Source organism: Alosa alosa, chromosome 21 (genome assembly GCF_017589495.1).
Source record: "Alosa alosa isolate M-15738 ecotype Scorff River chromosome 21, AALO_Geno_1.1, whole genome shotgun sequence".
NCBI lineage: Eukaryota > Metazoa > Chordata > Actinopteri > Clupeiformes > Clupeidae > Alosa > Alosa alosa.
The window spans coordinates 7,279,680-7,351,768 of record NC_063209.1 but is presented as its reverse complement, the minus strand read 5'-3'; the positions used below and the strand labels follow the sequence as shown (position 1 = coordinate 7,351,768).

Here is a 72,089-nt window from a genome sequence, read left to right as displayed (position 1 = left end):
ATACCGAAAGCCTAAGTGATCAGAGATGCATCTTTTTTTAACCTCACACAGGTGATGCTTCCTCAGTCTCTGTTGACCAGTGGAAAAGAGAAGCATAGAATAGGCACGCACACAGCCTGCACCGTGTATCAAACACAGTCAGCCTGTTAGCCCTGACCTCTGCAAACGCTTTCCCTCTCTGGTGACAAGAGCTATTTTTATCTCATTATATCCTTGGCAACTCTTATTCCTCGGCTATCACCTGTCACTGCAACCCCACTCTTCCATCCATTTAACATTTACAGCGATATGAAATGTAACCTTTGATTCTGTCACTCTTGCATTCTCTCTCTGCAACAATCAGCAGCACTGAAGATGCCTCTCAAGTCACCCAATCAGCCACCACTTTCATGGAAAGGTAAAGTTATATGCTGTTAAAAATGAAATAATACACTTTCAAGACGAAAATACTTATATACGAATTGAATTGAATTTAGGAGCAAAAATGGCAGTCTCCAAAGGTGGCTAAGTTAGATAGCTGAGGGAACTGCTCATGATTTCTAAGATTGATGTTCGCCCCATTACCTTCATATTATTTTGCATGCTATAGGCTGTAATACAGATGAAAGCATTAGATGTGCTATCTGAATATGGTGATATGATAACATAGGCGATATGTCGCGTAACAGTGTTTTTTCGAGCAAACTATTAGTCGACAACACATCAAAAACGAGATTCGAGAACGAGATTCATGAGTCAGTTTAATGTTAGTCTAGAATCGAACAGGGATGGTATATGCTATCTATCATTGACTGAGATGCTATTAGTCCTTGCAGGTTAACATTCCCCTCCCCTTAGAGTAATTTTATTTCCTTAGGCAACGTTGCCAAATTGGGGGGGAAACCCTGTTATGTAATCTACTGGGTGTAGGCCTATGCAAGAAACAGTCTCAATTGTGAGTGTTTCACTAAATTAAATAGATATGCTAAATTAAATAGATATGCTAGGTAGCTAACATAATGTAACATTGCTAACCAGATTTTTACTGCCCTTTTAAAGCCTAACTTACTGTTTTCCAACCTGAGGCTACTACTTTGGTGAGATCTAGGCTACTTGTTTCTACAAACTCCAGCTCCACTCACTGATGTGAAATGTTTGTCTTTTGAAGGTCTTACCTTAGGTCTTTTGAAGGACTCCTGATAACGTACAGTAGGTAAGGGCCTTCATACAACAAACTACAAATCCACTTGTCCCCCTCAATCCAACTGTAAGTCTGCAGTTTTGTGTATTTATGTAGGGCCTAGCCTATGTGGTTGTATTGGCTACACTAGACTAAAGAGGTGGGCAGTCACACTGCACTAATCAGTTTCCCATACAGGGCTGTGTTTGCTTTTGAATGCTACATTAGTGTGAAAAGAAAAACAGGATATTTTTGAACTGACAGGTTTAAAGTAAATGGGAATTTAAATGATGCATGGAGGGGACATAGTAAGGTCCCTCTGTGGTTTATAGAGAGGTCTTAAGTGTGCTGATTAAAGTTTTTGATAGTGGCTCTTTAGATTTAAAAACAGCCCAGACACACTTCTCAAACTGGTAATCAGAAGTATTTTGAAATGAATGCTGCACACACACACACACACACATACACAAAATGACTTCCATGAAGAGCGCCCAGATCAGTTCAGAGGCTCACTTGTCCTGTGTCAGGAGACATCAACCCCAGATTGTCAAAGCAGATGACTGTAAACTAACCAATGTCTCCCCAATTGTGTGGCCCTTTGCCCTTTTCTGTTGATTCATTATCTAAACCTGCAGTCACTAAAAGCAAAGCAAAACAGCCTAGACGCTAGCAAAACAACGTTAGGACACTGTAAATCAAAAGCAGGTCCTGAGACACCAGGTTCTGAAGCAGGGCAGCACCATTGGGTGTCTTGGCAGTCCCAGGTTGCAAAGGCTGTGGGGGAAAGCAGGGTAGCCGTTATCCCTGGAATCTAAACACGCGCCAGGGGAGGGCAGCCATCACAGAGAATTTCCTGATTGTACATCTAACCTTTCAACACGTCCTGCAGTGTACTATGGCTGTTAACACTCTGTGGTCTGGAATGGACACACTCGCTTTCATGTAAGCATACACGCAAACTGGGCCACAGTAGCCTTCCGCTCTCATTGAGGGTCTGTTTTTGTTTTTTGTTTGAGGACTAAGGGGGTAAAATTACACAAAAAGAGTAGAAAACTATAAGTTAGAACTATTAAGCTGTAGGTGTGATGTATAGAAATGTAGGGTATTTGCATGTAATACTGAACACAGTCCTACCAATGATTGTTAATCGCTTGAAGCTCAAATAGGGTGGTCACAGTTTCAAGGAGACACTACAGGGGTCTTAAAAATAGCTGTGCTTGGAAAGCTTAAACAGAGGTGTTAGTGTCTGCTTAACACTGGAGTTTGGTAGGCGATGGCTGCTCTTACAGCAGCCTGTTACGTGTGTGGCAGTGAAAAAAAAACTGAGCAAGAGGATTTTATGCCAAAGCATCATTGTAGTACTTCATTTGAACAAGACCTTCTGGGGGAGTTTAAGTAGGACTAAAAGTAGACACCCCCTCAGGAGACCCTGTTAAACCAGTAGTAATACCACTGAATGTTGTCATAATGTGCAACATAAATACAGAAACACTCCCTTTGATTTTATCTTGACAGTATAGTTTATGTAATCAATTACAATTTTCAAGCCCAGATCTACCTCTCTCATAACTGTAGTGTACTGTTTATATAAGGTTGCTAGAGCTGAGCAAATTGTACAATTTGTAACAGACGTGATTGATTATAAAACCAAGTCTTTGCTTTGAGACAGTCCTGTACTGAACAGCAGCAGGTGTTACTTATTAGGGTTAGATGGTTCTGTAATGTTGTTTTATGCCTTGTCCTGTTGACAAGAGTGTGTCAGATGTTATACACCAGATACACCAGAGTGCAGACAACTGGACCAGACCAGCCACAATAATGAAATCAGCAATTGATGTTTCGCATCTCTGGGTCGTCCGTAATCATACATCAAAGCCCACCACAGATGGGCATCCTTCAAGCATGAGTTCAAGATGTCAGCAGGCACAGGATGCATTGAAAGGGAAGCTTTCTTTAATGTTTTGTGTTTGGCGTAAGAGTTACTTCTCTCTGAACTCTTGTTTCCTCTGGGTCCTTGTGCCAAAATGCTGCCTGGTTGATACAGTAATGACACATTTGATATCTCTGTTCACCTGTCAACCTGAAATGCTACCACACGTTATCTCAAAAGGTAATGAAACTGCTCATCAGTTATCACAGTTATCTTCTATGATGTTCCTGTGACAGGAGCGCTTTTTGAAGGAGGCTGCTCATCGTGGTTCGGCTGAAGCAGCTGAATAGCCCTAATGCATCTACAATACTAGGAGATAAATAGATAAATCAGTTCATGTCACAGTCCAGTGGTGTTGTTCATTCTGAAACATTCTGAGCCACTGTGTGCTAGTCAAAACAAGGGAGCCTTGCCAAAAATGAACAACTGGAGTATATCAAGTCCACAGGTGGTTTTATGTGTCGCCACTGACCCACTGCTCTGCTGAGACAATGCTCAAATTCCTGGCTTCCTCAGTGGATATGGAAGTAATGACCGAAGCTGACATTCTTAGGCATTTCCTCGACGCACGCTGCGTTTGTTACCTTGAGCGTCTTCAGCCGGCCGCATATTTTCCAGACGATGCATCCTCTGAACCGCCCCGCGTGCAGAGATTTCGAGAGGGCCGTTGAGCAGGTGTGAGGCCAATGAGGACTTTCCAAGGATGTCAACTGAATGGAAGAGCTGCTAATGCTCTTTCCTTATAGCCTTGAAAACAAAAGGACTGGAATTCAAGAGGATGCATACCTACATGCTTCAGATGGCAAAGATAAGACTCATTCTGAATAGGAACTTGAGCCATGGGCCAAGATATTGTCTCTACACTGTAGGGGGATTTTTTTGTATTTGCTTAAGGTTTTCCACCCAACTTACACTGACAACACAGTAAAGCTTCAACAACAAAACAGATATGGAGACAAACAGTAATGTTTACTCACTGAAAACAATAACAGTAAACGGGAACAAGGTGCACTTGGAAATATAGACTTATGATCCAAGCAACGCAGCATTTTCCCCTCATAAGGCCCCTCATAGGGCCTTTAAAAAATAAAACAAAACAGAAAATATTTCTGAAATCACCATGGTGATTACAGAGGAGATGGGCTTAAAAGCAGAAATTGCATGTAATTGTTCTGTCTCAGCTTGAATGGCTTTTGCTGGGAGTTTGTGACACAGGGTCCAAGCAAATAAGCCCTCAGCTTGCAAATAAGCCCTCAGCTTGCCATCCCGGCAATGACGCCAGCAGCGGGAGAAAAGCAATTTCAGCTTTCAAAATGTACTCTATAAATATGTTGACTTGATTTCAGCTCTGAGTTGGAAAAAAAAGCAAAATCATTGTCACTGGCTCTGTGCTCTATATTGCCACCTGCAATTTGGCATTCAGTTTGCTTGAATGGATTTTCTGGTTGATTTTGAATGGTACAGGCAGAACACAGTATTCACCAGTTTAACTTTCCAATTGGTGTTCTGGTGTTGAATAATGTAGTTGTTGCTGTGTGTAGAGCTGTGTTGAAGTAGTTCTTCCCAAAAACATTTGTATAGACACAGATGTGTATGATTAATTTTCTGTGTCTGAGTTAGCTATAACTCAAATAAAAAAAAATGTTTACATTATAACATTGGGGTAACAAACACATACAGTTGAGCCTGTAGCTATATTGGTGTACCAGATGTAAATAGTTGGGAAAAAAACTTTCTAGTGTTCCATAAGGTTGTGGAGATTGTCTCTCCAAACCACTATTTGTAAGCAAAAGGAAAACCGTGAGTCCTCCATGGTCGCCATGACCACTAGTGAAGCCCCAGCTGGCTTGTCACAGTGTTTTAATGAGGCGTCTTTGATTGATGATTCTATTACTGTACCACCGCACACCGTGTCACCTCCAGATGCATCCAAGGCCCCAGCCAGCATCTCCCCACAAGGATGTCACCTAATTTGTTTGTATTGAAGGAAACAAATACATTAGCAAAACAAACAAACAGAAATATCTTCCAGCATTCACTTCCTGGCGATAAGGAAGTCCTCGCTTGCCACTGCTGGGACCCGTGAGCTGTCAGGCGCTGATGGCTGTGGTGGTGGCCGCAAGTGAGGCCAGTTCCTGTGGGATTGTGGGATTGGACTTGGCTCCTTCTGCACTTGGTCATAAGGGGGAACTGAGGAAGAAGGAGGGGGGGGGGGTCGGAGAAAAGACATGGGAGTTGTTTAAGGCTTTTAACGCAAAGTGAAGAAAAAAACGCACTCTGGACAGCTGTTCTTTCATTCGCAGGAATTGCCGAAGCGAAGCGCAACCGGGAAGGGACAAAGATCGGAGGCAGGGCCGCCACAACAAACAAGGCACAGAGCAGATCAAGGTGCTCCCCCCATCATCACCCTGCACGCTATATGAGCCACATTAGTCAGGCCTGACAAACCCCAGCTCCCTGCTCACTGAAGACAGAGCTGAAGGTGAAAATGACAAACCGCATGCAGTAGAAAATAGCCAGCATAGCAGTAAAATAACAGCCCGGGGGCGCTAAAATGGGGGAGGGAAAAATAACTTTCTCTATCAGTGTTTCATGGGTCAGTTGTCAACAAAGCTGATGAAGTATGCTGAGCTGCAGGAAGGCTTCTGGTGTGTTGCATTGAATGCTACTGCCCAGGGAAAATCCCGGTGTCATAAAACCGAGAGCACGGTACTTGCAAAGCTCGAGGTCCTGTTTTAAAGCTTTATTACAGTCTTTCAGGCTTTATTTAAAGTCCAGCCAAAAGGTGTGAACGCAGGCCGTATATCTCGCTCGGCGTTCAACGACAGCTTGTGCACTGTGTGCTCTTGTATGAGAGAGGACATTTCTCATTGGTTACACACGCACGCTGTAATCGGTCACAGGTGTGTGTAGTTCTCTGGGGTGTGAACTCCAGGGGCCCACTCTCATCCCCCTCCGGGAGGGTCTCAGCACCAGGGTCAAGCTCTCGTACACGCGGTCCACCAGCCATAAAGAGTCAGGTGGACTGTTTTAAAAGACCATTGTAGTGGATTACTGGAATAACAGAGAGATATAATGTATTCCTTTTTACTGCATAGGGGAAATTCATATGCGTATGATTAGCTGAGCCTTTGTACAGTGACACATGACCTCTGGACTGCTTGCTAGTTGGGCCATTTATATCGGAGTGCAAGACTGGCTGACAAACACAGCGAGCCATGACAGGGTCAGTGTGTACAGACAGTATGAGGACACCATGTCTGCCTTTTGAAGCGATGCGCATATAGTTTGTGCAGTTGACATGTGTGTAGGTTGTGTGTAGGGTGTATGTGCATGTGTGTGTGTGTGTGTGTGTGCATGGAAGTGTGAGTGAGTGAGGGACGGGTTGCAAGGGTATTGAGGAGAGAGTCACTCCAGGAATGATACAGCACACAGGATACCATCAGGGGTCCTCTGAAATGGGGTTATAAAAAATTCACTACCCTGCAATAAATTTTTCACAGACAAAAAGAAAAAAATCCTTGCCCTGTTCCACTTGGTAAGGTCTGGAGTACAGTCTAGGCTCGGAAAGGATTTATTTATATATCTATTTATTTCCCTCTTAATAGCTTACCATGTCACTGCAAAACCTTTATGACATACATAAATGTATATGGTGTATAGTTGGGCAGCTTTAGAAGGCACTAAGGTCAAGATATACATTTTAAAAATCATTTTATACTAATTGTTACCAAAATCATAGTGAAACTATGCAGCAGGTTTCGTTTGAGGCAAGATTTAAGTACTGTTATTGTATCGGTTGGAATAAGTCCAAATGGTAAATTTTTTCTACATCAAAAAGTTAGAAAAAAACAATACTAACTACACCGTTGGAGTATTTACATAATGCTATCCCTGTTTCTCTTTCTCCACTTGCTCTGTTATTAAATTAGTAATTGAAATGATGTTCTCAGGTTCCTAGGGTCAGAAAAGATTGCTTTAAGGCTGCGTGCTGAGTATCATGCAGTGACACATAGTGGTTGCAGCTACAGCCATATTTCATATTTTACTTGTGAACTTGCATATATTGTAGGTCACACGTAATGTGCGACACTGTAATGCAGTGTATTACACAAGTGTTCAGATTTTAGTCAGTAATTTAATATTTAGGGCAGTTCATCTATATTAAATTATTGAACTGAAATTTGAAGCTAATTTGTTTTTGTTAGTGATGACTTAATTTCATCTGTAATTTATTCAGAAGGTTTGGGAATTCAGTTATTGGCAAGTCTTAGTGCAACTCCAATACACATTTATCAAGACGTTTGGCTTGGGAGCACAACATACACACTGTATTTGAAATAGTGCTCTTACTTGCATAGTGAAAACCCACACCTTGAACAGTTCCACAGCTGCTAGAGATGAAGACTTCATTAATCTGTCTTAACAGTCTACTTCAGTTGCTTACTGCAGAGTCTTATAAAAATTCAGTAGAGAAACCAAGTTGCCTGAGGCTTGGGCTGGATGACATATCAGACCAGTGGAACTTAGTTTCGTCAACCATTCCGTCATTTGTTTGTTTGAAACATGAGAATTCCTGACCTCGTCCAGCCCACGCCAAAAATGGGTGGGCACCTGTTTTCAACAAACAGCAAACATCTGCACTGCCCCCCACACACACACACACACACACACATACACACACATAATATACTGTACATTCACACTTCCCCATCTTCATCACCCTCTCTGTCTCCTCAGTGCCGGCTTATTCCCACCTGTGCGGATCCCTTGTGGGATATGCATCCCCCAGTGGAATTCGGGCCGCCATCATGATTCCGTGGATCCTCTTCCGTGGATTACTCTCATCCTGCTACATCGTCTGCTGAGTGCCAGCGGGCCGCGACTGTGAACACAGATGGGAGCATGGCCCTGTGATCACTTCCATATGTCGCCTCTCTCCTCTTCAGTCTTTCTTTCTTTTTTTTTGGTTTTTCATTCCATCTCTCATCCAGCTTCTGCTTTTCTCCTCAGACACTGTGGTCAGTCAGGGATAGGTTAGCGTGCTCCTATAGGGATGGTGGTGGAGACATGATGAGCATTTGTCAATATTTCTGAGCGTATTGTCATAGTCTCTTCCTTTGAGTGATCATCTGGCCTTTGAAGCCTCATTGGATATGTTGGCCCATAGGAGGTGCAAGATGAAAAACTCTAAACCCGATCATTTGTTTCTTAGGAGGCCTCGTCATGTCCCGAGGGGTGCTTGGAAATGTAATCCATCTGTTTAGCATAACTTATCTGGCTAACGTGTTAGAGAGCTTTAAACCACCCTTGGGGGGGAAAAACACATAGATCCCTGTTGTTGTATGGTAAATATTAACCACAAGGAAGTGGGGCAAGCTCCCTTTGACACTACAGCCCTGGGAGGTTTGTCCGTCAGGACTGACACATGTGGCCAGAAATATCCCCCCCACACCCTCCTCTGATTATAATTCTCCAAGTCCACCTCATTAGCCAGACATCCGCAGTGAACCCTGTCTGAATAGGGCCATAGAGCCGAGCTGTCAATCAGCACCAATCATTTGAGAGAGGCAGGGAGCGAAACACTCCCGGTCTCCCACTGTGGAACCACAGGTCTGGAACCCCCATGAAAGCTCATGATCCTCAGACGAGGTGCACAGACAAATTCGGCAACATGAATTGTTGTGAGAACATAAGGGAGCATTCCCAGTGAAGTGAGAATTTTCAGTAATTACTATAGGCAATTATAAAATTGACATTACATTGCTTGAAAACAATGGAATGTGTGCCAGGGAATTTGGGTACTTGAGCCAAACCAAACCCTTAATCACCTCTTCCCACAACTTGCACACATACAATGGGAGCTGTTAAACACAAAACCAGAGTCCCATGTTCATACATGTTCACACACATACAGTACTGCGTAACAGATCCACACACATGCATGTGTAGTGTGCTGCATTTGGCAGCTTGTACAAATAAATTCCATAGACAGGAGTTTACTGAATGTCAGATAAAGGCCTGCTCTCTCTCTCTCTCTCTCTCTCTCTCTCTCTCTTTCTCTCTCTCTGTCAGAGGTATTCCTCTGGATTGCCACTGCAGGTACAGTATATGCCTCAGTGTACCTGCCATAGAGGAATAGCATGAGAGGACCTCTGGCTCTGGGCAGCCTCTGGCTTCAAAACTTGAAGCCTGCCAGCTTTGATTTATGATGTGATCGCTTCCTCTGAAAGTGACGGATGAGGAGACTGGAGCTGGACCTTTTTGTGAGCTCATAAAGAACTGAGCGATGGGACCCCATTGCTTTCATAACATTCCTGTGATGTTTGGTTAGCAGAGGATAGCAAGAAACAATATGGCATTTATGGCTTGCGCCATGTCAACAGATATTGACAGGATTATGGTGCTAGGAGCTAAGAAAAATAACCACTACATTAGAAACCGCTACATGTGGTGCAAATCTGACATGAAACTAACTAGCAAGCAGAGCATGAGAAAATGAAGGGCTAGGCCATGTTAAGGTGCATTTGCCGATCTCAGTATTGCTCAATCATTGTGGAATGAATATTGCTACACCACCAGTTTGTTTTTGCACTGTTCGTTGACTCCTGGTAGCACCTGGTAGGCCAGGACACTGTTTTGTCTTGGATTAGGCCTGGTTGTTTGGCAGACGAGTGCTTTTGGAATGCATGCATTTAGCCCTGATAAGAAGGCAAGGGAAGGACCCTGCTTCTGTTTCCTCACAGATGGGCAGAGCGGGCGTCTTCCTCCACGCCCGCGCCTCGAGTGCCCTGAAGTGCCACTGGACCGCCGCCTGTGAAGCAGATGGCAGGGCACAGGAGAGGAGCCCACCCTGAAAAGGGAACACCCTAAGCCAGTATTTATTTATGACGGAGCAAGCCTGTCTGTCAGTCCGTCTGTCTGTCTGCACGTTCACCGAAATGCCCTACTCCACCCCACTCCCTTGACCTCTGTAAATTATATGGAGATTAAGCTGCTAACAGTTTAAGATTTAACAGTACTGCTGAGCCACACAAACAAATACCCTGTGGATAGGCAGTATGGCTTTAGGGTTTATTGTGTTATCCAACTACCGAGATTGGCAGCTACGTGGGGACACGGGGGGCGGGTCAAGGGACAAAATAAGAGAGGGACAAGAAACTACATGATCCTGTATGGGCCAATCAAATGGTCTGAAGTAGAAGGCAAGACACGCACCATTTATTGTGACGTTCACGCTGAGGAGATTTAAGGAAATTACCCATTTAAGAAGGATCAGTGATTTGGGTGGAGTAGTGGGTTGAACTAGATTTGCACAGTTAAACTAGATTAAACAGGACACATACCCAAACAGATTAGACAAAAATCAGCTGCCGCACTAAAGCTATGCTATGCCTGGCTCACAATTCTAAAGAAAGAAAGTGTTTATCTGGGTAAAAAGACTCAGTTAGGCAAAGTTAGGCACACCTGAAAAGGTTTCAGATACCAACAGAGGCTCATGATCTAGGCTTGTTTTACTCTCCATTCAAAATAGCTTTTTAAATGGAATTAATGCATATTACACTGTGAACATTTAGCATACCTGCATCTCACCTCTAAGAGATGCGCTGGTAGAAATCATTTGATCCTCCTAAGATGTAGAGACAGCAGAGTCCAGCCTCTCCCTGTCTGATGGGGATCTTGTAGAGACAGCAGAGTCCAGCCTCTCCCTGTCTGATGGGGATCTTGTGGAGACAGCAGAGTCCAGCCTCTCCCTGTCTGATGGGGATCTTGTGGAGACAGCAGAGTCCAGCCTCTCCCTGTCTGATGGGGATCTTGTGGAGACAGCACATGAGGGGTCCTCGTGGGGGGACGAAAGCTTCTTGTGCTCTAGTGCTATTGATCTTTTGTGGTAGCCCACACTGCTTCATCCACTGTGATGCTTTGCTGAGCGCAATTCTCACACAAAAACATCAAAAAGCCCCATGTTCTTATTTTACTTTTGTGCATTAATTAATTTGTAGTAGCTGTTGCCTATTAAAAATGTATACATGCTAAAATAAAAGATTGGCTTTGTAAAACAAACCTGTGGGCCAAGTACAAAAACATACTTTTAATTACTTTTTCTGCTGTTAGTGCATGTGTGTGTGTGTGTGTGTGTATGTTGTCTGTATGCTACTGTGACCTTGAATTTCCCCTAGGGATCAATAAAGTATCTATCTATCTATCTATCTATATAAATGTTGTTCTTTAAACTGATTGTTAAATAGCATATTGTCTTCAGCATCTCGTGCCCCAACCACTGTGGTTATTTGCTAGCTTTAGTGTCATATTGTTTTTGTTTATTCCTGCATTGTATCCTTTCTGTCATGCATACACTACTTTCAGTTCACTGTAGATCATGGACATGGGCATTTTCAGCTTACCTCTTTGTGCTTTGAATGATTCTTCAATCTCATAGCAGTTTCTATGTGTGGACATAGCTGTGTGTGCTTTGTAACTATGACAGGCAGACAAATTGATTGCCTTAGCAGCTTTACATTCTATTTAACCGTCTTCAACAAACAGGAAGACAGATGGGTAAAATTCCCTTGTCTGCCTGATTTCAGATTCAGTCTGATTTGCCACGCGGCGGCAATGTGATTTGTTCCGAAGCCAGGCCATGTTTGTCCAGCGCTTTGCGCGCACTCCTTCCCCCTCTCACCCTCCATAATTCCCCTCGTTTTGCTGGGTTTCTATTTGAGCTGATACCCCACCGAGAGAGAGGTAACCCTGCCCTGATGCCAGTGGCTCTGGGGGTGCCCTGGGCTGCCGGATTGGGTTGTGTTACCTGACAGGACGCCTGCACTCTGGCTACAGACACCAGGAAACATGCTCTCTCACTGCCTGCCTGGCGAACAGCCAGCGCACCCCCCCCCCCCCCCCCCAACCCACACACACACACACACACTCACATCTGGAGTCGTGGCTGCAGCTGGACAGCTCTTGACAAAGAGTCTGGAAGCAGATGGATGGATGCTTTGTAGCCGGTGGAAGTCCTGATTGCCCCCTCTGCAGCCTTCTCAGATTGTCCCTATTGGACGTAATTAATCCTTTGCTTTCTCCTAGGCCACATGTGTCAGTCTTGCTCAATCACTAATGTCACTCCTAACACTTCACTACAAAAGACACAGTACAATGTTGAAAAGGCTGTGAAGCAAATAGTAACAGCCAATGTTATTTTTTTCCTGTGTTTCTTTTTTGTTATAGAGACTACATCTGAGTAGACAACTGAATTATGTGGAATATGAGCAGTCCATTTTTCTTCTTTTTTTCCCACTTCAGGACTGTCATATACTTCTGCATGCCATTCTTCTCTCCAACATTTGACTGCTGTGCTTAGAAATAGGGAGTACTGATGTCACTTATGTCACTGCTGATGTTAAGCAGAGTTCAGAAGAAAAAATGGTTTCAATACAGTATACTCCATTTAATTTAAAAAAGGGAAAATAACTGATTTGAATGGCTTTAAATAATAATTTCAATAGTTTATTCATTGAATTGACATTTAATGAAAAATTAAATGAATATGATAAATTAATGATAAATTAAGTTTCAATATTCACACGTGTCTGGGATGCTTTTCTTACAGGCGTCAGTGTTTTGTATTTTTAAGGGTAATTTGGCTAATTATGTAAATTCTGTGGGCCTGTGGTGTAAGGCAGATATGAGGCAAGGAGAGATAAGCCTCTTGGAATCCAGCCCGAACAAGAGCAACTATGTCATGTTCACCAAAAATAGTTGGGGTCATGCCTTTGGTTGAGATAGCATTGACCTGATAGCAGTACTTTTGTTTTAATGTCGACATAAATAGAAACATTATGCACAAATTAAGAGGGTTGGTAATGAAATAATGAAAAACATAAATGTATCAAAGTTATATTGATCAGTACTGACTACACAAGCAAAGTATTTTCACAAAATTGTTTTCTTTTCTTTTTTTTTCCCACGCCACAACTGTCACCACTCTGATTGGCCTAATGAAAAGGGTCAATTTCATGGTAAATTTCCAAAACATTTACAGCAGGACTACTGTGCCATCTGCACTGGTCAGCACTTTCCACAGAGGATGTTCCTGCTTCTGCTGCCCCCCAAGGTCCCAGCATCAGATGACGATGATCACTCAAGCAGCTGTCCTTCACAGACTCCAGAGCCCCTCCACATGTGTTCCTAAACACACGATAACCTTCAGATGGCCCCTGCGCAGCCCATTCGGTGTCTTGTCTAAAGCCGTTTGCCTTTTAAAGGGGAGCTCTGTAATCTCAGCTATGTGTCATAAACTGTTCAAACTTCCACTCCTCAGCACCCCAGGAGGACACCATTCTGTCGTCAGGATACATAATCTCATGTCAAAACAGCGGGGAAACAGGAGTAACTTATGGCCACGGAGTGGCTGAGAAGCCTTTGAAAGGAGCTCGATGACAAGACAAAATATGACGGCTTAAGCGGCGCAAAGATGAGCTGCGTGTTTAGCGGCCTCTCTCCTGACACCAGTCATGTTTTTGTGCGGACAGAGACAGCCGTTTAATTTCTCGTTTTTCACCGTTTCGTTTTCACGGCGCTCTGCCTGCGACGTGGCTGAGCGGGCCGTGCGGAGCGTTCCAAATGAGCAAAACTTATCGTAACAAGCTCCCCCGGCTGGCTTCACACCACGCGGCACGCGGCCACTCGACACACACCGCATTCCTTACCTTTTCAAATTTGCTTTCAGAGGAGTATTTCTACTACAATTCATCCTGAAAATTCACATAGGTGCATTTCAGTGAACCCTGTTCTCGTGCGTGCTGTGTCCACAGTCGTGACAGGTGCTCTTTGTGTTAGGGATTGTAATTTTTTTTTTTTTTTTACGTCTTCCCAGGCTTCCTTCTTGGAAGTCACAAAAGATTGGTTCAGGAAGTTTAGTCAACACAGTAATGCCAGCAATAAATCAGGCACTCCGTGGATTATTGAACAAAATCCTATGGAGCAGACTATTGGACTGTGTCCAACTTGCAAACAAAAGGCAGTCTCTCTGCAACACTCTGTCAAAGTGTTGCACTCGTGAAACTCTTACTAGGATTTGTCCCCTTTTAGTTTACTGCCTTTCACACTGCAACCAAATTTAACAGCAGTGGCTCCTCTCTCTCCCTCTCCCTCTCTCTCTCTCTCTCTTTCTCTCTCAGACACACACAGTCTTTCTAATTTGCTGGCCACAGTTAGAAATCAGCCGGCCGGGACTTGCCTGTAATTGAAGTCTCCACAGTGACTGCCTAGAGCAGAGCTCACAGCAATGCACAGGGGAGGTTTTCTGGGGAAAGCTCAGTAAGCCCTCAGCACTTAAGCCGAACCATCATCACAGATTTTTCCACTTTACCACACAGAACCACACTTGTTGACTCCCTCTTGAGATCACACCTGACTCCGTCTTGGGATCTCCCTCACTACCTCTCTAGAATTAGTCATTATTCAACATATAGGTGAACATTTCAAAGATGAACACGTCAATCAATAACCTCCACCAACCTACAGAATGCCTAAAAACACCACGGTTTCATAGTCTAGGTTTAACTATCAGTTAAAGATGGTGACAGTCTGATGTGTAGTAGATGCTTACTCTGGAATTCACAGGGTGTGAAGGAATAAAATGCAGTAATTACTAAAAATGGGTTGTAATCAAACACAGTAAGGAAGCACAGGCAGCCCAACTAGCTTCCAGGTTTAGGTCTTATTTTCTATATTTTATGGTTAAGCGGACAAGTGTGCAGTAAAAAATATGAAAATGAAAAGATCAAACACAAAAAAAAGGAACGTGGATATAAATATTCCCAAACCTCTTGAGGGTTGTAGAAGTTCTGAAGGGCTTAAGTCAGGCATCTACAGTACCCTGACCCTGCAAATCAGATCCCAGGGGCTCAGCCTGGCCATTCTGGCATATAGGGTTTACTTGTTAACCTGAAGCCCTCACGTTTGAAGCTGAAATACACCCCTCCTGACCTCCGGACCGCACCCTGAATCAAAAATGCCCCCCCACCCACCCCCCATTCTCGTTTCGGAGTCGAGTACTGCAGAGTGCTGCTCGCACCTGGTGGTGCATGCTGGGAAGGCGAGCCGCCCCGGCGCCGTGACAGTGTGATGGATGGCCAGGTGATGGAACACAGGTTTTTACGGCCCTCAGGAACAGGCCCGGCCCGAAGCCCCCATGAGGCCGGCGCGGGGCAGGATTGGGTTTCTGCAGGCCTGTGCTGATGCACACATGATGGAGCAGACCTGGAGATAGAGGCTAGCCGATGGCTAATTTAGAACAGTCATTAAGCGCCGTTGGGTGTGTGCGGCGCTACATTAACGCAGCTGTGTAGATCTACACATTTTTATCACAAGGGACCTTTTTGTTGTCTCTCGGTGTCTGAGAGTTGGATCCTGGTCTATTTTAAGGAAAATCCCCAGTGCTGAAATAGCTGCAGTGAGTAAAAAACAAGCACCCTAACAGTGTTTTCTATGGACACTTTCCAGAACTCTCCAAACATTGGTCTGTATTACGCTCCCCCGAATGACAGCTCAGCTGTGTTTGGGACTCATTTTCTCTCTCTCTCTCCCTCCCTCTCTCTCCCTAATCAGCGCGGGGAAGGAAGCTGATGACACGAGAGGCTGTTGAAGGGTTACTCTTCCTCATTAGAACAGGAAGAGTGATGACCTCTCCCGTTCTCGGTGAGTTATCACGCTCGGCGCCCCTCGTTTCTACGGTGACTCAGCTCCCTCATCCTTCCTTCAGATAGCAGAAGGACAGCCCGGAAGTTTGTGAGAAAAGGTATGGCGTCACTCTCTCTTTTGCGTAAACAAACAGACAGACACATACACACACACACACACACAGATACACACAAACGCTCACACACGCACGCACTTACATGGTCACACAAACAGGCCCAACCCAGGGTGAGGTGCAGCTGATTATAGTTTGTTATGAAACAACCATGATGCAGTTTCCAGTGGCAGCTGCTGAGAGGAGCAAGTGCAGAGTGCAAAGCAGACTGCTGCATTTAGCTGAACTTAACAAATGCACTTGATTAATGTCATTTCTCACTTAAACAATTATGTGAGAGAAGAATGTCTATCATAAACTTAACTCAGTATTGATTTTTGTTTCGATAATACAAAGATTTAAGTCTAAGCAGTTGTCACATATTATCAGTCTATTATAAGACAAATGCCGCCTGCCTGTCAGAATGATATATAGATGTGTGGAGTATGAGGGTGGCACTCTCAGTCACTGGGTGTAGCAGGGGGGTAGATGGTGGTGGGTTTGGGGAGTGGGGTGTGAAAGGGTGGGGGGGACTTGGCTTGCAGTCTCTCTGTGCACATAATTCATCCGCCATTTAACAGTTCCCCTTGGCCTACATAATCTTTAATGAGTCATGGGTGCACTTAAACAAGAGGGTCACCAGAGTCACGCCTGCGCTGCCCGCTGCCGCAGAGCCGGACCTCCAGCCCTGACATTAATCCTGAGGGTAATGTGGAGCTTCCTGTAGCTAATGAAATCTGAAGCTTTTAAATGGCCGCTTCTAATGACGCGCCTTGACAGTTTTCTGAATTAAGCAGCCGTGTGGCTGTTGGGATCAGACTAAATAGCACACAGATGGCTCGAGCTGAAAGGTTTGGGCTTCGTGGAGGGGCGTTTGACTTCTAAAGGAGTCGCCATGCAGCATCTATGTGGGCAACAAATGATAGTTAATTTCATTATTATTATTATTATTATTCATTACATTTTACGTGCACAGGGCACAAAACCAGGCCTTTGCGTCAGTCGAGGAAGTCACTTAAAGATATAGTTTTAAAATTCTAGAAAAGTAAAGAGCTTTAAAGCAACTGGTGCTTGACCCACATAAACTCTTCTAGAATATTCCAGTATTCTACAAGCACTTTGATTGACTATGGTGATTTTCTGACCAATGTATATTGTATGTGGTCTCAAGAGGTATCATTTTGATATCACCAAATTAGCTAGTGTTATTTTTCCTGATTGAAGGACATTCAAACTCATTCAACCCCCCCCAACCACAACTTTTGAATATACTTACTTTATTCCCACTTCCTGGAATTATGGTTTTGGGTTGCACATAATTGTCCAGAGGCCCATATGACTGAGCATTTCCATTTTGGACTTATTTCTACATAGTTCAGAAACATTGCAAAAAAGTTTGAGGCACAGACCAGATGAAAGGCACATTTCCAACATCTTGTTATTTCCACACCACTCTAAGACATGACTCTGAGGTCATGGTGGAAGAAAGTCTATCTGGTTTGCCCTCTTATAAACCTCAACGACGACAGAGCCCAACTTTGCAAGGAGCCATGGCAACAACCAGTGCTGCTTGTAGGGGAGCAATTTTCATTCCCCCTGGCCTTTGTAACATCACCGATGTCTTGTGTGTTCATGGAGAAATCTGGAAGAGGTGATTATGAAGCAAGAAATTCTGCCACCAGTCAATACGACATGTGGGGAAAAAAGAGGTGTATTGATCCTACACTGAAATACCTTGACTTATTAAGTTTGAATATTCCTTGTGTCATGTCTAAAGAGAATTCACAGCCGTTACGATCACAAAAAATGACCTTGTCATGATGAAATGTGATGTGTTTAACTTGATGAAATGGGCCTCTCAAATGGGAATGCACAAAGCCCACACAGATTTTGACACGGCATTTAATACCAACTACACCACACACCCTTAAAACCCCAGTTTTGTTTTAACACAAATAACGATGACGTCCTAACAAGACCAGTCATGAATTTCAATGATGAGAAATCAGCCCTCGGTGACCTAGACCACTTTCACACATTTCTGACTGCCTGTGGGAGGCTTGGATGTGACTCTTTTAAACATACTTGCGGGGAAGTAATTGCAAGACATAACAAAACACTGCTTGCCTTGTCTGTCTTGTCTGCTCATGTAAGTTATTTTGTTGATGTGGTTCGCTGTATCTTTACTTTGGTCTTACTATATATTTCAACATGCTTCTGAAAAGGGGAGTAAGCGGGATAGGATTTACATTGCCATACTCAACACCTTCACGGGATATATGAGATAACTGGCCGACATGCTGAGAGCCTCGGAAAAGGCTGAAGACCTGAGAAAAGCCCACAGAGAAGCGGTGCAATATGCCAGGCTTATCAGTGATGCATGAGCAGAACATGTGGGAATCGCATCCCTGCTTTAAAGGGCACCTGTGAGTTTATCACAGTATATGTGTGTTCCAGGGGAGGCCCATAGAGAGGGACCTGGATTTCATTTACAATTCCCATGGAAAAGCCCACTAAATAGTCTTTAAATCCTACTCTTAGTCACTAGTGTACACACACTAGTGTGTGTGTGTGTGTGTGTGTGTGTGTGTGTGTGTGTGTGTGTGTGTACTGTTATTCTCTTTTGTGGGTTGCACAAGTGCATATATGATATTGGATACTGCTGTGGTACTGGAAGTTTCTTTCCCAACAGTCTGCTGTAATTGCATTGCATGTATGCTACTTGTCAGATCTTTAGTTAGTCTCCTTTGTTGTAAAGGGGCTCTGGCTTTTTCTAAAAGGCAACGAAGCTTGCCATTTAAAGAGCAGGAAATTTAAAGTCCAACAAATGAAAGTGCATTTTATCTGAGAATTAGATTTATACTGCCCTTCCGAAATAAATGTATTTACTGACTAGAAACCCATGAGATGGTGAGCCTGAATGGTTTCATTTGGACATTTCAAATGGACTGTCATGGTAAATCAGCCTCCTCTGAAAGTGCCCATACCCCCAATTCTTTCATGTACAACAAACAAACCATTCCAGCAAACCACCAAGGCACACTGCAGTTGCAGCCAAGGGAGGCGAAGTGTGAAAATCCATTGGAACGGAATGGAAAATAACAACAAAAAAAGGGGAGACAAGAAAAAAGAAGCAGCGTCTCATAAAAAGAGAAGAATATTCTTTAGGGCTCCTTCCAAGAAAACTGTCACAAACACATCGGAGGAAGAGATACCAGTTTCAGAACAGATACTTTTTTTGAACTTTTTTCTCTTTCATTTAAAAAAAAAAAGAAAGCAAGCACTTCATGAAGACATCTCACATGCACAGTGATTTCAGCACATCATTTCACAGCACCATCGCCCAGAGAGGCCCCCATTCCACTCTTATCGGCGAGAAAAGTGCCTCGCTAATCAACGCTAACCGAGGGTCAGTGCATTAAATCACCGGCACGTACAGTGGGACAGAGTGGGGCTGATTCGCAGAGGCCTTGTTGGCTCAACTATTCTGGCAGCAGCAAATGTGATGATCAGAGAAGGGAATGCTGTGCTACCAGACCAGAGCTGCCCCCCCCCCCCCCACACACACACATTCACACACCACCACCCTCAGTCTAGAAAGAAAGCCTTTTCCCAGCGCTTACAGCTGTTTCTCCCGATAGGGTCGAGCGACATTTTGCAGAGGAGGTGATAACGTCATCTCTCTGTCTGGCACTCTTGTCCCCCTCACCCCCACACACACCCACCTCCCCTCTCGCAGGCGCTTGTGGGTCAGCCTTGACTGTCAGAAGGCTGGGGCTCTGGGCCAGAGATCCAGGGAGCGGGGGACTGAGGGCTGGGGGCCAAAATCACCATCACTGGAGCGCAGAGCAGAGAGTGCACACCGCAAGCCAGAGCTGGAACCTGATCGCAAAGGCAGAAGAACACATACTGTAAGGAAGCAGTTGAATAATATGCCAAAGTTTAATACTCTCTTGAGAGTATGTTATCGGTGCTAAGAGCCCAACTGAGGTACAGCTGAGGAGTAGTTTTGAAATAGGAAGTTTTACTTGGCTGTCATTTGCATTTTTTGGCTTCCAAAAATTCTCTTGCGTCAATTCTAAAATGAGTCAGGTTTCTGAACAGAAATACTTTGATGGAGTAATACAGTGGTTACAGATTGATTCAATAGAACTTGCCATATTGGCAAGAATATTTTGGCATTTAATTAGAAATGCAGTCAGCATGATACTATTCAGAGATATGCAGGGTATGTAACTCTGGACTTTTTGAGGAAAAGTGACTTGTCAACATTACTAGTTAGAAATACAGTCAGCATGATAATATTCAGAGATATGCAGGGTACTGTACGTAACTCTGGACTTTTTGAGGAAAAGTGACTCGTCAACATTACTAGTTAGAGCACACTGGGGACGTCAGCAGTGTCGGTGGCAGCCGTGTAGTACGTGTGCTTCCACCACATCTTCACCATGTTTCAACCACATGGTGTATTGGAAGGGTTGATACAACATTTCCGTTGAGTCAAGAGGGTGTGTGTATCACCGACGTGTGTTGATAGGGTGCATGACCTGAGTGGCTGAAATCTGAGCCCAGGAGATCCAGAGCACAGTCTATACCCAGATCCAAAACATGGTGCCTTAAATCAGAGTCCTCTGAAGCACTCTTCTGATGAGCCAGCCAAGGGTGAACTGTAGCACCTGACTCTCCATGTTTCCAAGTAGAAGGCCAGGAGTGAGTGTATGAGTGTGTCTGAGTTCCCTTTCAGCACACTGTATGGTAGAGTATTTGACCACTTCTAATTAGAATAGAATTAAATGCATGATTATTTAAACACATGGTAGTACTTATGAAATGTAAACTAACTAGAACCTTACAGAACTTGCTGATATACTTAGCTTGCTATGTGAAACAAGTACACTTGGCAGGTCTCATCTGCAATAGTGTAATAACATTTAGACCTGTAACTAATGTAGCTACATGCCTGTAGCTGCTCTGGCTAAGTGATTCTGGCGCTCTCACCAGATTGGCCTTCTGCCTGTTCTGTGGCAATGTTTCACAAATTACTTTTACTGGAAGAGGCGTTATGCGTTTTGACACGTATTTGACAATTTGACAAAACTGTGAACATACCACTTGCTCAGTCATAGTAAAATAATATTCAAGTAAGTGAATTCAGGCATAGCTTATGATGGTAGGTTAATACTCTTGGCGTCTTACTGGTGTTTAAAAAAGATTAGACTAAATTATACTCATTTGCAGCAATTGAGATATTAAATTCCCATCAAGTTGAAACAGCACAAGTGAAACATACTTTAGACACTAGCTGTACCAAATCACAGAAATAGAGTGGACATCTGAAGCTATGCATTACTAGAAAGTGGTTCCTATGTTGTCTTTTATGTTCCTGCATGCTGTTTTTCCACTTCAGTGACCTCTTGAGGGTTTTTTTGTTCTTATTGAAGGACAATTTACTTGTCTCCTCCTCCTCTTCTGGGTGCAGCAGCCCTGCAGTTGTTATGACTGGAGAGCAGAACAGATATTTTAGAACCGCTTCTGGCAAAAGCTGTCTGCCTCAGAGGAGCGTGGAGCTGCACCACACTGATTGCAGAATGAGTCGGGAAAGTGGCCACCATCATAATGTGCAGAATAATTGTCTCATTATCAGCTTGGATGGTGGCCCAACAGATCCTTGAATCAACATCAAAATCAACACCGAGTTCCTATCTCTGTCTTCTCTCCATTTACAAACTCACATTGTAAGGAGCTGTAATTTTGCGTATTGTTTAGGGAAAATGAGCACATTTGAGGTAAAAGAGACATGCGCTTTTCCTGTTTTGTTTTGAACACGTACTGCAGTGCTACAGGGATCTGTGTGGCGGGAAACTGATGGAGAGAGCCAGGTCAGAGAGGAGGTGATGGACGAGGTCTCGCCTCCGGGTTTAATGGCAGTACTATGTGAACAGTACACTCGGAGACAAAATTGCTGGAAGTGTTTGATAAGCCAAAGGCAAAGGTTTGAAAAATATCTCCGCCACCTTCCTGTTGAGGCAGATGGCTTTCTTGCCGATTAACAACTGCAGAGGTTTGCAGATAAAAATGACTTGAAATACTATTCCTGCCACTGAAAGGCTAGTTGCTACGTAACTGAAAGAGGTCAGATGTAACGTGTGAGAGGAACCGAGTTTCTCTGGGGAGGCCCATTTATCACCGGCTGCCAAACATGCCAAAAAATACAAAACAAAGGAAGACACATCCTTCTGTGGCTCAATTTTCTCATCTCTCTCTCAGCACCCCCTCCACTTTTCCCAAGCAGGCTGTTCTACCTATAGGCTCACTTCAGAATATAAATCTCGCGTGAAATGAGTAACTGTTAAGCTCTGCGGTCGGCCTCTCCGCTGTGCAAAGCTAACGCAGCTCAGTGGTCAGCCACTTACACGCAGCCGTTTCATACATCCTACAGCGCTTTAAATAACAGAAAGAGGAATTTCATTTCAGGTGGTTTCCATCTTCATTTGTGGTGGTAGAGTGAAACCATACGTGCCGCAGGTTTCCGCGATCCTTCAATGAAAAACAACCCCCCCCACACACACACACACACACACACACACACACACACACACACACACACACACATAGCAGGTGGGGACCCTGGAGTGGCACAAAGCAAAGAGAAAGGATTTATGATATGGATATTTGGGACTGTGAGGTGGTCATTAAAGACTATGGGTCATTAAGAGTTTGTCGTCTCTGGCCCGCTTTCCCTTTCAGTGGATAACAATGAGCAGCTGGGGGTAGGAGAAGTGGCACACGAGTAAAATGCCCTGGACTTTATACGTGACACACAGTATAAATGATATTTATTACGAACCCAAGGCGCCCTAAAGAAGCCCTAAACGGTGAAGGATTTGAATTGCCGTATTATGCCTCTTTCCTCTGAGAAGAGAGAGCAAAGAGAATTCATAATGGAGAAAGGTGTCAGCCGCATCAAAGCGCGCGTCGCACAGAATGGAGATAAGAGACAAAGGAGTCTGAAGGTTCAAAACATGGCGCCACTCCACCACAGCTTTTATGGAGGCTCCTTATTTTCGGCTCATTCAGCTCTCCTTCTCCACACCTCTCTGTTGATCCGTCCACTTCTCCAAACAGCGTCCAAATCCAAGCAAAAGAACAAGGGAGGGAAATAAAACAACTTCCATCTTTTTGGCCGCTGCCTTTGATGGCATTCTGGTGGACGTTGTGCAAATCTATCAACACAGATCCAAGATGGCAGAGGAGGAAAAGGATGTGGAGGGAAATACGTCCCTTTTTCCATTTTCCAAGCCCAGAAGAGCACTCCTTCCCACCCTTTATATTATGGACGCTCTACCCTCTGCTTTCATTCACCTTGGCCTGATTGCATCAGAGCGAAAAAGAATGACCCCCTTGAAGAAAATGACTGCAATTTTCCTGAGACAACTTTTGTTGGTAGATGCCAAATGGATGGAAGAGAAGTTGGTAGGATAGATTTTTGGATGATAATGAGTTAGAATGAATTAGATATGAAGGGGAAAATCATCACAAGGCAAGCGCTATAATCCAAATGGTTTCTTTACCATTCCACATACTGCGTGTGTATTTCTGCAGATGTTTCACAGATTCTGCTTGACATATTTCCATATTTTCACATTATTTCCAAACCCTAGATCATAATCTGTCTCCTTCCAAAACATAATATAGGACATGTTTCACACGTTCTTGACCCTCTGCCTGCCTGAGTGCCTATTGTTCTTTAACTTTCACAATCTGGTGGAGGAAGACGTATCTGTAAACAAGAGAAAATTCAGTGAAAGGCTCTGCCATGTGCAGACAGCAATCACCAGACTTGTATTAGGTAGATAGAGGTGTGGGTCTTTTGCAGTTTCAAAGAGCCATTCACAGACACTTTATGCCTGTCTGCTGAGCCTATCCTCCCCCTTAGAAAACAAGTCCTTATCTCTGCTCTCTGTCAGGTCGCATCAGGCTGTCTCACAATGTGTCAGGGAGTCCAAGCCAGAGCAAGCTCCAGCCCCCAGCACTTACAGGCAGTATCTATATGAAACAAGCCGGCCGTTTCCAAACTTCGTGCGACTGTGTGAACTGATGGAAATTCCGATAAGCCCAACAATATCGCCGAGCAAAGGGAGGGAACGACCGAGATGAGTCCTAGCCGCTGAAGCTACATCAGTCCAACCATTTAATTTGTTTTGACTTCTTTTGATCCCCTGCTACAATGAAGGAACTGCAGATGAGCGGCCTATCTCCTCTTTGAGAGCCCTCTCCCTCTGATAGTAGAGAGAGAGAAAGAGAGAGAGAGAGAGAGAGAGAGAAAAAAAAAAAAAAAAAAAAGGGAGAGAAAAGAAAACACACCTGAAGTAAGGCAGGCGCTGCTGCCATGCGGAGAGTCAGGGAGCCGTATTGAAAGCTGGCACAGTTCCCACTCTCTATAGTATATGCCTGTGTACACCAAAGGCAGGATGCAGGGTGGGAAGCAGAAGCCTTGATCCTCTGTCCCTGGGTGCTGCTGCTCTTCAACACTGCCACTACTGAGACAAGAGCCATGACGTCAAGATCATAGTTTGAATCTCCTGCCACCTGTGAAACTCTCTAAAGATTGCTGGTCCTGATTAAAGTGCACATAGAGGAAGAATTCAAAGCCCCATAGACTTTGTTTGTTGTTTTAAAATATCAGTCGGTAAATCTCAGCTTGACAGGGACATGAGGGTGTACCATGTTCAAAACTATCGCGCATTCTATTTGGGTTTGGTCATGTCCATAAAACTAGCCTTTTTGTTAAGGGTTGGGTGACAAGAGCAAAATACACAGATGTTGAATGTACCTATTGTGGGATCATAATTCAGCCAAAAAAACTGTGATTTGAAGCTCAACATGTGTGCAGTATAGATGTGATAGGGATTTTCATTGAACAGACAGATGATTAGCAGTATTTAGTTGCCTTCACTTAAAAATACCACCAATCATCTTATGTTCAGACACAGCTTGACCACTCATCAGCAAATCTGCCTTTTCATCTTCATATGACTTGAAACTGTCGTCCCTCGTAGTCTTAGTGTCAGTTCCTGCTCTCCCACTGGTGGACCGGATAACCTGGATTATGGAGACAGCTGCTGAGGAGTCACGCAAGACTAGAGCAAATGTTCATCGGAGATAATTGGCCCGGGAAGCTTAAGAATGTGCCACAAATCAGGCAACAGGAACATTTTCAGTTCCCACTCCTCCCTCAGTTCAGCTCTTCTCACTGCATAGCTTTGCCGCCTGACTAGCAGCATGTTCAAGGAGCTCTGCAGCAAGCTGCATTTCTGCAGCCGAATGTGAAGTTAAGCTTAGAGTGCGCTCATTCTAGCCTACATTCTGTGCACAGATATTTACTAGGAATTGTCACATGTGTGCCGCAGATTATTTAAGCTTATTTATCCAATTTAGATGTTGCTGTGGGATTTGTCATTAATTAATTGCATGTGCATTTAACATCAGAAATAAACTCTGTATACAAATTAATTTGAAAAGAGTTTCTGTTTTCTGTTAAATAAACCTAGATATAGGTAAATAAATAAATAGTCTACCTAATTCTTTTCCAAGTGCATCATGTTGTTTTGTATTCCTTTGTTAGAATTAGTCACTAAACCAGGCAATTTCATTATCCACATAGTTCTGTGGATAATGAAAAACGTTATTTTATTAATGTCGAACATTCACATTGAGGTTATTTAATGCAACATAATTTTGCCATGTGAGGAGTCTATGTTCAGAAGGTCTGTTACTAGAGGAATACTACTGTAGCCTGACTTAGCACTGTGTCCTGCCAGCCTAAAACCAGGACAGAATGTAATTTTCAGAAGAAAGGCACCCTCTAAAATGGTTTGTGGCCTCCAACCAGTTTCATGACGCCATCCCAATTACCCTCACCTCAACACCATCCACCATTTTACCTCCGCTCTTTCTTCAACAATATGAACAAACATCCGCCCTAGACACGCCAGCAAACTCATTTGGGCCATGTTAAGCTGTTGTGGAGTATTAGGGGTTGTGCTGAATCTAGATCCCTAATTAAGAAACGGATAATAAACAGGATGCCCATTAATCATGAATGCTCAAGAATAATGAGGTAAACATTTTGTCAGATAAGAGGACCCATTTTTAGCCCTCGCTGGATGAAAGGCCACCTGTTGATCTTCCGCATGTATTGATCAATATCACTTCTAAACTCAAGGACACTGAGAAGAATATGTTTTCTTTTTTGTCCTTTTCTAATATACATATATATTTTTTTTAATTATTATTATCAAAATACAATTGCCCCCAGTAAGCTGCTGATATTAAACTCATTATAACTGGAATAGGCTACGTGCACAACTATGAATACAAAGTCAGGAAGGCCTTTATTTTCAAATGCCATGGGGGCACAGTCAAGAGTCATCACCGGTAGCAGACAGGTAGCATAGATGGAATTCTTTCATTGAAACAACTTCCTGTAAACAGCCAAGTGCTTCCTGTGTTGGGGCAGATGTCACGTGTGTCTACTTCAATAATCCACCTCCTTCCCCAAACAGTTGACTCATACCACCTCCGGTGAGGTACCCATCGGAAAACCTCGGGAGGAATTCCGAAATGTTACTGAATGCAGCCCAGATCAGGCCCTTTGCCACTTGGGGGGAAACCACTGTCCATCTGGCACACTTAAAAGCTTTACAGCGTGCCGCAGACAGTTAAAAATAATATGGTGCAAATGTTTGAACTTTACAGCTGACTTTATAATGTCACACATGCCCTTGCCTTTATAAGGACATTAAAGTGATTCATTAAGTTGGCAATAACGCTCCATGGGCAAATTTGCACCTGGACACCAGGAGTGTGGATGTCATGTTGCCTTAACCAAATAATGTACTGCTTGTTAAAATTACTAAAAAAAAAACAATCCAATTATGACAAGAAAAAATCTGTTATTATTTTACACAAGGGTATTGAAGCAATACAACATGACTATATTTGCAGACACACAAAAAAAACTAATTGGATATTAGATGTAGCAGATGTAAACAGAGAGTGGAGTTCTGTGATCCGTTCGTTATGTACTCACTGGTTTCACAAATTATCTTAAAGCTAAAAAAAGGCTCCAAACAGATAAGCATCTTTACTCAGCCCCTCAGTCAACCCCTTGCAAGCGGGAGGATTACTTGAGGAGAGGCATTGACTTCAAGTAGGCAGTGTAAAAATGGAAGGTGCTCCTGTTGCTAGGCTTCGAGTGGGTGACACGAGACAAGCTGGAGCAGCAAGCTCCCTCCTGGGAATACTCTCCCGAGGCAAACAATGGCCGCCCCTGTGCTCTGCTGGCCGGAGGGAGCCGTGGCCCCTGAACCAGAGTCGGTGTCAGAGGAGTGACTTTTGAGCCACCGCTACCCAGAGGTCGATATCCAAGCCTCTTCCAGCATGGGCCTCTAAGGCTTGTGTGACAGAGGGGGGAGCTCATTCATCTTGTGTCACCGTCCCACATTAAGCGGCTAAGCTTCCCTGAGAATGATTTAGCAACACCCATCAGTGCATTACAATTAACATGCGTAGGCTCCATCTGGCATGCCAATTTGGCTTCAGTGGTCCTGAGCCTCGCATGCTTTTGTTGTAGACTTGCAATTATTTCTTTGGCATTGTAACTGGTAGTATGGTATGTTTTCAGTGAATTGGGCTACATTAAATATTATGCTGAGGAATTATATATTGTTTGTTTGTAATATGGTAGACATTAATTCTAGCTAAGAGCCTTTTGATTTTGGCATGCCTTTTATGCAAACTAAATCATCCATACAGTTGTACAGCACTGAACGGAATGTTTCTTGTGGGTTTGAATCGCACACAAATTATCTCACTATTCATTTCAGCCTTGCGTCAATTGAGTGTACATTGTGGTTTGGATTCTTTTTGACATTTCTGTCTGATTCTGACGATACTGTTGTTAAATGACGTATTTGAAACAGGGTGTTGAACCATGGAGCAGTATAGGGTGGGCCTTGAAACATATTTTCACTTCATAATTTTATTTCTACAAGGGTGGGGTGGAAGTAGACTTTCCTGAACTATAGTTTTGTATGTTGCCAGAGAGCATTTCATAAAATAACATGCTTCTTAGAAACATAAACTTTCAGTCTCGTGACAAAAACTGTTACATGTATCTATGGCCAACATAGATAAGAGACATTGTTGTAGTTTAAGCTTAGTTTCCTATAGTTCTCACAATTCACATGAAGTCAGAAGAAATGCTACATTTTCCTGTTTAGTGCAAAGTAAGCAAACACGGAAAAAATGAATTTATTTTGATCCAGACATCGAACACTGACTCTGTCGCGGCTTTGTTCGACAAAAGAATAAAAGCCGTGCAACAAAATAAAACAAATGACTCAGAATCGGCGAAACAAACAAAAACCAGCGATGCAATCTCGTGCAGATTCTGATAAGCTTTTCCTGCGGGTTGCTTCGCTGTCACGGGGAGTGGTGAGGAACACTGCAAAGCATCTCGGCTTGGCTATTCGTCATTAGAGATGGGCCAGGAGTGGTGGCAACAACGGGGGGGATGAGCAACCATACATCTGGAGGAGGACACACAAAAGGAGGGAAATGGTTCACCCCCTCCTCTTCCCTTCACCATCCTCTCATTCCTATTTTTTCCTCTCCGAGCTGGTATTTTGTCATTCCTGCTTTTCCTGGCTGGATCCCTCGTTGCAATTCAAACACTTTTCCAACAAGAGCATCTGTTTGGTTATTATCATAAACCTGACCACCCCCCACCCCTCCAACACACACACACACACACACACACACACCTTCCTCTCTGTTTATTCTCTGTTGTGGGAGGGATGGTGCATCTGTGGGTATGGAGAGGTGAAGGAGGGGGGGTGGGGGAGGCCCCTTCTCTATGACCTCCTGAGTCAGTGATACATAAGGCACATGACCGACTGGGCTTCTTATCCAAGGCAAACAGCTCTCTCACTCTCACACACAGGGACCTGCTGCAGACCGACTCTCTCTCTCTCTCTCTCTCAGCACATTCACAGCTCTACTGGACTTGGCACAGGCTGTCTTCTCTGCGAGGAAGAGAATACACACGCTGAAAACACAGACACACACACTCACTCACTCACACCGTGGGAGAGCTACGATAAAGACGTGCCTTTAGTCTTGGAGTGGCGCTGTCACACACTCGCATACTGATATACAAACACATACTAGAAACACTCACTCACTCACGCGCGCACGCACATACATACACACGCACGCACGCACGCTGCTCTGTGCGCACACTCACAGAGACACACACAGAGAGGAGCAAACAGTCTCTCTCTCTCTCTCTCTCTCTCTCTCTCTCGCTCACCCTCCCTTACTCACTCACTCACCCACTCCCTCCCATCCACACACACACACACACACACAAACCACTCTAGTATATCAGCAAGCGCCTAACGGAGAGGCAGAGGGGAGAGCAGAAATGAATGTGAAGATCCTGACGCTGGTGATCGTGCTGGTGGTATCGCTGCTGTGCTCTGCCAGTGCTGGTAAGTCTGGGCTGCGCAGGCTCGCGCTTGTGCCTTGCCTACGTTTGTTCTCGCTATTTTTTTTTTCTCCATGTTTAGCCCTGAGCTTGGGCAAGGCAGCTGTAGTTGATCAGTTACCCGGCATGGTGGATAGCCTTCTCTCTGCGCATATGTGTGTGTGTGGCTGTGTGTGTGTGTGTGTGCGTGTGAGAGAGTGCGTCTCTCTGTGTGTATCTAAAGGAGGAATATCAGCACCTGACTGTGTTCTGTACTGCACTGCAGTGGTTTTCATGATATTGTTGATGGTCTTTGGTGGAGTTTTTTTTGCCTGTCGGTGTAATTATTGTGCCTAGGGGCTGGTTCTGTGAGATCAACTCAAGTATGGCAGTTTTGTATGTCAGACTTTGATATGAACAAACCTGAGATATTTTGTCAGCTGCTATGTCTGTGAATGTGTGATATTTAACAACCTAAATGTCACTGAGGATCAAATTCAGAAGGACTGAAATGACTGGTACTGGCAGATCCATGTAGGCATGGTGGTGTTGTCCATGTAGGAAGGTGCTTAGAATATCAGCTTGTTGTGTAATTCATTTTTACTGGGCCAAACATTTGTCTTTGCTGTCTTGAACAGGGTGTGCTATCTTGAATATTTGCCCGTTTGTGACTGTTAATTAGTCATTTGGATGCTTTGTCGCTGTACATTGTCATCAGTTAGCAGTGCAGATCTGATGCTGTGGCTATGGCTCTGGAGTCGGAAATGTAAATTGAGAAGGACCATGCGTGCGTTCACAACAGCATGAATGAGAGACACAATGTGCGTTCTGTGGTAGGTCATGCAAGTCTTCAGAGATGCGGTCAGCTGACCTGTGTCCAGTCTGCAGATGTGATGAAGGTAACAGGCAGGCGTAAAAAAAAACAACAGAGCAGCCTGTGCAAACGCTTGGATCCCTGCAAAGACTGACACCAATACGCAAACAACTGCTGGGAGGCATGTGTGTCTGTGTGAAGGAGAATGGGAGGGTGTGTGTGTCTGTGGCTGTGTGCGTGGAGTAGGGTGCTGGCTGCTGAGTGCTATCAAAATACACGAGCGCACACACACACCACCACACCGACGGCCGGTGATGCACGGAGCTCTTGCTGGCGGTACCCACGATGTGCGAGTGCATTTATTACTCGGTGAGACGTGCGCGCGTGCTATTTTTGGTCTCCTTTCACGCGCGGCGTAAATGGGAAGCAATTACCCTGCATTACGGTCAGTGTCGTTTTTCACTCCGCCCGATCGACATTGGCTCAGGCTCTTCCCTCCATCCACGCCTGATGTCCACTGTGCTACGACGGCACAGCCCCAGAGCCCACAGAGCGGACAAGGCGGGCACGCAGGCAGGAAGGCGAGAAGCCCGGAGTGGGAGATAATGCTTGATTCGGTGCGACGGCGCGTCTCGGGTCATGCTGCCGTCGTGCTGGCTGGCTGGTGGGCTGGTTGGTGGGCTGGCTGGCCGACGCGCTGGCTGGCTCGCTGACTGTCTGCGTGTGTGTGTGTGTGTCCCTGTGTTGCTCGTGTGGAGCTCCATTGAGAGCACATTAAGCATTAAGAGGCTGGGTGAGCCCGGGAGCTGTGCTGTGCTGTGCTGCACTCGCTGTCCGTCACTGGGGTGTTGGAAGCCGCTCGCTTGTGTAGGCAGCGGCCGTGAAGCTGTGAAGCCGTGAAGCCTTTCATCTTGAGACAATCGCTTTTCCAGTTCACTGGGAGTTTGTGAAGGGGAATTGCAGCCTTGTATTTCAGCACTGTGTGTCTGTGTGTATGACTGCTTGTGTGTGTGTGTGTATGACTGCTTATGTGTCTGTGTATGACTGCTTGTGTGTGTGTGTGTATGACTGCTAGTGTGTGTGTGTGTATGACTGCTTGTGTGTCTGTGTGTATGACTGCTTGTGTCTGTGTGTATGACTGCTTGTGTCTGTGTGTATGACGACTTGTGTGTGTGTGTGTGTGTGTCACTGTGTGTTTCTGTTGCTGGCGTGTGGTGGGTGAGCACTGCTTTTTCTCTAGCTGAGAGAAGGGGGGAGAGAGAGAGGGTGGGGACGCGTGTGTGAGAACCGATGGTGCAACAGGCGACAGCAGCTTCATTTAACGCGCCCTGGAGCAGGCATTTAGTGTCAGGCAGCAGCAGCGGCAGCGGCCTCGTGGCCTAGCGGGCGTCTCCTCTCGCTTCTCGATTATCTCCCTTCAAGTGGTGCTTCAGGAAAGCAATGGATAGCAAGAAAGTAGAAAAGCCTCTCTCTGCCTCTCAAATGGCTTGTGGATATGAATCTCCCCACTGCCCTGTTGTAACTCTCTAGTCTGGTATGTAAACACGTCTTATTATGGCAACAGTTCAAGCCCTCAGGTCTGACAGCCTAGAGGAGATATCAGAGTCACGGAAACCTGGGAGGAAGAAAAAACACGTATGGCTAGATGCAAAGCAGGCAAACAACACACACGCACGTGAACACACACACACACACACACACACACACACACAAACACACACAAATCCCCTGAGAGAGTCCTGGGTGAGTCCACAACCCCAGCAGGATTGTGCAGGTGATGCTTATCACAGCCTTAGAGAGAAAGAAAGAGCAGAGTATAGAAATAGAGAGAGAAAGAGAGAGAAAGATCCCTGGCATTATCGGCGAGAGATCGTCTACGTGGAGCAGGGCAATTTCACGCGAGCTGTCAGCGATGCTATTATTCGGTATTAAACTTTGATGTATTGTGGAGGCTGGAGCGTGCACTGGCACGGCCCCTTGCCATACGTTCAGGGTCAGAGCCAACCATAGAGAGGCCAGCGAAAATAAATACAGGACTCATTAAGAAGTCTGCAAGCACACAATGTTTCTTTTCAGCCGAGAAAAAAAGAATGAGGGAGGAAAAAACAGAAACCGCCCGAGAAGAGCGAGTCAGAGGGCCAGGATATTTTGTTAAACAACATCAATGGAGCAGTGCTTAACAGAGCTCAGGAAGCATTAAATCATAATTCCAGGGCTTTTTTCACTCGCCTGCACTAATGTAAAGAAGGTGTTTGTGCCCACGGTCGTGATTATAGGGGCCACGGAGAGAAAGAACATGCACCAAAAAAAACAACAACAAAAAAAGAGAAAATAACCAAACTTTTCCAGATGTCCTGCAATAACATAATAACACCAGCGGTAGAAAGAGGTATGAGGTTTGGGTGGAGGGAGGGTCGGGGTTCATGGGGATGGAGAAGCAGTGAGTGGTGAGAAGTAAGAGAGGTTTTCTACTGTACTGCGGGGGAAATCACTTCAGCCAGGCTTTCGAGTTGGAAGTGCATGGCCTGACTTCGCAAGGCACTAGCCAAAGTCTTTGCACAAACGCGCGCTAGCCACACCGACATAGACACTCAGGGTTGGAGTTCATGTCTTTTTCATGAGTAACCTGGATATCCTTTATGGGCAGCCGGAGACGTGAGTAAGTGGCTTGTTGTTGCTGAAGAGGAGTGGAGGATGTCTGCGGCTAAGCTGCTCGTGAGACGGCTGCCTCAGACATTACAGTGTAGATCAGAACACCTTCACTTTAATGTGGGATTCTCGAAAAAAAAAAACGAGTTTCTTTTTAGCATGCAAGTCTGGCACAGTGTGCTTTCTGATACCACAGATTGAGCCCACAGATGTAAAATGGTGATGAGGAATGCATTGTGGTTTTGCTGTTGACTAGTGAGGTTGATGGTACAGTGCATTTACAGTGGAAGCACGCAGCATCAGTCTACAAAACAAAAAAAAAACACACTGATGGTGTCAACCTTGGAAAGAAGGAGAACATATGGTTCATTAGCACCCCCTTCCCTCATACTACTTGTTGCACCCAGCAATGCTGAGGAAGCACAGGAGGGGAGGGTGGGGGGTTGATCACTAAAAATCTGTCTGAGCCTGTGTTCGAAAAACATGGATTTATTCTCGATTATGCCGCTGTGGCCAATCGTAAATACACTGCCTGATTGCTCTAGTGCGTGGCATACAGTGGTGGTGGGTGCAGAATCATAACTCATTTGGTAGGGATATCAGGCTAGCCCTTGAGCTAAGGCCCCCGTGGGGACCAGGTCTGGTGAATGCTTTGGCATGTGTGGCTGCGAGGCCGGCATGGGTCATTGTAATGCAATTCGGATCGCTTTGAATAAATCAGCTCACCTAGGCCTCTGTGATTTAAGCAGATGCTGAGGTTTTAAGATATGTAAGGGGGGGTAGGGGGAAAAAAGAGCACGAGAGTAAGAGAGAGAGAGAGAGAGGGGAAGAGTAAGACAGAGAGGCAAGCTAAGAACGATGGGTCTTGCAGGCTTTCAGTAGTGCGCAAGGAGCATCACCACTCTGAAATATTAAAAAGCCTCTGAAACTTCACAGCTGGTGGTCTCGCTGGCTCGCCCAAATTTGCAGGTGGATCGCGGAGGAGCATATGAAAGAGCACTGTGGCATATAATAATCCCATAAAAAACAGAGCAGCTTTTTAAAAGGGCTGGTGCTGTCTGCACTGACTCTGTACCCCCAGCCTGCATCTGGGCTTCTCAGCCCCCCCTCCTGCACTCTGTCTTTCTTCTCTTTTTCTCTCTCTTTCCTTTGCTGTCACTACCAGTTGGAAGTACACCCTGGGAGCCTCCACGTTAGATTCATTCTGTCTCTTTCTCTCTCTCTCCCTCTCTCTCTCTCTCTCTCTGTCTGCTGAACATCAAAACTTATTCCTCAGCCGCAGAAATCTCTGTGAACACTCGGACGGCTTAATTAAAGCCAGATATGCTGAGCGGCCGGTCGTTTCCACCAGGGGTCTGATATTAATGTGATTTATGGCTCCCTTTTCAAACATTAAGTGTTACATTTATAGTGGTTGCCAATCTGATGCGATCAGAGCGGACATTTTTATTAAGAGCAAAAGCTCAACCGCTGAATAAATATTTCAAGTCATGGAAATGAGTGCTCTCTAATTACTTTCACGGTCAATTACAAAAAACATGGAGTGGAAAAATATTACTCTTGTACAGAAGCACAGTCACTGATATCCAAACCCCTGACTGCCCTTGCAGTTCCTGTTGGAAAAACATCCTTTTTCTTTATCAGCTTTCATCTTCTGTTGTACCACACAACTCAACGTTCACCTCACACAATTAAAAATGTAATAATGGTTATTTCAATATAACTCGTGAGATTTATGGTGCAGAAGATAGGTAAAAATAACTCAAAAGCAGCGAAAAGTCATTGACATCATTTGCACTATTTCCTGTTCAACTAGTCTAGAAAGCACAGGGTGAGCATTACTGATGAAAGCCAGGTTTTAAAAAAAATCACTGGTGCTCTTGAAGGCTTTGAACTGTTGGAGAACACTTACCAGTGCTCCCTGTAAGATCACCCATAATGCCGTGCCTCAGGTGACAGGATATGTAAAAGCCGCATGCATCTCCTTTGTGGAGTCTCTTATCAGAGAGACTGTTCCAACAGAGAGAAATATGAAATGTGTGAGATGAAATAGCCTTCCTTAGGGGGAGGACCATAACACAATACATTTAACAATGAATCAATATATGGCATAGCATAAAGAAAAAGACTTGCATTGCCTCATGCTTTGAATCATCAATCATGATCTCAGTCCTTTCTCTACTGTTCAATGGCATTTTCTTTACTGTGTGAAAGACACTTTGTATTAGTCATTTTATGGTAAAGGTCCATTTCACCATATGTTTTTCTGTGCAGAGAACATTTGAAATAGATAAACAAGTCATTATCAAGGGAAGGATATCTATGTTAGGGGAACAATTTATGGCAGATCACAAACTGGCTTTCCCTCCTGCTGTGAATTATCTATAATTGTATCAATCATCTGGCTACCCCACATTAAAAAAGCATGTGCATTAGCTAATCAGACAGAATTTTTGAACCATTCTTCCTTAGCTACGCAAGCCAATAATGAACTTTTTGTCCATGCTTGCAATCTGAACACTGAGGTCAGCAAACTGGATTTTAGGGTACACAACACAAGGAAACAAGGACTCAAGTGTGTACTTAGATCTTTATGTGTCCTTGCCCAAGACAGCAGAAATCTACTCTCTCTGGAGTGTAGAAATAATTGATAGAATTCGTAAACATATATCTACATGAGACAAACAGTTTACTTAAGGGTCTAGTGAACGTAACATCCATCTTCCAAAGGCCATAAACACAGACAGGTTAAGCTTCATGTAATCACCATCATTCACCTCTTAAACATTCACATTTTTCCACTGTACGTTGCAGGCGGTTTGTGGACTAAACAGTTCCCATACTTTAACGGGGTAAAGTTGCTTGCACTAAGAACTTTGAACTACTCATTAAATACTATCCTCCATCCATTCACACTGATCCATTCAGACCCCCTTAAGCCCACTAATAAACTGGGACAGCACGAATTAGATGAGCAACAGCACTGGTAATTACCCCTCTGTTTATTGGCCAAATACTCGCCTGGCAAATGTTGCAAGCCACAGTTTCGTGTGAATTCAGAAATGTCATGCAGCTCTGGCAAGCTCTTGAGATTGAGGTATGCAGTGAAAATATATAAGGGGGAGAAAAAATGCACTTACTAAGAGAAAAACAGCCAAGCTGCTGCAGCGTTGTCAGTACCCCCCTCAAAGGTCACTGCGTGAAGGTGGCACTGAGCCTTAGGCGCAGGGTATATTGAATGTGTGTGTGCGTGCGTGTGAGATTGTGTGTGTGTGTTTTGGGGGAGGCGAGGTAGACTTCAGCTAACTCAAAGTCAATGGGTTCATGCACACACATACTTGAAGAAGAGTAAAGCTGAGGGGGGGAGGAGACAGGGCACCCAGGTTCATGATTTAGGAGCATTATGACACAATCAGGGGAAGGGGAAGCGCTCATCTCATCTGATGAAGGTGTCCATGGAAACGTCCCATCTGAGAATCTCTCGGCGTCTGCAGTGCTGTCTCTGGAGACTTGAGGCGATGAGGAGACGAGAGCTCGCGCCTCCCACAGTCCCCACCCATTTACCAGCCCACTGCGCTTGAGCTCAGGGTTGCTGAGTGGAATATCCCGGTCTCAAACTCTCCCAACGCCCGCCTGCCTGCCTATTTCTCGCTCCCATCCAAATCCTCTTTGAGGCAGCCTGCTGCCCACAAAAGCCCGTTCAGGAGAATTCTGACTTAAGATGCTTTGGCTGATTTGGGCGAGCTGATTTCCTCAGACTTAGAGGGGCCCAACCTGCAGTAACCCCTAGCCACAGATTCACCCTAGTCACTCTGGTAGGGGCTGTAGAGTTTCTGAGTGTGCGTGTGTGTATGTGTGTGTATAAGTAGGTAGGTGTATTTACAAGTGAGTGAGTGTGTGTGTGTGTGAGAGAGGGAGAGTGTACACCACTTTCTGGAACACCTCATGGCTTCATTAGTACAGGCAGCAGTGGCAGGCCTTTGAACGTGGAGCGCTCTGATCATACTAAACCAGGCGCTTTCACACCTCATCATTAAACGCACTCGCTAATTTGGGTCATGTGTAGTTCGTGCGCAGGGTGGCGAGGCATCAGCATGCAGCCACACACACACACACACACACACACACACACAAACACACTCTCTCTCAAACACACACACATGCACACACGCACACACACACACACACACACACAGACACACACACACACACACAAAACTGAAAATAAAAAAGGAAAAGGAGCTTGAAGTGGGGAGAAGTGAAACCTCAAAGAGCAATGGCAGCCATGTCAGAGTGAGAGTGTTTATTTCACCTGGCCTGTTTGTTTGTACAAAGTGCTCTTTACAAGAGAAGGAGACATAGAGAGCGTTTGATTTCAGCTGCCCTGTGACTGTGTGAGATGGATGTCTGACAGAGGAAGTGGATATAACACGTGAACTTTCTTAGTCAGTGTTGCTTTCTAAAGGGACCCACACAACACAAAGCAGGCCTCCCGGGAGACACAATGCTGCATGTCAAACATGTCCCTGGTTGGGCCGACACTCACACACACACACTCACACAGACACACACACACACACACACACACAATCTGGGGCAGGCTGCGGGCATCACAACAAACGGCGAGGCGGGGGTTAACCTGCAGAACACCCAGCAACAGCGGCAGGGCCTAATTGCTCATGCAGGCCCCGTATGCTGAAAATTTGTAAACGGGAGAAACCTGATCCATTCCAACTGACAATGTCATTCTTTCTGCTCCGGACTGAGCGCCTTTCATGCCCGCTGCCATGGAAACGTGGGCTGAAAAAAGTCTGCTGGAGATTGGTACCAGTTTCTGCCAAGCCCCCTCCCCCCACACACACACACACACACAGAGTTACTGGTAGGCATACGATAAGCAGCCGACTGCTCTCAGCTTCAAATGGCCAGAGCGTTCTCCAGGATGTAGTGAGGGATGCTGCTGATTTTGTGCACATGCTAAAGAGGAAGTGCCCCTTTCCTAAACGCCTAACAGGAGGTTGTTAAGGAAAGGTGTGCGTGTGTGTGCGTGTGTGTGTGTGTGTGATCACATCACCAAACAAATCCATCCCAGCAGAGTAAGCTTATTCTGTGGCTGAGCTGTGAGTTGTGGTTTTGTGCTGCAGACTTGCTCTGTATCACGATTAACACGTCTGCCTCTGGTCAGTATGCTTCCCAGCCTGGCCTGATTAACTAGGAAAGCGGCTTAAAACATGCCATGTGTCGTGTGTGCGTGTGTGCGTGTGTGTGTGTGTGTTTGAGACTCGGAAGAGATTTGCAGATTGCCAGATCCTGCCATTCATAGTGCTTGCCTCATCTTAATGAATGAATGAAGTCCCTGAGGTGGCGAGAACAACATGTGATGTCACAATCACCCCTATGGAAACACACCCATGGGATGCACAGCTACATACTCAAAAACACTGACAACAACAGACCTGGAAACCCCCTTGAATTGTGTCTGAACTCTAATACAAATAACATCTCTATGACACTGATTTACAATAACTGATACCTAGTCACAGCATACCACACCCATCCACAGCTCAGCCTGGTTTAATACATAGGATATGCTGGCAGAATATCCTAATATTGAGCTGATACATACATACATACATACATACATACATACATACATACATACATACATGTACATACATACATACATACATACATACATACATACATACATACATACATTACACACACAACACATAATACACACCATCTTCACAGTGAATTGCCCCATGCGTGTGGAAACAGAGAGATGGTGGTGAAATGATGTGCGTGAATGTGAACACCATATCATGCTGCAGCTGCAATGCCCAGGTACTGAAGCAAAGCAGCAAGCAGAGACTGTGGATAAAATAGGCCAGGGGGGTTGCCGTTCTATTTGAGCAGCTATTAAAGCCAGCGGCTAATTTTAGCAGTACGAACATTTGATGTATTGAGAAGATCAGGTGGGTGTCCCATCTCATTTGCCACACTGCAACACATAAGCCCAGGGTGCCTGGCACGGTGTAAAAATCACAACAAGTGTGGGAAGGTGGACGGGTAGAGCTCATTATCTCTTGTCGTCACCCCTGACCTCAAGCCATTCACTGTAGCCACCGACAATTAGCATGTTGGTCCGCTGCCCACACACGCTCGGAGAGATGATGGGCTGGGGAGGCCATCGCCTCACTAACAGCTGTCTGGGAGGCAGGAAGGAAGCAGGTAACCTCCCGTGGCACGCCACTGCCCCTTCGCCTCCCACCATGGTGATTATCGCAACCCGTCTCAGGCCGGTGCTCACATCATCCCCCAGTTGCTTGTTTACGCGCAGGAGGCTTTCAGCGACTATGATAGTCTGTCCTAGAAAGAGAAAAAGTGATGTTGCCTGGAGGAGAGCGATGGAGAGGTAGATAAAATCTGATAGAGGAAGGGAGCAGGGGAGGGGGACAATCATATGGCGTTTCAGAGTCTTCTGCAAAAGCGTGAAAATCGATCGATAATATCGTACACTGTTTTATAAGCAGCCTAACCATGCAGAGAGATAGACTATTCCTATGTACAAACAGCAGTGAAATCCAATTAAATAGAATATCGATTCGCAGTAAAAATCCAAGAGTGATTGAAGCGTGCCTGCAGGGGCTACATCAAAGTGGCGGCGCCGTTGCGCCTCAAGAAATGCCGTTGACACAGCGCCTTGGCCAAAAACAAGCCATGTTTCTCACCTGTTTCTGTTTTACACTGGAAGGCTATAAGTAGATCTAATCTCTCGCTTCCTGAAGGGCCAAAGGGGATCCGGAGGTCGGGCACTACAGATTAAGCCCATCTGGGCCTGCCGTCTCCATGCAGGCAGGCCTAACCTTTGCTTCCGTGTGTGATTCTAGTCCCTTTTTCCCTGCCGTCACCCTCCGATCAGTCTGTGCATGCCAGGCCCTTGTGTCCGTGTCTTCCAAATGACACTTGCCAGACCTTTATGCGGCCAGACCACTCACAGGTGTTCAATAACCCAGACGTCAAAACTGCCAGCGGCTTCATAAATCTGGCGGTCCGGTGTGTCCCTCTGTGTGACAGACAGACCCTCAGAGATGTACAACTAACCCTGAGTGAACGACAGCAGGTCGAATTTATGAGGACAGTGCTATCAGGACTGGTGCGACGCAGCGGCCGGCTGGCACAAAGAAGAATGGAGGGAGAGAGGGAGGAAGGGAGGAAGGGAAGGAGGGGAGAAAAAGGCAGGCTGGTGAGAAAAAGCAACATAATGGATGGTACCTGAGAAGCGAGGGGGATGAGATGGCAGCAGCGGAGCCATTCATCAGCAGACTGGGCTGAGGCGTGGTGGAGGTGCCAGGAGCGATCTCTCTCCCTCCTCCTCCTCCTCTCTCTCCCCACCCTCCTCCTCCTCTCTCTCTCTCCTCACCCTCCTCCTCCTCTCTCTATCCTCCTCATGTCATCACCACCACCTGCAACAAGACTTAGTAAAGCAAGAGTGACTCTCCAGTGTGTTACGCCAGCACCCCCAACCCCAAAATTCCCACTTTATTAAACTTTAATGACAGAATTACCCAGACAGAGCAGCAAGCGGTGGCAACCTGATTGGGATAAGCCCAGTGCTCTCCTCCGGGGGAGAGATATAGTGATAAGCGCCTTGATATCGTGAGAACCATCTTCCCCATCGTCTTTGGTATTACCTTCACATTGGGCTGTTGTTAAATCAAATCCCAGCAACGACAAGATATTAGATGTGGTATCGCTGGCATCAGTTATAGCCTAATAACGGGACAGAGGGTTCCTGAATTCGCTGGGATTTGGGGATTTAGGAGACATACGGAGCAGATGATTGCATTAGGAGGAGCCATCAGTGTTATTGTGCCGTTTATTGTTTCTGTCTGGTTCGTCTGCGACGCAGAGCCGTGTGAGTCAGGCAGCATCGGAGTTATATAATGTGCTGTGCTGGAGCCCCGCTGTCAGGAGCGCACAAGCAGTCAATGGTGGTGACAAAGTCAGACCCACACACACACACACAGACACACAAACACACAGACACCCACACACAGACTTCACACAGCTCCACCCACACACGCACCCACTCCTATAACCTCAACACGCTCAAGTTTCCCAACAGCAGTGGGAGTTGATGAGTTGATTCATAAACAGCATAAACGTCTGCTCATCACTGTCACCGCTTTCATTATGGCTCTCCCCATCCACACATACAGTGGAGGGGATGGGGCTGTGGGAAAGGATGTGTGTGTGTGTGGGTTATTTGTGTGTGTGTGTGTGTGTGTGTGGGGGGGTTCTAGGCTCCACTCCTCTACTCCTCAGCCCAGCTTTGAGCAGTGCCTGACAGCTCGCTCTGGCAGGAAACATCTAAATTGTCTCATTACGGAGCTGGAGGTTGTGACAGCCAGAGCTGGCTGCTGGCGGTGCTGGTTGATGGGCTGAGTTCTGCTCGGCTCAGCTCGCCTTGTCTAAGGTGTATTTACAGGTTTGCCTGCTGACACACAGATGCGAGAGCTTCCCATCCTGCATACCCCCCTCATCCACACAACCTCCAACGCATCCACACGCAATCCCTCAAAGGTCTCGGCCCAACCTGACAAGCAACGTGCCTGGCCGCTCCGTCACGTGTGCCCACGTACGTACGCGTGTGTCTGTGTCATGTAAGAGCGGCCGTTCAGCTGACTGATGGTTTGGTTTCGTCTGCATTCTCCGTTCAACTGGAGCAGGACCAACACTCTCTCTCTCTCTCTTCTCTCTCTCTCTCTCTGCAGTAAAAGGAGCGGTAGGGAAACTACTAGGGGAGGGTGGAGGCTGGGTGGTGGTGGTGTTGTTTGGGGGGTGGAGGGGGGTGTGGGGGGTATTACACGGGCCCCCACCAGGGCAGGAGGAGGTGGGTCTCCTGTCAGTCTTCTCCTCCCGCTCACACATGGGGATTTTGTACACGCTAAACCCCTCCAGATTAGAAAGAAATGAGTCGAATGCAGACAGAATGTGTAAACTTCCTCCATTCATTCCGTATCTGGTACAATAACAAGGGGATAATGCAGGGATTAGGGTGCCTGAGGGAAAAGATGGTTTTAAGGGCCCCCCACCCCCCCTACTTCTATGAAATGGTGAAATATGCAACAGAGTATTTTCTCTGCAGCGAATAAATCAATCCTGTGTTTCTGGCTAGCATGTAATATGCTTCCAAAAAGACGATTAGCAAGGAAAAAGGAAAGCTTGAAGTGGCAGGCATTTGTGAGGTATAGATTGAAAGCACTTGGAAATAAGCAGTCTGCTGCCGCAAGGTCCGGTTCTCTCCCGTCTTATACGCATCTAAATCTTCCCATAATGCTGCAAATGTGATTAAAATCAGTTGACGAGGTGTGATTCCAGAATATTCTGTGCGCAGGCAGTAGGAGTTCCCACAGAGATTGCCATTCGACATTCACCAAGCCCAGGCTTATTTGCATTCTCTCCAGAAAGATGCCAGAATAAATTTTCTTCATTATCGGGAGATGGGTCAGAATATCTGAAGCTGCTTGTCTTCCAGCCGTCTGCCAGTTTGTTAGCGTGCTAATTAGCCTACTGTGTCTACCATCCAGATTCACTGAAAAAACACATAATTGGATTTCATTGATTTTGGCAACCTAAATGGTATTTTTCTTACAGTGAGATGTTTGTCTGATCTGTCTGTCACTTGGCATTATATAAAGATAGAGTGCTGAGTTTTTTTTTCCAACAGGCATGATAGGATAGGATTTGTTTTGTATTTTTTTAATTTAAGCTTTTTAAAGTGAGTTGGTCTGAAGAAATATTTCTCTACTGGGAGGACCTTGTTGTTCCCTGAGGACATCTTAAGAGAGGAATGTCTTGACCCACCGTGAGTGATATCACTCAGGCTCTTGACAGGAAAAGCATAATGGGGTTTTCTGTTTACGTTTGAGGCAAGGCATTTACGCCTCTGTTGCTGAGAGATGCCTTCTTTAAGACGTGGCGAGACATTCAGGCTGAGGGCACGAGTTTGGAGAGCTCAGGGGTCAAGATGAGGGGGATGGGGAGAGAGGACTTCACTCAGCACATCTGCACAGAGCCATTGCACAAAGGACTCCTTCAAGATGGTGGCAGGTTGAGGAACATTATCAATAAATGGAGGAATAGCGAGTGGGGTGAGGGGAGTCCTGAAGGTGGACCATACAACGCAGGAAGCAGGTGTGTGTGTGTGTGTGTGTGTGTGTGTGTGTGTGTGTGTGTGCATGCGTGCGATTAAAGAGTCATGAGCTGCCTGCTTCAGAGCCCCAGAGAAGAAGATTGATGATCGCAAAATGACTGAGGCGAGTTTTATGGGCTTTTCATCTGGTTTGGTTCATTCAGACTGCAAAGCAGAATGGCAACAGTCTGAAATGTTCCACTGTGTAACAGTTTAATCTCTGTAGCACGCAGCCTCCGCCTGCATGTGAAAGGTCTAGAGGAGAGAGAGGTCCAGAAGGGGAAAGAAGTCTGAAGAATCCCAAATGAAATACCACATTGAACGCCCCAATAACAGAGAGGGCACGAACGGCGCTTCTTAAACAGTCTGATCTCACAGGAGGCTTGCTTTCACTTGGCCAGGAGGGTGAAAGGTCACGGGGATGCTGATACAGATCAAACTCAAAGACGGCACATGTCTTAAAGAGGCTTCCCAAACTTATTGAGAGATGACTGAAAACATCTGGGCACACTGCGACTAACTGGTTGACTTACACACATTCACACACACAATCACACACACACACACACAAACTCACTCAGACACGCACATACATACCGTCATACAAATATATACTTTAGACACGCTGTGCTTTGTTTTGCTAAATCAAACAGAGTGATGCAATGGGAAGTTCAAAGTTGTGTGTGTGTGTGTATGTGTGTGTGACAGCTGTGGGTTTCAGGCAGGGTGGCTGTAGACGTGAGCCATGCTGCTCCAACCACCCCACTGTGCTAAGCACATATGTGCCCCCCCCACAGCCCCCTCTAGCCCCATACTAACCTGCTGAGGCAGCCAGAGAAGGCCACACACACACACACAAACACACACACACTATACGGGCTGCACAAAACAGTATCTGTGTTCTCTGACTCCTGTTTGCCTCTGGCCTGCAGCAGACAGAGGCGGAGATAAGGTAGAGAATGGAATTAAGAGTGGTGTCAATGTTCTGATTCCCGCGGTGAACATCACACCAGGAGTGAAATGGAATTACAGTTCAGAAGGTCTGGGATGAAATTGAAGCTCGCTTGCTCTCTCTCTCGCTCTTTCTTTTCTTGTTGTTCCAAGGTTTTGTCCTTCATGTGTCTGGTTTTGTAGAGTAGAAGGAAGGAAATGGATGTTCCTTATCTAAGATTCTAAATTGAAAGACAGTTGTGGCACAGCTTGGTTTGATTGTCAAGTATATTTATCTACTATTCAAAGTACAGCTTATATACGAACATACAGTATGCGTATAGAAAAGTTTATGCAACTACAAGCCAAGCTTATATTACTTGTATTACTTCCATGTGTTTTTTACCAAATAGTGGTATAAACATGCATGTATAAACCACAATCTAAACATATACATTTAGTTTAAATATCATTCTGTGATGGTTCTATGCTCTGTTTATGTAGAGTATACCGTTTTAAAAGCCCCTCTGTTTATGTTTGTGTGTGCTTCTCTGCTCCCAGGTCCAATGGCCTCCACAGAGCACAGTAAGGGTCTGGAGGAAGTGGACACGGCACGGAACCCTGTCCCGCAGAACCCCGGCAGAGGTGGGAGGAGCCAAAGACCTAATGGCATTAGGAGGAGACGTCCTCGACCCCGCCTCTCCCACAAGGGGCCAATGCCGTTCTAGAGCAAGGTGAGCGCAAGAGATAGCTGTGTTAGAAATGCTAATCTGAAATGCTAATCTGTCTAAGGTAGCGGGAGGAGAAAGATTAGAAGTTGTACTATGTGACATGTGACCAAAGGCCTCACAGTGTAATATGACGACAGTGTAAAGGATCATCACTTCCCTTTGTCTTACCTCTTTCCCACCCTCCTCACTGTACCGCCACTCTCGGAGATTATTGTTAGCACAGAAAAACAACTTGTCTTTATGAGATTACAGGACTTTGCCTCGTAGAGCCCCAGAGTCTCCATTCACCTCCGACAGCTCTCTGAAACGTGATCTATAGCCATTACAGATTGAGGTTCCAAAGTACACAGAAACATTACCTGTCTGCCTCAGCCTCTCTCTCGCTCTCGTGTAAATGTTTCTCTTATTCCGATTAAAAACAATTAAAACCATTTACTAAAGCTAATACTCACTGGAGTCAGCTTTCACGTCTGTGTGCCTTTTGGTTTATTTTCCGCATCAAAAGCATATTTGACTTGTCGTGTGGGAAAACAGGGCTTTGTGTGAAGTCCCTTTCATCTTTGTAGCCGGCGAGAATATTACATTTTCACCTTGGGTCTGCAAAGTCTCCATGAAATCGCCGGTGAGAGCCTGTGCGATCTCTCAAAAGAAGCTGCTATTTCAGTGGAACAAATATACACAAACGCCTTTCAAAACCAGAAGCATGTCTAGCTTCCAAACAGATATCCATTACATGCACAGGCTTGAGTTCACCTCATAGCACGTCGGGGCTGTAGGCCTCTGGTACCAGATAGCCCAGTGGAGAGTTAGCCACCCACCCAGGCTAGAGCTCTGGCCCAAGTCGAGCTCCATGGACTATTGACCGAAGGCTGGGACCCATTCACAACTTTCTCACAAACCCCAAGGCGTGACAAGACAGGCCCTGGGGGGACACAATGCCCCCCCAGGAGGTGCCAATCATGCCAAGCTAGCCCACAGAGTTCCGCAGTAAATTAACCCTGTAACAGAGACAGCCCTGGCCCCGAGGACAACACTCCCTTTTAATGACGCCATTTAATGGCTTTTAAAAGTCTGGAGGCTGACTGCCATAAAAAAGTGAGATATTCGCACCCTTTCATCTCCCAGAGGATTTTTACAATCTATGGTGAATTATGCTTTGGATTTTTATCTTTTGAAATTTCTTTTGTGTGTGTGTGTGTGTTTGGAGTTGGAGTTGTTGTTATTGTGCGACCACTTTATGTCCGCTGGGAATAAGTCCTTGATTCTCACGCCTGTCAGCTGGCACGGAGAAAAACAGGACGACGTCACCGTGGAGGTGGACACAAAGAGCCAGGGGTCACACCACAGAACTTCAAAACCCTCAATGGCCAACCAGTCCACTCAAAGAGAGAGAGAGAGAGAGAGAGTGGAGGGAGGGAGGGATTCTCTGGATGCATCGGGCAGTCAATGCTTGTGTTCAGGCCCTCACAAGGACCGGCAGGCACAAAAGAGACGAGCCGCAGGAAGTTGTGTAGCTCTATTAAATGGAAACGGCTCAGTGACTCACAATGCGCGCCCATCTCGGCCGGTGGAGAGCCCTTCAAGCGAGACGAGGGGCCGAGAACGCGGCCTTTCATCCAGTGCCCGTCCTCAAGGCCCCTCGAGCCTTCGTCTGGGGTCAGAGTTCACCGCATTCAGAACTTTTCACCCGTGTCGCCTGTACACACTAAGCAGAGGCACACCAGTGCACTTGACCTGACCGGTATGTTAATCAAGTCAAGAGTTTGCACTGGATTACCGTGAGTACTTAGTGATATTCCAGAAACGAGGCACGAAGCGTAGCCCTACATTAGATGCATTGCATTTTAAACGCAATGCTAATTTAACTCGTACCATTTGTGGGCAGTTTCGGTTTCCTTTATAATGAAGTGGTGAGATGTCTTTTCTAAACGTTTCTTGAAAAGGGAAATAGGAAATGTCAGTGGTAATAGAGTGCGTCTCGGGAGCTAAAAATCTAAATCCACACTCATGTTGATTTCCTACTGGGCCAGAGCAGAGTTTACCCCCTGATATTCCCCACCGGACAAGCCTATCAAACTCAAAACAAACGTGTCTGGACGGCAGTGAAAAAACAAAAACGGGTCTGGCTAGTGTACTATGAGTAAACCCTCCAGCATGCTGGTGCTTCAGCCTCACACTTCATCAGCGAAGCCCCAGCGGAGAGAGCCGGCTGACGGGCAGAATTAACTCTTTACGCGGCCTGACATCCACCAGAGTACTGGGCCACACCAAGAGCGTGTCAACATAAAAGGCCCTCATTTGCAGTTCTTTTATCTCTCTCTCTCTCTCTCTCACCGGCACTTCCATGCCCCCATTGCCTTCTTATGGCTTTCTTCGCCTCAGATGAGAAACAAGCCTTTGGACCCAGTTGGAGAGAAGCATGGTCCCACCCAAGCAGGATCAGCCCAGGGTTGGGTTTAGATGGAACTAATAAAAGAAAGAGACTTGATTACTTTTGTGCTGAACTATGGATAAGTCATACGACAGACACTCTGCCCCTAATTAGTAATGCATGTGAATGGAAGACATTACCCTTGAACTTAATTCAAACAAGTCCCATTTGGTTACCTCCACCCTCTATACACAAGCACACACACACACACACAAGCACACACACACACACACACACACACACAAGCACACACACACACACACTCACACTCCCTTACACATGCTTAGATACGATGTCATTGTCAATTACTCCATTGCGTTGCGCAGCATAAAAGACAGGACTCCTGAGGGTAGACATTCAGCAGACGTCACAAGAGCTGAGAAGAATTACAATCAAATTGAAACACATTCCCTCCCAACACTCACCTGCCAAAGTGCATTAGAGAGCGTTTGAGAAAAAGAACACTGTCCAGAAATGCCCTCCAGCTCTGAGACACCACGAGATTGTAGGACAAGTTCTACCTCAACAGATGGACACCTAGCCATGACTTAGCCCCGCAGTGCACTTACTCTATTTTTATATCTTCTTGAAGAGAGATAATGGGGACACCTTTATCTATACAGTATATCAGCAAAAAGGAAACGTTAACAGACACACTGCTGGATGGTCAATAAATCTTTTTTTTTTAGCATGTCACAGGTAGTTGAGCTTCTACAGGGCTTGAATAAGCTTTGTGTAAACTCGCCGAGGTGAACAGAAGGGCAAATCTACATTCAGACAAACACACAACAGTAAAAATAAACAATACCTGCAGACAACGAACAAAGGCAAACAACACAAGCAGCAAGCGAGCAGATATCCATCAGTGGCCTAACATTACACAAGCACAGAAATATGGCCAGGTGCATCGGGAGACAAGAGATGGTGCTTATCAACCACAGCGTTCCGTTGTCATGTAACAAAGCCTCCTAAAAACCTCCCGTCTGTACACAATCTCCCGGAATAATTGACTAGGAAAAGACAGGAACAACAGAAAAGCATTAAGGTTGTGAGGAACGTGTCTAATGCTCCGAGCTTGTTTTCTCAACAGAACAGGCAGTCTCCTGCTCCACAAGGGGATAATTGTTCCCTAGATCTACGTCAGGCAGGGATTTATTGTGCTGTGCATTGAACGCACAAGTTTAATGGCTGTCTGAGTGATTTCCCCCCCTTTTTTTAGGTCAAGTCTTCCATCATGGTCTCAGGAGTAGCGTCTGAGTTTACTTAGAGGCATGCACTGTGCTGTGTTACTTAGAGTGCGAGGGAACAACTGCTGTCTCCTTATGGTGTGTCTCTCTCTTTGGGTTCTTTACAGGCACTGCTTCGAGCGCCCTCCCCCAGGTTCTGATTTAATGCTCTTCCTTTGCCTTGGGGGGCCTTGCTACGAGGGGCTTACGCTAGCCCCAATCTGAAGAGTGATGTCCATAGCACCTGCTGGTTCTTCAAGCAACTCTTCTTCTGTCCACATAAAAACCAGGACGAGCCACTCACCCTCAAGCTCAGCCAAGACCTGGGGGGCCAGGATCAAGGGGGTGTGGGGGGGGGGGTGCTGAGCCCGAGCTACCAGATTACTCTATCTGTCCTCTTCCTCTCTTTCCATCGTTCTCTCTCTCCCTCTCTCTCTCTGCCCCACCTTCCCTTGTTTTTCTCTCATTTGCTTTCTACAGCCCTCCTCCATTGATGTCTCCCCCGCTGTGCAGCACACAGTTTGCATGACGTGTGTGTACACCCCCCACCCCCCCCCTCCCGCCTTTCGACCCACCAGGGGAGCCAGGTCCAAGACAGTCTTAGAAACGAAAGCCGTCAGTTTCATCCTTAAGGTGTGGTTAGTCTCATTCTCTCTGACCGATTTAAGGTGACCACATTCCTTTATTCCACTGCTGTGAGGTTGCATCTGGCTTAAGAGCAGGGGAGGGGTTGTTTAATGAGAGAGAACCAGGACAGAGAACCAAATGTAATGGCATTATCCAATGTTGATGTAATCCTGTTTTTTAAATGATTTCCGAGATCCCATAGAAGCCAGGTCAATAGCATGTACAGATCTTTTATTTTTTCCCACCTGTCTGTTGCAATATATTTATCACTATATAAGTTGTTTTGTTTTTTTATTTTATTTAACTACCATTGCTGGTTGAATTAGTTACCACTGTTAAGTACTCTTGTTTTTATTTTATTTTATTTTATCTCATTTTACTTCTATAATCAAATATCAAGCAAACAGTGTAAACTGAGGGTTAAAGAGTTTCCATTCTACCCAAAATATAGTGCATATACTACAGGCCACACTCGAACATTCTGCTCCACAACATCTCACACTTAACCACACATCAAGGAATCCTAAACTGATTACATGCTTATGTGCTCACTGTTAAAACCCTCTGGGACGTCCGAGTGGTGAACTACAGGGTGTCTGACCGCCATGTCCTCGTACGGGATGGCGGCTGGGGGACAGTGTCCTGAGCCCTCGCCTCCTAAACCCACGTGCTGCGTTTCCGTGGCCGACTCTTACTCGACTGTTAACTGGCCGGGGTGGTCCGCTCCAGACCCTGAGGGTGACCCACTCCACCTTCAGAAGAAGTGCCAAATAATGATCTACTCCACAATGCTGCCAGGAGAGACAGACGCGAACACATTACCTCTTATTTCAAGTCTCAAAACACTGACTCACTCATAAACCGTTCTCATCCAAAACAAGCATTTTATTAGCGTCGTTTTGTTTTTGTTGTTGTTTATTTGTTTGTTTATCCAACAACTAGATAAAATGTTCCAAAAAAAAGGCAGGAAGCCTTCTGAAAGGAATTAGACCAAAAACCAAAACCACAGTATGCTTTTAAAGCAGCCATCTTGCTTTATCCCAGTTACACCACGTAAAGCCTACCACCAGTGCTCTATGCCCACAGCTCGGTTTAACCCCCACCCCATCCATCAAGACTTTTATCGACGTAATCACTCTGCCTTTACATCATACTGGAATTTGTTCTGTTTCTTTTTGTTTTCTTTTTTTTCTTTAATTTCCTCAGGGTGCTGTGATACAAGCCTATACTAGAATCGTCTATGCTCTGTGCATTTATTTAAGAATCTCTTTCTCACACACACAAATACACATACACTTAAACACAAACACACACATGAAAAAAATGTATCTAAATGTATGTATGCATTATATAAAACTATATCTCCCTGCCTATATATTTACCCACAACACTATCGTCATGTATCCAGGTTTCAGTCCCACTTTGAAAGTGTTCATGTGCCCCCCCCCTCCCACCACCACCACCTCACAGGGAGCTGTGGCCTTGCAGCTTGAGCCTCCTTTTAGTGCAGGTGGCCACGGCTTTGATCGGCCCGCTCATTAAGACCCTCGGGATAATCTATCTCAGACGAGCCCCTGTCAAAGTCAGGAGTGTCTGAGGCCAGAATGGCAGACTGGCTCAGCTCGCGACCACATCCCCCCCACCCTCAACTTTTACGCAACACCATTAAAAACAACCCTCCCCCACACACACACACACACACACAGCAGACCCCCCCACCACCACAGATGGCCGAGAGCGCGAGCCCCTGTCCGCAACTGGGAACTGGTAGCAGGGTCAGTGCAGTGTGCTCTTCTCCTTCCCAACCACTCTGTCCTTTCAAGCGTCCGATGCTTGCTACAGTCTGATGCCAAGAGCTGTCACGAGGCTTTACTGAGACTGTTACTTGCCGATACCCTGTCTATGAGTCACGTGCTCCATCTGACCACAGAGTGGGCAGAGCTCAGCTTTTCTCGTTCTCCTTTGCTTTAGTCGCTATATCATCAAATACAGATTTGCTGGCATTTTTTTTTTCCACCTTCTGTAGAACTGGAGGTGACAGTTCTCTGGCGAACTGCTCTTCTTCTCAAGAGAGCGCCCCAAAGGTTAGGGCAAGGTAAGGCAACCGAGCCGCACTCACCCCGATTAAAAATGTATTCACATCTGAGGGCACTGTGATTCCCAATCACGACAGTCACAGCAGAGCCCCCACCCCTCAGAATAACTCTGTCTGTTCCCTCTGGAGGAGTTTTCCTGTTTTATTATTTCAGTCAAAACAAGGGGTGTGAAAACACAAAAATAAGAAACGGAAAAAAAAATAGAGAGAACAAAAAAAGAATCACCATTTCCTCTTTCCTGTCTGGAGAGTCACCATCCCGGTGCGGAGTGATGCCTATATTCCACACCATCGTCTCATGAATGTATCTTTCATCAACTGCACCAGCTGCGCAGCCCTTCCAGGGAGAAAAAGTCAAATAAACCGCTGTCTCCAAGCCCCCCGTTTTACCAGAGCCACGACTCTACAAGCCCCCCACCCCAATTCCCCCTCTTTCTCTCTCCCCCTATTACCCATCACCATAGCTACACTCTGGTGATGCTGGCTTTCTATCAGATTCCAGAAAAAGAATCCACAGGCGAATGATCAGTGACATCTATCAAAAGAGATAGGAATCCAAAGCCTCCCTCTGTCTCGGCTCCCCTCTCCCGTCAGTCACCTGGCTTTGGTCCTCTCTGTACGGGCATGCAAGGCTGCACTTTTTTGCAATTCCATTATGCTGCTGGAAAAATAAATCCCGAAAAACAAGTCTCCTTGGCATGTAATGTTTTTCCAGTGTATTGTGACAATTATTCCTTTTTGACTGATTCTCGTCTAGCTGGTTGTCCAAAGCTTACTTTGAACATGGAGATACAGTGTGGGAAAGCTGTATTGATTTTTTTTTTTACAAAAAATATTATTTATTTTATTTTTATTTTTTTGTGGTTGTAACAGTATAGAAATTAGTCTGCTACACAGAAAAAAAAAATTGATGTCATAGATAGGTCAAAGCTGTCTCAGACCTCTCTCTCTGTGCAGTGCCCCTGACGATTCCCCTTAAGTAAGAGTGTATCAGGTTAAATGGGGCTTAGTTAGATCAAACAGGAAAAAGGCGTCCACCCAGACTAACACTGAAGTGGAAAATCAGTCCATTTCACTAGGAGAGAGTAAACCCATTTCCTCTTATGATGGTGTTTGTTCTCGAGCGCTGCGTTCCTTTCTTTTCCAAGGCCTAAGAGGCCCGTGTGCACTTGTGTGCGCTGTGTACTCGGCATGTCTCATGCATACATGTCAGCTTTTTGTCCTCTCTCACACACACAAAAGACGTGCATTTGGCTTGGGAAATGCGATGGGTCGAGATGTAGGAGGTGCAAAGACAGGAGATGTTGAGAAGACAGTAGAGGCAAGTGAGTAGGAAGCTAAGGAAGTAACCACATATGCACTGTGTCCAAGGGGCCACCTTCACCAACTGTTATCGTTATCAAGAAAATGGTGTCTGGCGCGGGACTGCTCTGCTGCTGATGAGCTCTTCACCTAGCTTTGTCTGAGGTGGTAGCTGAGGGATTCGGTGACTGAAATCCAATCCCGCAGCAGACCGATCCACCAACAGGCAAACTCGATTAGCTCTCCCGCAAAAAAGCAGCATTGTGCTCAGCGACGGCTCATTACCCCACAAAACTAGAAAAGAAAAAAAAAACAGACTTCATACTTCAGACGACAAGGCTCTCCTCTCACACATCTTACTATGGCCAGTGTCTAGCATCAGCTGGGCTACACAAACTGAAAGAAAAAAAATGTCAGTAATGTCATGGCACAGGCTAAAACCTGGGAGTCTTTTAGATCATACATATCCATAGTGCTTTTGGTGTCACCTTGGCCCTGGTGTTAATTAAAAAAAAAGAATAAAAAATAAAGATAAAAAACTCCACACGCTGGCATCATAGACCATTGACACTCTACTCTGTTCCTGTTCTGTTCTTGGGCTCCCAGTCTTAGGAGAGCCCCAAAAACACTCACACAGGCAACGCAGCCGTCCTCATCAGTATTAGTAGGTGACAAGCACAGTACCGTACAGACAGTGTATAAGTCCTCTTCTATCCAGTTAAAGGTGTGTGTGTGTGTGCTCATGTTACTCGCCAGGCCAAATGTACAGTACAGTCTGTCTGTTTTTGATGTTGAACTGGGCAAAAATAAATGACATAAATTAATGACATTTAAAAACAAGTGTATCAGAAATTGAAATACTGTGTACATATTTGAACTTTTGGTTTCTAATTTATAAAAGATAAGCTTTAGCTCTTGGAGTACTTATTTTATTTTCATTTTCATGCGTAGCTTTGTGTTTTTATTTTCTATTTCTGTAAAGTGTGTAAATATATCTTTATGATAATAAGTAATATTAAAAAATCTTATTTTAAGAATTCAGTGTGTGTTTTGTCCTTTCTGTAGTCATGGGCTGGCCTTGAAATGTGGCCATGAGAATCAGAAACAAGTAATCCCCCCAGTAGCTTCAAGACTCTAACCTCAGAAAGTGCTCTGCAGCTACAGTATATGGCAGCTTTCAGTTTTGTGATATGAGAGGTCAGCCTATCCCACCCTCTGGTCATCACAAAAATTAAATTAAGCTGGAAGCCCTGTTCCCAACCTCTCCGTCACCCCCAACCCACCATGGAAAAGGGGGTTGAAAGAATTTCCTCTCCTCAGCATTTGAAAGGTAAAGTCAAATAACTTGAGACCAACTGGCCGTTCCATAGCGGGACCTAGGCCGTCAATCGCCAACCCACCAGTGGTAGCTGCCTGCGCTGCTCACACTGCATATTTCATAATAATATGGCATTACTGCTGAGCACAGAGATCACGTCTTAGGCACTGGAATATTAGCATATTTCCCACCATGCAATTTACTGGAATACAGACCACCACCAACCCCCCCCAGATTCTAAAAATATTACCGACACGGTTGGGGAACCATCCCTAAAGGCGTCTAGCAGAGACAATTATTACAGAGTTAATGACGAGACTACGTCTCTCCTCATGTGCTCAAAGCGAACTGTGAAACAGATTGCCCCGAATCCTCGGTGATAAAAACAAGAGATTTACATATGCAGAAAGCTGTTAATCACCCCCTCTTGTTAGTTGTCCAATATGTTTATTGGAGAACCTAATTGAAATTCATTTTAATTTTGATTGCATTTACAGTGTGGTTGATCAGAGGGAAATTGAATCAAATGTGAGGCTGGGGTCATATTTTCATATTCATGCATTCAATTTAAACCATCTTCTATAATAGTTTGGAATGTTGAATGTCGTAATACCTAATGAAACCCTACAATCTAATAATCCAAATGTTCACGCTCTATGACAAATAATAGAAATAACAGAAAATATTCTAAAATAAATGGCCCTAGATGGATCCCAAGAATAAATCACACTAAAAAAAATCCCAGTAGTCAGGCTGTTAGTGGCACCAGAGCTTCACTCACGCCATGTTTGAAGACCTCAGCCTCTGTCCTCCCAGACAGCTCATAAAGAGGCTGAGCGCTTCTGAAGAGGCTGAAGTGGTTAAAGGAGTGGAGGGAGCCATACTCCTCCTCTCCATCTCTCTCTCCTCTTCTCTCTTCTCTTTTCCCCCCTGGGGAGAAGCCTGGGAAGAGGCTGGTTAGTATGTGGGCTTGACGCGGCGTGACAGACGTGAGGTACCCCACCGAGAGACGGCACCTCAGCCCGGCGGGGTTATGTCATCAAACCCGGGTCGGGCCATATAATTGGGCTGGGGGTCGGTGGGGTGATATGGAGCGTGACGACGAGCCTCTCCAGTTACAGTCCCAAGAACAGCATTTTTTGGTGGAGTGGGGGAAAGGAGGGGTGCGCTGATACATCTCAGAGGAAATAACGCACAAACGTGCCACAGACAGATCCCTTAACGGTTCAAGGTTCAACAGGAAAGGTCTGCTCACTCTCATTCTCTCCGCTGGAATGCGAATTGCCCGCTCGCAGCCAAAACAGACCTGTGTCAAACGTGTTTAAGAGCCGAGCATCAGTCACACACTGGAATCTGTGAGAGGAGAGCCCACGTGTTTCAGTGGCACTTTTTTAGCATTTGTGCAGCAGCCTGAAACACAAATCAGCATGTCTCAGCGGGTGGCCACTAGTGTTATCTAGTGTAGGTACCAAATACGCAACAAATGCTTAAGGTTCATTCATCTGCTTGTAATACATATTAGATGCATGTCTGCATCTCAAAAGGGAAATTAATTGTGTAATGTGGAGCTGTTGTCACTGGGCCAAATTTTATTATTTGGATGAAAAGTACAACATGGATTTATGGGTAATGTGAGTGTATCAAATTCAGTGGCTAAATATCCAGAGACTTTAATTATTGATATTGCCCCTTTGGCAAAGGGAGAGATGAGAGGATGGCAGACTGGGAGAAAAAAAGAAGAGAGAAGATGACAAGTAGAGCGATTGCTCATAAAGACGTCGAGGTAGAGTACGCCAAGGCGTGGCAAAGCCCTGCTGTGGCGGAAACATCTGGATCGCCCTTGGCGCCGGGTCCCAACATCACTCCTGCTGCTCCATAAAAATGTTTCTTTTTCATGATGCTTGGCAAGCCTGGTGCACCCCCCCTTCCCCATCCCCCCCACCCCCCCTGCTATCGGCTTCCAATACTCTGATGGATGAGTGCTGTGGATGCCGTCTAGTTGTCCGAGCCAATCCCTTCACAAATTATCAGCGGGGATTGATGCAAAGTAGATGTAGCCAAAGGCGACCCAGCAGCTGCCATCCTGTCGAACAAAATTCCAGATAAACACCACCATGGGCAATTAAATATATTACGGTTCCTGAGAGGTGCCACACAGTCTGACATGTCAGTGTGTGTGTGTGTGTGTGTGTGTGTGTGTGTGTGTGTGGAAAGGGGTTCTGCACCCAAGTGAAAGGATAAACACTGGGGATGTCCAGCGAAGCCCTGCAGCCATACAGGTAAAGGCGCAGGAACCACGCAGCCGTCCCTAATGCGCCTCAGCTGTGTTAACAGTGGCCGCTCTGCGGAAAGCGACGGTTCACTAACATGGTCATAAAAACAGGCCCAGCGCAAACATGAGAGGTGGGTGTGGGGATGTGTTTACATGGGGGGTGGAGAGAAGGGGCCACTGGAGAGAGAGAGATGTGTTAAAATGGCTCTGAGGGCTTTTCGTGTTGTTTTGGGTCGCTTGGTAAGAGGAGGAGAAGTGGGAGGTGGAGGCCTGGTGGTGATGGTGCTGGTGATGGGGGTCTCATTCTCCTGGTTCCTTCTGGTGGTAACCTGAGAGGTGACCGCTTCAAACTGGCCCGTGGGAGCGGCCCGGAGGGCGGAGGGGATTGGTGACCAGCACAGTAGGAGGTGTGGGAGTCCCAGCGGCAGGACGGCATCTGCGTTTCCCGCCCCCCTGTAATTCCACCAACTTCCAGTGGCAGCCAAAAAATTGTCGCGCGGGATTAGAACCCGGAGCGGTCAGCTCAGCCCCATTAGCCCTGCCTGGCGGCGCGAGAACAAAGGCTGGAGCCCCGATGCCTCCTCCGACCCGCTCAAGGTCAGGCCGTTCCCATCATTACACCGCTACACATCAGGTGACATGTTCTACAACAGGCAGATGGCGGGGACAGGGTGGGGCTGGGGAAAGGAAGGGGTGACAAAAGTCACCTTCGACCAAAAGTTTCGTATTTTGGACAGAAAAGAAGATGTCATAATAGTCTGGCCCGGTTATTTTCCTCTCTGCGCAGAGGGAAGGTTCTAGAGCGGGAGGAAGGACAGGGAGGCCCCAGGGTTGCTGGGGTGAGAAAATGCGAGTGGCAGCGCAATCTTTATGGCGACACTTTTTCAGCCGTAAACAAGAGCCTCTCTCGGGGATTGAGTGACATTGTAAAATAGAGCAAGGCCTTCTCCTGAGCTGTCATGTTAAAGGAAGGGGAAAAAAACATACCATTTTATGAGCAGTGAGAACTTTTATGGCAGTATTTCCCAGTTCTTGTTGGAGCCTTGTAATGTTGCCAAGCTTTTTCGCTCTTTTATTTTAAGACTGTGTACATTTTTAACAGGGCAACACCCAAAAATAAACGGGCAGTGACATTTAAGGTGCTCATGTCTCCTTGAGACAGGGCCGAATGTTTAACCACAGTCTTTAACCACACCGAGCCTTTTCTTCGTCCATTCCTAGAGGGATAAGAAGACTCTGGGCACAAAGGAAACAGATTATATGGGAGTCACCCCCGGAGTGAAGGTTATCAGTGCGCTGCACCAGAGAGATTACCTGATACAACCAACAATAAAACATCCTGATCCAGAAAAGACCACTGATGAATACCATTCAAGGTCAGTCTGCCAGAACCGCCCAGCACCGCCCAGCCAAGCAGCACTCCTCTCCTTCACTCAAAAACACGGAGAGAGAGAGAGAGAGAGAGAGAGAGAGAGAGAGAGAGAGAGAGAGAGACTACTGGGCTGCTGATCACGAGAGCTGGGACTGTGTTGTTATCTGTCCAGGCCGATTGAGAGACCACATGTCTGCTGCTGGGGTAAGGCAGGCAGGCAGGGCCCCCCCTGCACTGACAGGAAGTTTGTGTGGTCTGTGGGCTGCCGAGGCATCAAGCCGGGAGTCGTTTTGTTAATTTTTTTTTTAAAGGACCCGCGCTCACAGACAGCAGCAGCAGCACGAGCCGCTACCCTCCAGGTATTCTGCTAATCTCTCGAGTGGGAAATTAATCTCCTCCTTCGGCGCAAACAGCGTGAGAGTGGCAGGTTTTGTCTGAGCCCGCTGAAGTTTGGGTAGTCAGGAGAAGGGTTGGGGGGGGAATCTAGGGGAATGGAGATCTACAAGGCATGACAGGCTGTCATGACAGGCTCCACACTCTGTATATTTTCAAACAATTTTTTGGGGTCAAGTTAAGGCTTTTTCTGGATTAAAGACTATCAATGAGCCTACATGGCCAGCTTTGTGATAGAATGTGTGACTCACCACAAGAAAAGAACTCTGGAAAAACAGTAGGTCAAAAGGGTTGCAAATTAAAACCTCAACTTCCTCTTTTGTTTGTTTTCAAAACGATGATTCCTCCATCATTGCAAAAACCCCAGGAATTAATCGACTTTTGTATAAAGTAGTACTATATGTATCCTCTAAATATTCCTGCTCGGAACAAGACCCAAAAAATGAGCAGCTAGCCCACTGCCGTGAGAGAGAAAACAAAGGCGTTTCAACGGCAGACAATGATGCGGTGACACCAACTGACCTGTAATTGGACGAGGCGCAGAGGCGAGCGACCGCGATTGGCTGGCTTTTCTGGGGGCCCGTGGCTACAGGGGATGGGAACCATCACCAAATTGCACGAGATTCGAAAATCGCTGTCAGATGGGCCGCTGCCCATTCCTAAAACAGGCCCAATTTGACCATTAGCCTTTGAGAGTTTACAAAAGCCCAGGGGGAGACGAGGAAAGGGGGCTCGGCAGCTAGCTTTTTTCTGCCATTGTGTATTAGACAGATGTCAGCTTAATAGCATATTACAATACAATCGCCTACACAACCAAATGGGAGTCAGAAAAGTGCTCTCCGCTGAGAATACTCCACTCCCCACTTTAGCGAAGGCCCTTTTCCAAGAGGGGGTGAAAGAAAAAAGCCTGCTGGGATAGTAATGGATAAGCAATATGAAATAGCTGGCTAGGGGAGCTCCATTCATCTAGCCTAGACAGAAACAGGTTGGCTTGGCATGCTACGAGCACTACACACTCACACGCTGCTCGTGAATGCATTAGTGTTGAGAGATGAAGACGTTAGCGAGTGAGCGGGAGGCGCGGTGCGGCGAGGCGACGGCGTCCTTTTGGTGGACGTCCAGACTCTTCTAATCTGCCAGCGTGGATTAGATGAACCCTATTAAAACGCTAATAGCCGATTTCCGACATCACTGCCAGAAGCTCTCCAGTGGAAGGGAGGAGGGTGTGGGTGGTGGTGGTGGTGGTGGTGGTGGCGGGTGTAGTGGTGGGCTTTTGAAGATGTTTTCTACGCACACCCACCCTTATTAAGCATCAGAGTCATTGTTAATGTCTTAATGCAAGCCGAGTCCCAGAGGTCTGAGACTGGCTACAGAACTCGGGAGTATGAGAGAGAGAGAGAAAGAGAGAGGAACAAGAAAGGGAGCAAGAGAGAGAGAGAAAAAGCAAAGTAAGTGAAGCTAGTAAAAAACAGCTCTCATCCCCACATCCCTCCCTCCCTCCCTCTCTCACTCCTTCTCCTCCCCACCTTTTACAGTTCTCTCATTCCTTCTCTCCCTGTTCCCTCCCTCTTGTCTGTCCACCTCCCTCTCTCCGTCCACTGCTTTCTCATTCACTCTCTCCCACCCAGCCTCCCTCCTTCTCTCTATCCCTCTCTCCCTCCATCCCTCTCCCCTCCATCAACTCTCTTATCTGTTCTCACAGCCAGCTGAGCTGCACCCACACAGACACAGCAGTTTCAGACCTGGCCAAGCCCCTCCTGCAGCCAGCAGCAGCAGCAGCAGCAGCCTCTGTGCAGAGCAGCATGGTGCATAGACCAGATCAGGCCAAGCCAACACAACTGCAGCTCTGCACGGAGCCCAAGGTGGGGGGTAGGAGCCAACCTGGCATCCCTGCTACTGCTGCTGCTGCTGCTGTTGTCTCTCCCATTGTCATGCATGCAGACAGTGAGCCAGTCAGTCAGTCTGCAAGAGCACAAACATACACAACACATACACACATATGCTAAAGCTTCAAATAAAATGCCTGCAAGCTTACAAGCAAACAGACAAATCTACATCTACATCTATATACACATACATGAAAACAATAAACAAATACAAAGCCAAAAGCAAAATATATGTGTGTGCAGATGTACACTCCAAATACATACACACACAAACATACTAATTGTTGAAGACATCCATACAATACAGATGCATACACAAACATGCACAGTGACACAAACATACGCATACAGAATTAATATATGCAAATGCCTTGTCCTTTCCTCCTTAGATCCCAATGGAATAAATCTGCATTTCATCACTGTTCCTTTACATTCTTTGCATATTAAAAATTCAACGTATGTTAATGGAAGACTGGCCTAAAAACACCAGCTGAGCTCAGAGGCGAAATATAGAAAGTTTAGTTCCAGTGGGAAATCAAAGCGCATGTCTTATCAGCTAATTATTTTTACTGAATTGTTTATCAAACACACACCCTAAAAAACTTCCTCTCACGCCTCCTCTCAACATGTGTGTATGAGTGTGTGTATATTTATATATGTGTGTATTTGGTGTGTGTTTCTGTGGGTTGGGCCGTCTGTTTAGCATTCCCATAAACACAGACAAGCAGACAGGCAAAGAAGGGGGTCACTCAGAGGCCCAGAGAAAAACGCTACCTTTCCCAGAGTTCCCTGTGGCGGGAGAAACAAAGACACCTTGGCAGACAGACAGACAAACATCGGCTCAAGCCAAGGCCATGAGACAGGCATATGCCCGTGCGCTCCTCCAGCCAATCACAGTGCAGACGAGCCGCGGGTGGATTCTCAAAATGTTCCCTGTGGGAGATAAGGACTGGGCTGGTGGGGGCGTAATTTGGCACGGTGAAGCCTGATCTCGAGGTCAAGTGCGTGTGTCAACATGGTATCATACCCAGCAAAACAGCGATAGGGATCAGTTCAGCTTGTCAAAGGAGCACTACTTCAAGGAATGATAGTATATCACTTAAAACATCACATATTATTTTAAAAGGAATTAATTAGGGTGCTAAGCACTTTCTGTGACATAATAATACTAGTGAGTAGTATTAGTAACGCTATAGGTCATGTTAGGTACCCTCCCCTGTGGGACATTCTTGCAGCACAGTAGGACTTAATAAAGGATCTTAATAAAGAATAAAGGAGTTGAACCCAAAGTATGGGGTTGGAACAAATTACCATTGTATATTTGGATGCTCTCACATAGTGTCAATTTAGTCTGATATTCTTGGGGAATTGAGTAGGACACAAGGAATGAACCTTTCTGGGATTCTCCCACCGCTCTCCTGAAATTAGCTCTAGCATTAGCTTTGACATTTGTTTATTTACAGCAATATGTTGTGTATTTGTACAAGAGACAACTGATCTACTTCTTGTTTTGACACACACATATTAAAAGTACCCTGGCACTTGGACCACTGGACCATAGAGACCATTATTATTATTAATTTTCAACCGTATTTCAGGAGATTATGCAGTCCAGAGTCCAGACACTGAATCAAGAACATTATAGACTTTCACAGAACTGTTTTGTTGGAGTGTTCATCTGTGCTGTTAACTGTTGATATTTTATGTATGCACAATCTTGGTAATTCTGTATTACCAGTATCAACCCTCCGTAAACCAGTGCAAAAGACACAAATACAATATTTTGTATACTAAGTGGTTGTTTTTTCTTAGTGGTCCAAAACAATGTTTCACTCTGCGACAACCAAAATGGATACAAAATCTCTCCTGGAGGCCATGGGCCTTATTGTTTGCCACAGGTGTAAAGCGTGTGAACGAGGTTGCATTCTTCACAGCCAACATATCTCTCTATGTCTGCAGGCCCCCATGTTTGTGAAGCGATTGGCATTATCTTACATTCTCATCTACTGTACCTGTTGCCGATACAAAGTTTTTGTCTAACAGAGCTCCAACACCAGGACCTCAGAAGTCATCACAAACTCAATTTACTGTGAAGAGTTGGCTGATGTACCTATGTGGTATGCTGTTCACACAGATATGATCGTTCACTGCTGGTAAATCGAACTAAAATCTTAGATTGGAGGTAACAGAGAAGGACAAATTTAAAGTTGGCTGTGGTCCTCTGTATTACATTAAATCTAAGACAATCAAAGAAAACAAAACTGAGTGCTTGACCTGCTATATAGTGTGCAATGGGGTCGAACACATTAATTCAACTGTTATCCAGCCAATACTAAAATACAGGAAATTCATTGAAGACTGGCCCAGATATGCCAAAGCACTTGACTTCACTGCACTAAACATCAACAAAATTATTCAGTAGTGCATAAACAGATTAAAGCAATGTTTGTGATTGCCTCTGCATCTGCTGTTTAGCATTATGTGCTGCTGAATTCCAGGAGAACTGTTTACTCGAAAACTATTTGAGGAATTACATTGATTATTCAATTAGAGTATAATTGAGGGGGAAAAGGCAGTTTCGCAAATCTTCAGGTTGCACCAAAGCATCCAGAGAAACACTGAGTGCTGTCCCAAATCCTGCCTTGGCAATGGTTGCCATAACTACACTTGGCTGAGTGATACAGTGACCTCCCGGCAACAATGGCCACGCGCCACAGACCTCGCCGTGAACCACCGGCCCAATCCGAGAGCCAGGGCAGCTCAAGCGCCGAGAGCAAACAAACTAACTGACGGCCAAGCAAACACGACCCCGGCAGACCACACAACATCTGCCGGGTAAACGCGCCGTGCACTTAGATCGCCTGGCCTGCTCCACTCACACACACACACACATAATACCGCACTTGACATGGTTCATTTCGGACACTGTAAACACATGCAAGTCGCAGTTGACCACCACGGAGACTTCCCCCTTTTTTCTTGATAACATCTGTGTATCTGTTCTCAGCTGCCTCTCTAAACACAGCAACGATCAGGTCCAGCCGTTGCCGTTGGCAGCCAAGCGTCCACACGACACATCTAGAGTCAATTCTAGAAAAAAAAAAAGTTCTCACCTTCAGCCTCGCGAGGTCAAGGGCCTCAGAGGCTGGCGAGAGGGTTTTGTTTTACTGTGTCTGTCATCGGCCAGCCAATAAGCCCCCAGGAGAATACGGTGGCAACAGGCAGGTGGCAGGATTGGTGAAATGTGAACAAATGAGACGAGAATGAGCGAAGGTCCCCAGACAGCAGGCATGAATGCCACTTTTTGGGCTCAATCCACTGGATAAACAACGCCTATTTTTAATACTCGCTCGATATCAGATGCCTCTCTCCAGCCCCCCCTGAAATGTGCTTTCACCCTCCAGCTGGAAACCTGATCTCATTTCAGATGCCGCGCAGTCAGTGCCACTCTCAGCCATGTCAATAAAAAGACCCAGCTGGTGCTCGTGAACAGAGCGGTAGGCAACATAATCATCAGGAAACTTCCCATACACAGCCTCCTATAGTAGGCTGATAAGACACTATGTTTGGCTCATGTACGGGATTATGGTATATGTTGACATACCGTATTGCATTATGATAATTTCTATTACATTATTATAGTATAATACTGAAAAATGTACTCTACAGGATTATATTTTAATTGCAACCACCATTTCTTTGGGAGAACTAGTGAGGAAATGACATCAATGTTTTGTCTAACACTTCATCTTTAAGTAGCAATGAACACATGGTCACATAGTAATCCACAACCTGCTCAATGCTTAACCTCGAGCCTCAGCCATGGTGAGCCTTGTGAGATCTGCACTAGAGACACCGTCCCTGCCTGCAAGAGAGCACATTGTACCCTGGAGTATTCCCTGCAGATACACCCGTGGAAAGGCATACTGATGTTTATGCAGTTGCCATGGCAAGGGTTGTCCTCTAGCAAGGTGCACGGGAGGTGTGAGACAATCCACATCCTCCCTTCACTCCGACATCTCTGACTATACCAACCTGAAGAACACACACACACACACGCACGTTTTTATATTTTAGAGGGGACCTCCCATTGATAGAGAGAGAATTAAAACAGACACACACACCTGCCATTCCCTAAATCAAATCAAACAAACACCTTAGCAATGGCCACCTCCTCTGATGTGAGATTCCTCCCTCCAGTCACACATCTCTGATTATACCAACTCTAAGAACACACACGTGCATGCACACACAGGCACACACATGCACCCACCCACCCACCCACATACACATACACACACACACACACACACACACACACACACACACACACACACACACACACATACACATAGTTAAAACAGGTTATGAGATTGCACACACCTGCCATTCCTTAAATCAAATCAAACAAACACCTTAGCCATAGCCAACTTCCCTGCTGTTAGATTCCTTTCCTCCTTTTCTCCCTGACTCACACAAAGACATACACAACTTCAATGTTGACCATTCCAACACTCTCAGGTTCAAACACACTCCGACATAAAAGGACTCTCACATCACACCACACACACACACACACCCCTCTCTGTTCCGCTCCGGGGGTCTTCCAAAGGCTGAACAAAGGTATATTTGGCATCGCATGGGGATGGAATTTTTATTCATACATTTTATGTGCCACCCAGAAGCACAACAGAATGTCACCACCGCTATCAGATTTGCCAACAGGAAGTTCTCATGCACTTGAGATGGCTGTATACAGCATTCTAAAAATATGGGGATTCCATACACTCTCCAGCGGTTCTTTGGGCTCTTTCTGAAGCAGCCCCATACCCCACGGTCCATTCCACGAGCCAAACGACAGATCAAGTTCCGATTGAGGCTAAACAAACACTGATATTTAGGAGCACATGAACGCTCTCACAAAAAGTCAAACATGAATGGATAAACATGCCATTGTTTTTTCCAACCAGGAAATGAAAACCAAACTGTTTTTTTTCCTTAAAACTGAAATTTATGGAAAAAAGCAGCATTTTAATTCAATAATGACTCTCCCACTTACATGGTACTGGATTACGAGGCCATTCACTTTGGTAATTACCAATTAACATGGGTAATGCCTTTTGGCTCGCATCTACCAGTAAAACATATGGCAAGTGTTTGTTCACATTGAATATAGCAATTAAAGTGTGGATTTTTAGACTTCCATATGTGAGTAATCCCCATAAAATATGGTATGCATCAAGCTCCCCAATTCTCTTCTCTTGTAATGGAACAATATTTTTGTTTTACATGCTCACATGAAAACAATTAAGTACATTAAAAAGCATTTTCGCTATTGTTATCATACCTCCGAAATAGTTTGGCCCATGAACAATTGAATGCTAAAGTTGGCAAGATTTTTACATGGTTAGGGTCTGTTTACTTCTGATACGTGATTTTAAAGAATAATATTGCCACAGGCCGAAGCTGTCCATTCGTCTTTGTCAGAGACGGCTAATGAGTTGTGCCTGGTCGACAGCCTGGTCCCCTCAACCCCCCCCCCCCCCCCCTCGGCCCATTCGTTTGATGATTAAATGCATTTTGATTGGTTGAGCCTCCGGCACGAACTTCCTGTGTGGCACTGCGTCGGTTTTGCGGTCCTGGTCTGTACCCTGCGGCAAAGACCCCCCCTAAACACACACACACACACACACACACAGTAATTTTCTCCCTTAAAAGGTACCTCTACTCACTATCACCTCTTCTTCAGGAGCTTGGGTCAGTCCTGTGCTGTGCCGTGCAGATGAGGATGAGGATGAGGTGGTGGTGGTGGTGGGGTCTCCATCCTCGGCCAGAGATCTGGCACTCGTCCTGTCAGACTCCAGGGCCTGTGAATATTAAACAGCTCCGACTGCCAGCTTGTTTAGCCCAAAATTGGCAACAGATGTGGCAACATTGTTTTTTCTTTTTTTGGGGGGAGGAAAGGGCGAAGGGGGTGTATGGTTAAGAGCTGTTTTGTCTACAAGCTGGGCTGTAAAATATCGCTCGGGTTGACATCTCCTGAGGCGAAACCTCCACCAGGCCAATACGCACGGGGGAAGATATCAGCTCGGTGGCGCAGGGGGCAAAGTTCACCGACAGCCTTTCAAGCGTTTCACAGCTACTTCAGTGGGACGGCACGGAGATGGCTGACCGATAGATTTACAGTGGGGATTACATCCGAAAGATTACCAGCCGGATAAATGTCTTTCAATGACTCAGTAATCTCCATTAGCTCCATATGTTTTCGCTCCCAGTACAGTCATCCCAAGTCCTTATCCAGATAATGGGGGGATGGAGCCATTTTGTCTGCAATGATCTGCCTATTTAGCTTAGGCCTCTTACGTCAGATAACCGACACTTTTAATTTAACTGGATTAGAGGATAGCGGCAACACATTACACCCCCATCCAGACCTCGCGTCCGAGTGGAAAACAAAAGCGCCGGTCGCCAAGGCGGCGGAAACGGGGCTCCCCCTGGTTACCTGCTCCGCCTGTCAACGCTGAGGGAAACCAGACCTTGTTGGCGTTGGAGTGAGATGGATGAGAAGCTCATTGGAAAATCATTCCGGGGTCTGTTTCGAGCACGCCGAGACCTGGCCGTAGCTTCGGGCGCTCCGGGAGGGATGTAATATGTGGCAACGTGAGGATGAAAAAGAATAGGAGCGAGTGAGAGACATTCAGATGCGTGTCCATGCCCCATGAAGGATGGATTGCGGCTGTGTAGTACCCCCACCTCTTCCACCTATGTCTTCCTGTACATGCTAACATGAGGTCCTAATGACCCAAGCAGATGTCTGCTCTGTCAGAAGACTCAAGTCTTGACCTGGCAGTTCAGACTCAGGACTTTCACAGCCTATTGGTGTGTTCCATCCAGAGCCTGTTCTCCCTAATCGCACACTACGCAAGTTGTGTATGGTCCCGCAAGTTACTGAAGGTCCCCTCCTCTGTCTCCCCTTGAGTCAAGCTAGTGACAGATAGGTATACAGTTATAGCAACAGTGTCTCATACATTAAAAAGATGAACATGAAACTGAACTACCATTCAGGGCATGCAAAACGGAAGAATAAATGAGTCGGGTAAACTTGTGTTTGTTTCTCAGTTTGCCTATGTATATCTCTCCAGCGTGTGTTGCTGTCTTAGCCTTAGCCCACCTAACAGGGTAGTGAATCCCATGATCTGTCTGCGCCTTGCTTGCCAGTCTTTCCCAGTCACAGTGCAAAGTTGTGAAATATAATTGCATATTCCGTTTTTTAAATGCGGGCGACTGGTTACATTTTTGAAAAAAAAATACATATTTATGTGGCCTGTAGCATAATATTCTAAACAGTGACTACGCCACTCCCGGTTAGAAGGGTGGGAGAGCCCTATACCATACACCTAGGTCAATTCCCCAGCAAGTTCAGTAAGAGAATAAACTGATCAGGGTACAGCTGTCATGTATTCAAATTCTTATTTATTTCACAAAGTTGTTTTTATATACAAGGAAGACAATGGGCTATAATCGCCACCAGTAAGGCTAATCGTAGGCAGTGTGCATAAGGCAATCTCAATATTGTGCAAAATGGCAGTAAGTAGTATCACAGATATTGTGCAAAATGGCAAGTAATAAATATGGCACAGATATTATTATGCAAACACTAGTAAATAGGAACAATAAATATAGTCACTGAAATAAGTTACTATTAAAGGATTATAAATGACATCCAAAAGTCAGACAATACACTGTGCAAATTTGCAATAGTCCAGGGCTTCAGCTCAATACAACCAGTACTCAACAGCTAATACTGAGGCTCATAGATGTAGTGATGGTACCAACCAATAAGACACACCACACAGCAAAGATGTTTCACAGCAAACACTAAAGAAAATCAAACAAAAAACCTAATGTAGGCTACAAATGAAAATAAATGCAGCTGCCACTTTAAGAGAAGATAACTTCTATTCAGAGTGCCCAAGATACACAGCACACAAGGGTGAGAATAACTGGGGTTGGCTATACACACACACACCTTAGTTAACCTGTGTACTAACATCAAAGACTGAAAGATATTGCACTTAGCCCATATAGTCACTGATAATTGCACATAGATATAATTGCACAAACCCGTTGAATATTAACACAACTAATGCAAATCACTAGACACACATTAGATATCACCTTAGATATTGCACTAACCCAATACGCCTCTTCAGTTTGCGACAGCACACACTATTCAGAGGCCTAGGCCTAGCCAGATATTGCACATAGCCCACTAAATTCACGAGAGCTTAATAAGAAACAAACTTAATAAATAACAATAAAATCGACATGGGAAAAACAGTGGTGCCCCCCTCTATCGTAGCAACACCAATTAGGACCACAGCCGCAGCAAGCCACCGTGTAGTAATACACCAATCCGCCGTGAACTTTATGGGCGCTGCCATCTTGCCTGCCGCCATTACTGCGTGCCTGCAGAGTGTGACGGTGTGACACTTGCCGGTGCCTTCTAATGGCTTTTCAATGAAAGCATCCTGTCAGAGAATATCAAATAGGAGATCCTGCTCATGAAATGTCAGGTGATAGGGAACATTGGGTAGATGTCAGGCAGTGGCCAAAACTTACCAATGAAGGTAATTTATTGACAACATAATGTATTAAGACGTGTATTAATTAATGACAACAATAAGCCGAATGCTATCATTAGTAGCTGTGTTGCTAATATCACAAGCTTCTGAAGTTGCAAATAACTATTAGCCACGACCACTTGTAGCAGTTAAATACATGTTCTTACAGGTATTCAGGATTATTTTATTAATCGTATGTATTTCATCCACTTTTAACGCACATCTTGGTCCTCCACTCGACAAGGAACTCTGTGTAATCCGTAAGCCTGTAAACATGGGCACTCAATGTGCAACAAAGGTTTGTGAATTTCACAAACGGTTTAATTCTAGGTATTTAATTCTGTATATTCTTACTGTTGTTAAAACAGCCGACCACACAACACGCTTTTCCTGGCATCACTGGACAGCATATGTACTAAATAAAAATTAAGAAAAAGAAGAAGATTTCGCATCTACAGCTAACATCTGCTACAGCCGCCTACATGACCAACACATTACTTCGCTACTTCCTTAGCAGCAAGGCAACGCAGTAATGGAGGCGCTGCTTTACTTCCGTGTTTCGCCGGATTTGTGTATAGACTCATTCCTTGGTTGACTCGATTAACCCCGAAACCAGTAGGGGTTAAGTCATAAGTCATAAGTGTTTTCTGTAGGCTAGGCTACTGTGTGACATGCTTTAGGCTACAGCATATAAATCAACAATAGGCTATCAACACGTTTGCAGTATCACTGTTGCAGAAATCACATACAAGAAGGCATCCTCTTGATTGTTTGTACATTTTTGCACATTCCAACATAAGGAAGCAGCACGAGGAAACTTGTCGTTTTTCTGCCTTATTTTCTAACTACTTTTACGAGTCTGCAGTATCACTGAGTACAGCTGTTACAAGAGGGTCTGGCGTCCCATTGTTATGATGCACTTCCTGCGACGCGGTCATTCGTCTCTAAATGACTTAACTCCCTCTCCCCGAAACTCGGTTGTGGCTAGATGGGATACAGCTAAGAACGGAAGTTACATAACAGATAGTGAAATCTCGCCGCTCAGGACAGGAAGTAGGAAGCGATCGTGGATATTCCAAAGGAAACAAAAAAAATAGCTATTTTGCGAACATTAACATCACTTTTATGTTATAAATTCATGTTAGAAATACTATTACAAAATAAATAGTTTAGTTATGATCACGGGTGTCCCAAAGAAGTATAATATATATGGACACGTAAGTTTAACTTTACCCTGCGTTACGAGAACTTATAATTAAAGACGATCTAAAGACGTCTCAGCCATGGATATCCGTGTCATAAATGAAAACTATTTTTAAAACTATTTTTATGGATCGTTGTGAAAGAGTTGCTTCAATTGCACAACGAACACTGTCATTTCCCTTTGGGGATGGACCATAACTTGCTGTGATGGAGCTGCTAACGATTGGAGTGAGATCGTAACTTTTGAAACCTGGCATGCAATATCTACTTCTGCACGGAGACTCGACTCCATCTGTAGAGAACACAACATGTAGGCTTACATATTTGTGCAATGTATTGGCAGTACCATTATGAATTATATAGATATATGCAGTGAACAGAATATATTATAATAAAAACTGAATAAATATGGTATGAACCATATGGACAGATATGTACAGTACAGTTATGTGCAGTGTGGTAACAGTACCATTGTAGTGCAGAAACAGACATGAAACAGAAACAGTCCTGTACGACATAAACATCAGAGACTTGCTTCTACAGCTACATAAGATAAGAGTTAGAGAGTCACAATATGTCCAATATCTAGACGCACCCTAGCGGCGGCAAATAATTTGCTCAGCCTGTTCGTCTAGTATCAAACCATAGGGATTTCTATTGGCTGACGCCGTGGACTTCATCCAATCACAGCGCTCTATTTTGTTAGAGAGTCTTAAGGCGGGCTTAACAGGATAACGACAGTCCTGTGACTGTGAACAACAAGGAAGGTGGCTATGGCTTAAGCGAAGAGCGGTTGTTTGAATCGGCGTTAAGCGTCAACTTTGGAGGAGTTGGACTTGTGCTTTTCTTTGAAAGTTGAGCAACACAATGCACTTAAGTCATTACTTTCGAAGAAGGATGTATTTGCCGTTTTGCCGACTGGATACGGATATGGTCGTAGCGCTGGCCTATTGCATGCCTAGGCAGTTTGAAAGACAATTCTCTGCCCGCCCCTTGGATTAAGCGAGGTGAATGGTTCGATTCCAGACTATACATTTCAATGATATAGGATGGCCCGCCAGGCTAACACACTCGCGCACTCCCCGGGAAAACCGGAGATTCTGTCAATCTGAATTTTAAGTTTTTAAGTTGCTTACAAAATAACATTGGCCTTTATATGACACATTATATGACACAGGAGGGAGAGGGAGACGCGCGCACACACGCGGGCACACACACACACACACACAAACTCGCGCATACAATGCTAAGCTAACAGCTAGACTATCGATTTAAAAATGGAATTTTTTTTTAGCTGAACTCACCGTCCTGACCAAAACTGCGGTCTTTAGTTAAGACTGTAAACTTAGTCATGGTTTCTTCCTCATAATCACTGAGGTACTTCTCAAAACTCCTGTACGACGAGAAGAAAGCTGCCATCGTTATAGTAACAATATCGTCCGTAAACGGGCTCTGGTATCGTCGAGATTTTGCGATATTTCACTGTCTGTTACGTAACTTCCGTTCTTAGCTGTATCCCATCTAGCCACAACCCTGAAACTCGTCTCATTGCATGCACGGCGTTACAGCTGGGCTCACACCATCAGTGACGCTGCTTGACTTAACAATCCAGTATGAAGATAAAGGGAAAGGAGGAAATGATCTAATGTATCAGAAAAAGCGTACCAAGTGCTGCCATGGGCTACATTTAAATGTGTTTAAATTCACCTTATTCACCCGGCGGCCAGAACGAGGCTACAGGGTACATTTGCCATCACACTTCAGTCCAGCAGATCGTGGTAATGCACTCTATTTGCAAACTGCCAAAAAAAGCTCACACAAAAAGAAGAAGGGTTCACTGGCCTGCCAATGCAATATACATAATAAAGGCTAGATGTCTAATGGCGGGGTCTTGAACGGCATCACAGGCGGCCATCTTGTCACAGGCAAGCTATCTGGTGGGCTCTGTGGTACCTGATGTAAGGTGAGTGATCTGCACGAACACAAATACTCTTATCTCGCTGAAATCTTGACGGATTTACAAATGGTTTGGTTTCTTACAAACGTTATTAACGTAGCTATAATCTGGATGCTTGAAGTTATAATTATTCATAATTATAGAGTGTCATAACCAGGGTACGATTTGTAGGTGGGGTGAGGATTTCCCCCCCTCTTTTCCTATCCCTACCTCTGCTAAATTATTTTTATCCCGGTGGGGACAACATTTATCCCCCTGCCCCCCATCATATTGATTAATGCTACTTCATATAAGTAAAGCTGCTGCAACGGAGAACAGTCTAGTAGGCTAGCCTACATAATAATCTGACATCAGAAACGCACCGTCACCGTCAGCACTCATGCTGCTGACACAGTGGCTGCGTGATAACTTAATTTGGCCTTGATCGTGCAGGACATTTCAGAATGTCGAGTGTGTAATCCATCATAAATGGCTAGTTTCAATGGAAAAGTTAGCTGGACAAATGAAAGAAAACGAGAAGGATTCAGTGAAGCATAATAATGTTTTAGAACCTTCAAAATTAGAAAAAAACTGATGCAACTAAGATGGAGGACAACTGCACGTAGAGTAGAACGTAGGCCTATTGTCCGAAGGAACTTACAT

General features: G+C 45.3%; 1 protein-coding gene across 1 annotated transcript; it reads left to right on the top strand.

Moving 5' to 3' along the window:
- The first annotated feature begins 29,219 nt into the window (after positions 1-29,219).
- On the top strand, positions 29,220-53,459 carry apln (apelin). The gene is made up of 3 exons (XM_048231291.1): positions 29,220-29,441; positions 44,572-44,744; positions 48,527-53,459. Exons 1-2 carry the CDS (start codon positions 29,375-29,377, stop codon positions 44,736-44,738), a joined length of 234 nt encoding a protein of 77 aa, XP_048087248.1. The 5' UTR covers positions 29,220-29,374; the 3' UTR covers positions 44,739-44,744; positions 48,527-53,459.
- The last annotated feature ends 18,630 nt before the right edge of the window (positions 53,460-72,089 follow it).

Bases quoted from the DNA above. Each gene is read 5' to 3' on its own strand.
- apln (XM_048231291.1), top strand. From the start codon at position 29,375: ATGAATGTGAAGATCCTGACGCTGGTGATCGTGCTGGTGGTATCGCTG. The intron at 29,442-44,571 runs GTAAGTCTGGGC...CTCTGCTCCCAG, and splicing joins GCTGTGCTCTGCCAGTGCTG to GTCCAATGGCCTCCACAGAG.